This window comes from Equus quagga, chromosome 20 (assembly GCF_021613505.1).
Source record: "Equus quagga isolate Etosha38 chromosome 20, UCLA_HA_Equagga_1.0, whole genome shotgun sequence".
NCBI classification, from domain to species: Eukaryota; Metazoa; Chordata; class Mammalia; order Perissodactyla; family Equidae; genus Equus; species Equus quagga.
In genome coordinates, this window is record NC_060286.1 from 1048083 (window position 1) to 1120171 (window position 72089).

Sequence of the window (72089 nt, forward strand, 5' to 3'; positions counted from 1 at the left end):
ACCTGTTTTTATTTTTCTAGTCATTCATTCATCCCACACAGGTCCGTATTGAGCGCCTAATATGGACCAGTGCTGTGCCCGAGGCTGAGGATTTAGCTGTGAGCACGGCAGATGTGGTCTCTGACTTCGTGAAGTTTGTAATCAAGTGAATTTTTAGGCAGCCAATGTCAAAACTAGGGAACTACTTGTTAGCATCTCAGTTAGAAACTTACTCAGTAATAATGCTTCTTCGGGATAATGAACAGCACTCCCCAAACTTTAGTTCTGCGAGAAGCTTCAACCTCTGTGGCCCTTAATGTTACTAATATTACGTGTATGTGTGTTTGTGTGTGTGTATTTTGTTTCTTTAAGAAAGTCTTCAGGGGGCTGGGTCTATGACATAGTGATTAAGTTTGGTGCACTCTGCTTCAGCGGCCCGGGTTCGCAGGTTCTGATCTCGGGCTCAGACCTACACCACTCATTAGCCACGCTGTGGCAGCAACTCACATATAAAGCGGAGGAAGATTGGCACAGATGTTAGCTCAGGGCTAACCTTCCTCAGCAGAAAAAAGAAAATCTTCAACAATGAGACTGAAACAGCAGAAGTCAAGCCTGACTCCCCAATCTCTCTATGACCACCTATCTCTCTGGTTATCATCACAGTTGTTGTTGTCGTCGTCGTTGTTATTTTGCTCTGGTTATTATTGTTGTTTCTCCTTCTGATTTTACTGGTAGGTGAAAATTGGCTGGGAAAGTGGGAACTGGGCAGATTGAGTTTTGTAACTTTCTCCTTGTTGATGAAGCTCTACCAGTGGATACTGCCAATTAGAAACAATCCAGTGAACTGCTGTGAGCTATCGACGCTGAGAGATATGTGAATAATCACGAGAACACTGGGGTTTATAGCTTCTTGGTTAACCAAAGTCTTTAGCGAGCTCTCCCAGGGCAATCTTTCTGGTAGAGCCTGAATCCTTTCCCAGACTTTAAACACTGTGGAGTCTTTAAACTGTTATTGGCAAGTTAAGAGGTTTTGAGGTCTTCTCAAAAAATGTTACATGCTGTTAATTGAACTGTCCTCTGTTAACACTTTAAGTAGAATAAATAGACTCAGGTTCCTGGGATCTGAGCTTGGAATTTCTTGGACTTGGGTAAACGTTAAAGCAGCTACTCAGATCTGAGAGCCATTTCCTTTGTAATCCTAGTTGAAATCAGAAGCTGAGTTTCTAACTTGCCTTGGCAAGTCTTTCTTCTCCGCAATTAACATACGCAGGTTAACACCTGTTAATCAAATGTCATATTACTTTTTATGCTATTAACTTCATTTTGCTACACACCGTGAACATGTGTGCTTGATATTAAATTTGAATTAAAGTGTTATTTCTGAAAGAGATTTTTCCTCTTCTTTCCCCATTTCTTGAGTGAAACCATGATTTTGTGGCAAAACTTCTATGACAAACCTGTGATTTTCATTAAAAATTTTAGTGAGAAACATTCTTTCTTAATTATCAGTATAGAATGAGTGGGTCCAAGAATTTGTGTGCCAGTTTCAAAATGTCAGCTACACCCTTGTTTTCATCTGTTTGCTCAGGCCAGTTGGGCTCTTTAAGGTCTTGGAAGAAAGACATTTTCCTTTGATTAGTAACAGTGCATCGCTCTTCTTACGTGCAGTCCATCAAGCAAGAGCACCCAATCCAGACCCCAATTCCAGAGGGACTTAATTTTAATTTTAATTAGAATTTTTTTAATTAAAAAATTTTATTGTGGTAAAATATATATAACATAAATTGTACCATTTTAACCACTTTGAGTATGCAGTTCGGGGGCATTAAGTACTTTCACATTATTGTGCAACCATCACCACTATCCATCTCCAGAATGTTTTCATCTTCCCAAACTGTACCCATTAAACAGTAACTTCCCATTTCCCCTCCCCCTGTCCCCTGGCAGCCACCATTCTACTTTCTGTCTGTGAATTTGATTCCTCTGGGGACCTCTCAAAGTGGAATCATACCGTATTTATCCTTTTGTCTCTGGCTTATTTCACTTAGCATAATGTCTTCAAAGTTCTTCTATGTTGTGACGTGTCAGAATTTCCTTCATTTTAATAGATGAATAATATTCCGTTGTGTATATATACGCCACATTTTGTTTGTTCATTCATCCACTGATGGACTGTTGGCTGTTTAGAACAGTGCTGCTCTGAACATGGACGTACAAATACCTACTTGGGTCCCTGCTTTCGATTCTTTTGGATGTATACCCAGAAGTGAAATTGTTGGGTTATATGGTAATCTTACTTTTAATTTTTTGAGGATCCATAGCAGCTGCACCATTTTTTACATTCCAACCAACAGTGCACAGGGTTCCAATTTCTCCTCATCCTCCCCAACACTGTATTTTTTTAAACAGCCATTCTAATGGGTATATACAAAGGTTTTTGTTTTTTAAAAAAAAATTATTGGTATGCTATTGTAGCTTTTTATATGCAGACACAAAGATATAAAATTAAGTATCTTTCCTGGATATATGCAAAAGCATCAAATTTCCTCATTATGTGTCCCTATTTTAAAGTTCACTTCAAACATGGTATTTTAATAAATAACACAATCTTAAGTGTAATAGAATAGTAGACACATTGAATAAAAATGTCTAAGAAGTGGAGGAAAGAAAAAATAAAAAGGGACAGTGGAAGATCTCCAGAATGAACCAGAAAACTCTTCCCAACTAGGATTTGAAATATACCAATTAATGGTTGGGGTGTTTGGGTGCTTTGCAAAACAGGGAACATATGATAATGAAACTTTGTAACTTATACTAAATAAAAAGAGAAAAAATACTTACACTCTTTTTTGAAGCCAGACTACATACAGTAATGTTTGTTTTTTATGAGCTGTAGTTAAAACTCCGTAGCTTTGGTTTTACAAACACGTTCAGTATATGGCAACATATTCCTAGGTTTATACTATTTTTCCCTCAGGCTTTTCACTGTTTTCAAGGTGCATGACCCTGACCTGAACTCCCAGGTTTGCACTGGTAGAAAGTGGATTACTTCATCAGCAATCCAGAAGTGCCAGGTGAAAATCTATCTAGCATCTACCTCTCTGGAATAAATATGCCCAGGTTACTGGTAATACACACATGTGGTATCGTTTTTCCATTATTTGGAACATACAGAACTAAATTAATAACAGTTCTTACAAGACCCTAGGGGTTTGTGTAAAGGAATTTTGATCTCCATGGGAAGGGCTCCCCAGTGCTCTCAGGAGAGATGCACTTGACTTTTGACCTCTTTTCAAAGGCACCTGTGTGAGCTTTTAAAATCCACTACCACCAATTATCCACTTTCAACCTGAAGTGTTTAAACCTAGGGCCACATTAACTGAGCTTAGCACATAGCCCTGTCATTGTAGACTTCCTGACGGGAGGCGATGTCTTGACATAGTTAAAAGGGAGTGTAGGGATGGGGCATGAGATTAATCAGGTCCTCCTACTGACAGCTTCAAACAAAGAAGCCTTTTAGCCACCTGGTTTGTGTCTCTGACACTTGCATTCAGATTGCTGGGACAAAGCTTTGTGCCATCGCCTTGATCCCATTCTTTTCAGGTGCTTGTTTGTAGCTATGCTACTTCTAAGGCTTAATGGCTCTTTCGAAAGGACGGCATAGGAGATGCAAGTAAACAGCTGCTTCTTTCAGGAAAAGTAGTGCTGGTAGAATTTTAGCCATTTAGAAACTCAGTTCATAACGGACGTATGAAATTCTGTGTGTACTTCTTGAAGACTTTTGGAAAAGAAGCCACAGCTCATGGTGTATTGGAGTTACAAACATAATTCTTTCTTCTGCTATCATTTTCTTGGAAATTTAACCCAGGGCGAATATAGATTTCTCTCTCCTTGTTTCTCATCATTGTTAGTTGGCTTCTTTGACAGTAAATGTGGCTTTGATTTTAGTCTCTGAGCTTATTAAATTTAGCGTTTTTATTTTTTACTTGTAGCGCAGAAGACTTAAGCATTGTAGTACTAATTTATTCCAGCATGCCAGGAGAGTGACTCTGGGAAAGGGAGAGCCCCATCGTCCTGCACAGCCCTTCAGTCTTCCCATGCCGCAGACTTTCATCAGCAGCCAGTGCCTGCGTTGTTCACTGTAACGGAGTAAGGCAGAGATGTTAGAGGCCTAGCTGAGTTCATATTCTATGCCTGGTTTAAATCACTGATGTTGTAAGATCTGGCCATGGACTGAAAAAAAAAATCCAAATGTTTTCTGGTTCTAGTTTTTGATAATGTTTTTTGTTTGAAAAGTAAAACCATACAGAATCTCTTGATTGCACAATGAAGGACAGTTCCAGGGCCTTGCTAACAATTTATCCCAGTTTAGCCTTAACAAAATTATGCAATGGCTATTTCAAATACACTCATCCAAGCCATTCGATCTTAAAGTTCAAGAGTCATTTTGCTAAATAAAGAGTGAAGTCTACTCTCCAGCCTGTGTTTGGCTGATAAGGCAACCTGTTGCTCTCCCACGGAGAGCAGGATTTCTTTAAATTTCTGCTTTCAATTGTTTTAACTGCTTATATGTCTCTAATAGCATTCTCGTACCATACCAATGGCTATTGGTAGTATTAATAATAATAATGACAACGGCAACAGAAACAGTAACAACAAAGAATATGTATCGACGTGTACTATGTGCCAGGTGCTACGTTGTGTATTTTAACTCTTGTACTTCTTTAAGTAACCCTATGAAAGAGATACAATGCCAGTTGAATGATGAGGAAACAGCTCATAGAAGAGGATGTGTTGCCTTCTCTTAAGTGAGAGAGCCAGAATTTGAACCCTGGCGCTCTGATTCTAGAATCCATGTTCCTAATTAGAGTACTATAAAAAAAACCCGGAATCTGTGTTAATTTTTGAAAATGAAAACTAGCCTATCTACATTTTACACTTAAGAAATTAGAAGAACAAAGGGAAACTGCTAGAGGTGTTTGGGCAGGAGTTTAGACCATCATTACTTTCTATTCTTGAGTATTCTTGAGTGTTTTTCTTTGATAATTAGCAAGGACATTTTATGAATTCAGGAAGAAAAAGGATGCAATATCCCCTCCTACCCCACATATACCCTTGATGGTAGTGAAAATTTCCTTCCTAACACAGCATACTTGAATTAATACAGGTGAAATGTTCAGTTCTTTTCCATTGACTTTGGAAACACATTTTTGGGGGTAATCTTTTATTGATGCATCTATGTCGTTATCAAAAAGTTGCCAGGGTGATGTTAGATTTATAACATACTTCAGGGTGGTGATCTATCTTTCGTCCTGTAGATAATGTCTCCCATCGCGGTAGCTGTAAGGAGTCTCAGCTCTGTCTGTGGAAGGCTGCTGAGAAAGAAATAATTTTGGTGCATGTGTGTGAACGTCAATCTGTTTTCAATCTTCAGCCGTGGGCTTGGCTCTTTCTACTACTGTTTCACAAAGGAGGCAGAGCAGGTGCACTCTGTCTGCAGACCCCCAACCCTCCGAGGCATTTAGCAGATTTGCCTTGTGACACACTTTTCGTGGTGGAGTTTTTATGCAGACACATATCGGTATCAGATGAACACTATAGGGGTTCCCAAGAGGGGACACACACCAAAGGGAGCAAAATGATGCTTCAGGAAGCCAGAGGAGCAGGGAGACAATCATCGTTTCAGTATTGCTGCAGAGCGATCCCATTTGTTCTCCCAACTCCACCTTTGCCTGCCACACCCACTCCATCAGCAGATGGTACAACACCAAGACAGGAATTTAGAAACCACAGCTGGAAAGACCTCTAGGTCAAGTCCTCCATTCCTTTGTCAAGCCTGGATCAGCCTTCCTACCCCCTTAGCCCTTTCTAGTTTTTCCTCAACTTGAAGTGCCTCAAGCCTAAATTTTCCTTTCTTTCCTTTATCCCATTACTTCTAGCTCAACTTCTTTTGCCAAGCCAGCTAATTCTCCTCTGTCTTTGCAGACAATTAGATCATCTTCAGTCTTTCCTTGGGTTTCAGTCTTTCATCCCACCCCCCCCCCCAATGCCCACCCCCCTCACATAAGTCAACCTGTCTTGTCATTCAGTAATTCCTCTTGACTTGCTCTGAGCTCCACACACAGTGCATCTTTATTAATGTGAGGTCCCTAAAGCTTGAATGGGCCCTCATGAGTGTGGCCTCACCCTGAACTGGGTAGGGAAGCCTGTATTACCTTTCTTTCTTAATATAGGCTACTTTTGCCTGAACCTTCAAAGAGTGCCTTGAGTTTCCTTTGGCTATGAGATTGTCCTTATGAAGAGAATTCTTATTTAATTATCTGTAAACTTTCGCCTGTGCCTAGGAGCATACTGCCCTCAGTCAGCACTGTCCATTAGAAATGCAGTGTGAGCCCCACAGGGGGTCTTAATTTTCTAGCAGTCACACTTTAAAAGTAAAAATACATGCGTGAAATTAACTTTAATAATATTTAACTTAATATATCAAAAATTATCATTTCAGTATGTAATCAATATTAAAAATTGTTAATGGGATATTTAAATTCTTTTTGCCTACTAAATTTTGGAAATCCTGTGTGCGTTTTACAGCACATCTCAATTCAGACACTATATATTCATCAGAAATACAAGACTTGATGTGTATTTAGATTTCATAAAATTTACTGGTGAAGTAGATTTACATACCAAGTTGTGTTCAACATACTTGAAAGTTCGCCAATAACTAAATTCTCAATTTTTAGATTTAAGCTAATTAAAATGAAACGAAGTTCCAATTCAGTACCTCAGTTGCACTAGCCACAGGTCAGATGCTCAGATGTGTCTGGTGACTACCATTTTGGGCAGTGCAGCTCTAAATCTGTAATAATTCTAAGTGCTTCCATCTCACCTATAGTTCCGCTTTCACCCCAAGGTAGAGCTTACCCTTTGGATTCTTGATCACAGGAACCTTTTTGGGGGGAGATGGTATTAGCTTTGTTTCCTCTTTTGAATTTGGATGGGGCATCCACTTTGAGGAAGGTGTTTGTAACATAAATTCTTATATGTTAAGACGCAGTGCTAGAGTTTTTAAAAGCTTTTACATTAAGTACTACAAAATTGAATACACCATCATGAAAAGATCTTAGAAATCAGAAATGAGAAGAACTATGAGACATGTAGGCTTGAAAATAGGTCATGGCTTTATATTGACATACAGCTGTTCTTTCTTTATTTTGTCATAGAAATGCCAATGAAGCTTATGCAATAAATTAGTTCACCTCACAGGTTTTATCAGTATCTGCGTAGCTTGGGCAAAGGACGCCAAATCTCCTTGTTCTGCTAATCTTTGCATTGCACACTTAGTAACCTAAGAATTCAGATTATGTTGTAGGACTTCTCATCGTGACGGGTAAGCCTCAAGCATTCCAAGCAATATTATTTCAAACAAATGTTTTAGAAGAGAAATAATTTAAACTGGGAGGGATTCCTAGTGACCCCAAAGTTGCACCCTGAAACTTGTATTATAAAGAGAGGAGTGTGTCTCAAAAAGCGGGGCTTGGCACACACTCTGGAGGGGCTTAATAAATTTGGGTTGATGAATGCTATCAATACAATAGCTGATTAATGCTGTTATTTACAAGGGTTCTGTGCCCCACTCCGTCCCTTGAACCTGGGTCCAGCTTTTTCAGAGGACATTTACTTGATTCAAAGTGAGAGGCATTTTTAGCTTATCTATTTTCTGAAGTCCTATTTCCCATCCTCCTTGATTCTTTTTCTCTCTGCCCTTGCAAGCAAACCTCCTTCCTTCCCATTACATAAGTGCACACATTGCAAACACTTTTCCTGAACTGATATTTTACTTGTTTTCTTTGCAGTTCTGTGGTTCCCATGGTCTCTATTTTATCTACCTGCTTCATGTTTTAGGTTTTAAATTTGCTTTCAAAATATTTCACAACGTTGTTTTGATTAAAACTCAGCATACTAAAATAAGAGGAAAATAAGGAGAGAAGGTGGCCAAAGGTTACATAGATTAATTTTGTCTGTAAGTCTATATGCATGCATTTTGGAGTGGTTCGCACTATCATAAAGTGCTTTGTAACATTCAAAGTGGCGGTTGAAAAGGAGGCATTTATTTTACATGGACACCTCTATATTTTTATGAGTCCTTCAGTTTAGAGACTTTGGATTTCTTCAACAAGAACCAGTTTTACTACGCACTTCTCTCCTCCCTCCCAACTCCTCCAACTCAGTTTCTCCCCTTTCGCTTCCTGCTGTGGTCTTGAAATTATCAGTGTCTCAGCTAATAACAATACCACTTTGTATCTATTTGCCATTTTACAGTATGAAATTACCTTAAAGACATTATCTCATTTCAAATTCACAGCAACCTGTGCGGAAGGACGGATGTGGTTATTTCCATTTGTTAGGTAAGAAATGGAAGCCTAGCAGTTATTTTATGTGCCTAGACACCCAGTTTAGCCAAATTCCCAAGTCCTTTGATAACAAGCCCATTCACTTTTTTATCCATCCGTTTACCCATAATCTTCCTCCAAAGGATCTGAGATGACTGCTTCCCAACCTCACACTCTTTATTCTACACCGTATTGCTAGTAAAAAGACCTCATTCCCGTCATATATGGTATCCTCGTAGGCATAACCCCCACAATCCAGCCTAAGGGATGAATCCAGAAAAATCTCCATTTCAGTAGACTATCAGTTGCAGCGACCTACTACAAGTTCACTTTCTGGTAGAAACGGGTGAATTTCATTCGATTTTGAATTAGTTTATCCAAACCTTTTTCAAGATGTCAAAAAACATGGCTTGGGGCCCGCCCGGTGGCGCGGCGGTTAAGTGCGCACGTTTGGCTTCTCGGCAGCCCAGGGTTCGCTGGTTCAGATCCCGGGTGTGGACATGGCGCCGCTTGGCACGCCATGCTGTGGCAGGCATCCCACATATAAAGTAGAGGAAGATGGGCACGCATGTTAGCTCAGGGCCAGTCTTCCTCAGTAAAAAGAGGAGGATTGGCAGCAGTTAGCTCAGGGCTAATCTTCCTTAAAAAAAAAAAAAATGTGGCTTGCTCTAGTTGCTGCCAGGAATTGGTAAATTTTCTCTCTGTGTTTTAGTTCAATATGAATGTCTGGGTACATTTGCGTCATACTTAGCGGCAGACTGAAAGCCCTGACTTCTCTTCAGTTTACTGTTCTACCCACAAACAACTCAGATTTATGTAGATCATTGCTCAATAGGTCATCCCTCTGTATTGATTTCCATTTTAGTGCAGCAAATCACGTATTTTGAATGAAATTTGTTACCCTAACTTATATGTAAAGTATGGAACAAAATTCCTATTACTTTTGAGATTAAGTCCTGCCACTGTCATCGCTGAAGAGAAAAGAGCTCACTTAGCATCCATCCTTAACAGACATGTGAGGCAGGTGGCCGTATGTAAAGGCCACTGGATGAAGTGGGATCAAGTATGTGATAGTGATTTGAAAACCACATTGTGCAATGTAGGTAAGGGGAAGTGGCCTGTATGAGGGAAGGTGGACTGGGAGTCAGATGATCTGAACTTGGTAGATTGATCCAACTTCTTTGAGCCTCTGTTTCCACTTCTTCTACCTTTATTTGTTTCACAATAAAGTATGATAGAAATAATTTTAAGGCTCCATGGTCCTACGTGTCATTTGGAAGCTGCAGTTTTTATTGTTTTTATTAATGGCTTTATTCTTTTGGTATTTATATTTTTTGATTCTGTTAGGTGATTTCTTCTCCTCACCTACCACTCTCCCATCTTAATTCTTCTTATTTGAAATGTATCTTTAATCTATATTTATAGCTTGAAATTAGACCAACATTCAGTTATTTCTTACCCATCACTCAAAGTCTTGGCAATGATTCAGGTACAACAGACCTGTGGGGATGACCTATTTGTTCTTATGAGGCTGCTTTGCTTCCTGAGTCCACTGCTCAGAGCTCAGGTCGCATTAAGAAAGGCATTCCTCTAGCCTGTATTACACACAAACGATGAATTCCAGGGGTGGCAAATTCAATATCTCCTCCCTTTTTTAACTTAAAAAGAAAATATTTTGAAAAGCTTTTGTAAAAGTATTACATACGATGACCAAATGGGATTTATCTCAGAAATGCAAGGCTGGTTTAACCTTCAAAAAAATCTATCAATATAATTTATCAATAGAATAAAAGGCAAAATACACATGATTATATTAATAGATGCAGGAAATCATTTGAGAAAATTCCTACACATTCATGATAATCACACAGAACAAACTAGAAGGGCACCTCCTTAAAGTGATAAAGAGCTATAAAGAGCACACAGTTCACATCATACTTAACAGTGAAAGATGCTGTTTTTGCTACTTCTATTCATAATTGGACTGGAGGATCTAGCAAAGGCAATGTGAAAAGGAAAGAAATGAAAGGCATCCAGATCAAAAAGGAAGAAGCACAACTCTATTTGCAGATGACATGACCTTGTATATAGAAAATCCTAAGGAATCAAAAAGAGAAAACAAGAAACTAATATAATGCTATATGCTAATTATACCTCAAAAAAAGAAAAACCAAACAGAACTAATAAATAAGCTCAACAAGGTTTCAAGTTACAAGATTAGTATTCAAAAAGCAATTGAATTTCAATACATTAGCTATGAACTTTCTGAAAATAATATTAGGGAAAAAATCCCATTTACAATAGCATCCAAAAGAATAGAATACTTATGTAGAAATTTAACAGAAGTGCAAAATTTGTATTCTAAGGAATACAAAATATTGTTGAGAGAAATTGAAGAGGACCTACAAAAATGGATCCAAATATCCATCAGCTGATGAATAGGTAAGTAAAATGATATATCCATACAATGAAATATTTTTGGCAATAAAAGGGAAGAAAATTCTGACACATGCTGTAACATGGATGAAGCTTGAAAACGTTATGCTAAATGAAAGAAGTGAGTCACAAAAAACCACATATTGTATAATCCCACTTATATGAATGTCCAGGATAGAGAATCTGCAGAGACTGAAAGCAGATTAACGGCTGCCAAGGGCTGGGGCAGGTGTGGTGGGGAATGGGGAGCGACTATTAATGGATACAAGGTCTTATTGGGGGATAATGAAAATGTTCTAAAATAGATCATGGCGATGGTTACACGACTCTGTGACTATACTAAAGATCATTGAATTGTACACTTTAAAGGAATGAATTATGTTGCATGTAAATTATATCTCAATAGAGCTGTAAAAACCAACTTTTGTACATAAGGTAGATAGATCAGGGTAGACTGTCTCAATTCTACAGATTTGGAGAGCATTAGGCATGGTTTATGAAACCTAACATTTCCTCAGAAAAGCTGGACTCTGGGGTAGTAGGGAACATGAAAAAAAAAAAAATGAAAAGGAGATTCCAAATAGCTTAAATAGCCAGGAAAGAGGATTGCCTCAGAGGAAGTACGTGAATTAAGGATTAAGATGCTTAAATGACCGAAGTGGATGAGGAGAGAAATCTAAAATGGATGTGGATGTTTGCAAAATAAGCTCCCAAAGACTTAACCCTGGGTTGTAGGAAGAAAGAGAAATCATCCTTTGCCTTGGAGAAAGTGTGCTAAGCCTGAGAGAAGCGACGCGCGCAGAGAGGAGGACGGCATCTTCTGCTTGTAGCTGCTGCGTTTCTTCTAGGGTCACTCTGTCCCCCAACTCGCCTCTCGATTGGTGTTGCCATCTCTGTGGCTTCTTCACAAAAACGGGGCCACTTTGGAAGGGGGTGCTCTGAGAAAATGCCTGGGGAGTCCTGTTGACACAATGCTCATAAATACACTTGAGGAACTGTGTTTCATCAGCAACACATTGAGCAGCCGGGTACAAACTATGGATGGATGTTGTGCAAATGTTTGGCAGAAATGTGGATTTTTCTTACTTTTAGGCATATCTGTGGCTTTTTGATACTGTAAACAACTGACATAGCCATGGAGGAGGAGTGTATCTGAAATTGTTTATACAAAAGAATTCCATCTGTCAGTCTGTTTACAGTTCACACGTGAATGGGCGAAACTTTCATAATGAGACCCGGAAAAAAAATCTGGGATATACTGCAAATAATTGTTTCAGCAGGGTGTACTGAGAGTTTTCCTCCTCCACCAAGAGCTGTTTGCTTAGGAATTATGTTCCTTGATGACTCTGGGGTAACTCAGGCTCTTTTACGCATTTGGTGTCTTTCTATGTCAGATTGTGCAGAGCTCTCCTAAGCTGGGCAAAAGAACTGGACCAGAGAAGAGTTTTGCCTGAGGCAAGGTCAGAGGCTGACCCTGGCACCAGAAAGGATGTCCTTTTCAAGAACATCGAAAAATCTTCACCATAAAAGATGTTATGAGTTGCTGGCATAAGGGAGTCCTGCTTAGTTTGTCCTTATGCCATTTTTATTGTTCTTGAGTAACGTTTTATTAAACCTTTGCAGCCCTGACTCTTGCAGCCTGAGCACTTTATTTGGTTCATCGAGGAAACGTGGCTGGAGATGTAGGCAGAGAGAAAATACTCAAATAGCAACAGGAGTGTTTGTGTCGTGATTTGCTAATAGCACCCAAGTATTTATTTTGAAGAACATGTTCTTTTCAACTGCTCTATAGTTGCTAAATGTGGAATAGCATGATTTAAAACTTCATTTGGTACTGACTTTAAAAAATTAGGGCATTTAGTGAATGAGATATAAAGGTTTTCAATTTTAAATTTGAAAGGATGAATTCGTTATCATAGTCATAGTTCATGATCCTAATCATCTGGCCACATGAACAAAAGATCATCAAAGAAATAATCTTGCCTGAAAAATGACTCCCAGGGGCATGCCTGCCGTCAAATCACCTTCAGAATTGCTTACCTCCACTGTCATACCATGTGCATCTGTGTATCTCTTTCTTTTTTTTCTTTTAGCTTTTCTGTAAATTCTCGACATAAAAAGACTTGAAAACCTCCCTTAGTGATGTCTTCAAGCGTATTCGTATCTCCACCATCAGGGCGTTTTTCCTGATATCTAATCTAATTCCCATGTGCTGCAGATTTGGCCTGTATACTCGTACTTCTTTTGGTCAATATAAAATTATTTTTTAAAGTAATCTGTTTCCTTTCTTCCCACCTCTTCTTCCCATTCTTCTCACGTTTCTTCCCATTTTAACTTTATATTGAGTCCCTACCATGTGCTGGGCACTCAGAATTCAGAGACAAATTCAACCAAAGCTACAGTCGAGAGATGCCCAGTCGGACGGGTTAGACCCTCATTCTTCATCAGTGATTAGAACTGCAGGAGCGGAGGGCCAGCCCGGTGGCATAGCGGTTCAGTTTGTGTGCTCTGCTTGGGGAGCCCAGGGTCTGTGGGTTCGGATCCCAGGCACGGACCTATGCACTGCTTATCAAGACATGCTGTGGAGGCATCCCACATACAAAATAGAGGAAGATTGGCACAGATGTTAACCCAGGGCCAATCTTCCTCATACACAAAAAAAACAAAAACAAACAAAGATAAAAACCAAAAAACCTGCATGAGTGCATCCACAAGACAGATTGGAGGGGTACCTAGTTTAACCAGGAGGGTCAGAGGAGGCTTCTAGGAGGTGGTGACATTTGAAGTGAGACTCGTAGGAAGAATAGGAATTGGCCAGGCAGATGAGGTTGGGAAGGGAGTTCCTTGCAAAAAGTACAGCACCTTCCAAAGTCCTGAAGCCAGAAATGTGGTCCCCTCAGGAAACCACCGGTAGTTGAATAAGCTGGAGAACAGCCTGCAGTGTCTGGTGTGGCAGGGTGGGCAGAGGACTCGAGCACCATTCTAGAGAATTCAAACTTTACCTCTAAGGTGACGCAGAAGCACTGATAAATTTGAAGTTGGAAGTAAACTCGGAAGTGATATAATCAAGCTGAGTGATGGATGAATGGAGAGGAGAACGGGCAGGAGAACAAACATTTGTTGAATACATATTTTGTGTCAGGTCCACTGCTAAGGCCTTTGAGTATAGATTGCATTTAATCATCTCAACAATTCTGCAATTGGATATCATGATCTCTGTATTAACAGATAAGGGAACTGAGGTTCAGAGGTTCTGTTACATGTTTTCATCTCTTATCTACTAAAAGTGTCAGATTAGAAATGAGAACCTTGATCTAGTGGATTTTGAATTCATTTTAATACTCTTCTCCAAGCTTGAGAGAAGAATGTAAATATTTTTTAAATATCATTTTCACTAGGAAATTCTTTAAGTTTTTCAAAGCACTTTCATACTATTCTGTCACTTGGAAGGAGCAAGATGAATCAAAGATTGGCATAGAATTAACTATGAGATCCTAGCATATTCAATAGAAAGTAAGATAATTAAGTCTTAATTGTGGAGTGTTTTTCTTCAAGAACAAATTCCACCTCGTGTACAATGCTTTTTTCTTTATTCTCTCAACTTTTAACTTTATCAATCATCTTTTCCTTGTACTCTTGGGGTATAGATGGAGAATTATTTTTCCTACTTTAAAACTGGGACATTGAAGCAGAGAAGAAAGTGACTTGTCCGTATGCAACGGAGCAAAGAATGTGAAGAGCCTGAATTGAGTCATTGTTTTCCTTATGAAATAACGTTTTCTTTCTTTCTTTCCCTCTTTCTGTCTCTTTCTTTCTCTCCTTCCTTCCTTCCTTCCTTCTTTCTTTCCTTCTCTCCATTCTTCCTTCCTTCCTTCTTTTCACCTATGAATCTATGGAAAGAAGATACATGTATGTATGCATGTATGTATGTATGTATGTATGTATGTATGTTGGTTTGCTAGGGCCGCCATAACAAAATGCCATAACAACCACAGACTGGGGAGCATAAACAACAGAATTCCTTATAGTTCTGGAGGCTGGAAGTCCAAGATCAAGACGCCAGCAAGTTTGCTTTCTCCTGAGTCCTCCTCTTTCCTTGGACTTCTTTCTGTGTCTTCATATAGTCTTTTCTCTATTTGCACGCACTCCTGGTGTCCCTTCCTCTTCTTAGAAGGACACTAGTCCTATTCAATCAGGGGCCCACTCTTATGACCTTGCTGAACCTTAATTATCTCTTTAAAGGTCATATTTCCAGATACAGTCACCTTGGGGGTTAGGGATTCAACATATGAATTTTGGGGAACACAATTCAGTCCACAACAACACTCTTTCTATATCTATCTGTCTATCTATTTATCTATCTATCTATCTATCTATCTATCTATCTATCTACCTATCAGTCTTGAACCCCAAAGCATTGTGATGCAGCCTGCTAGTTGGCAGTAAATGAGAGATGATTGTAGTCAATGTAAAATTGAGCATGACAATACTGCATGCATTATTCAAAGCCTGCTAAGCTCTAGTTTTAGCAAAAAGCACTGATTCTATGGAATCAAAATCTCCTTATTGGAAGAAGCCTTAAAGACATTTAATTTATCCCTCTCATTTTGCAGAGGAAAAAATTGAGACCCAGAGGGTTGAAGTGACTTGCCCAAGATCATACAGTGGGTTTGCGGAAGAACTACAACCAGAGCTTGGGTCTACTGATTACAGCTAAGGCCAGGTTTACAGGTTGAGAACAGCCTTTGGTTTTGCAGAATATGCCTTCCCTCTACCCATAATTCCGAGCCCTTCAAGGTGTATTCTGAATTTCTGTAAGTCGCTACCGTCAGAAAAAAGGAAAAGAGGTTAGTGGAGTAGAAGAAAGGAAAAGAGAGAGAAGAAAAGGGAAGACATGCTCAACTAGGAAGAGAAAAACCTCTTCCCCTTGATTGGCTAGAACTGAGCTATTTATCTTCTCTCCTAGCGGCTCCTCTCCTGCACTTCTTACCTGACTGGGGGCACCATCACCCCTGTTGGCCAAGTGGTAACTGGGAGCCATCCACGACTTTCTCTCTCTTTCTCTCTCACCAAGAAACTCTACTCCATGTCTCCATCACAAATCCTGCCAATCTTACCTCCTAAAATTATTCCAAATCTCTCCTCCCTGGGCAAATCCTATTAACTTCTAAATCCAGGCCTTCACCCTGTTTCACAGGGGTTCTTCTAACAGCCCCCAACTGTTCTCTTTGTCTTCATCTTGTTCTTCTTAAGTCCATCTTTCACTCCTTTGCATTAAACCTCTCATCACCTATAGCAGGGTTTCCCTATCTTTTCTGACTTGTTTGCTCTTTTAAGATTATATAATCTCTTGATCCTCCTTTGAGTTTTATTTTTTGTTTTATTATGTGTGTGGTGTATAGTAAAAAAAAGCTATTTTAGGTAAATCAAATATTATTGTAAATTATTCTACTATTAATTTTATTTTGAATCTAGTCTCAATATCATTCATAATACAGAGAGCCATTTTGCCTGTTCCCCATTTCATAAGTAATACATATGATTTAATTTTCTGTCAGTAAATTATGTAGTAAAAAGCATGATAAATACATTGACATTATCATCGTACTTAGGTATGAGGACAAATACATAGGAAAATGTAAGTTGAAATTTAATTGTTTAATGGCATAAAAAATGGACAAAAATGCTATTACTATCCAACGTTTGTAATTCTTGCATTTGGTAATTTAAAGGCTTAACCAGTTTTGGTTTTCTGATTTTCCTGTTTTCTTTCTAAATCTAACATTTGGGAGAAGTTTTGAGGTTGCTGTTCGCAAGTGCTTCTGCATAAACAATACATTTCCAGGGCCGGCCCTGTGGCCGAGGGGTTAAGTGCGTGTGCTCTGCTTTCTTGGCCTGGGCTTTGCTGCTTTGGATCCTGTGTCCACCCAGCGCTGCTCATCAAGCCACGCTGAGGTGGCGCCTCACGTAGAGGAGCTAGAAGGACCTATGACTAGAATATACAGCTATGCACTGGGGGCTTTGGGAAGAAGAAGAAGAAAAAAAGAAGATTGGCAACAGATGTTGGCTCAGGGCCAATCTTTAACAAAAAAACAAAATCCAATGCATTTCAAATATGGCTGATCTTTATTGCCAGTAAATGAGAGCTCACTCAGGTCAAACTGTCACTAACATTTTTTGCAACTTTAGTTTTGGAATTATGAGAGATTTCTTCACATATATAAAAATTATGATGAAATGAATGCCTTTTATGAATCTGATGAAGATAATATTGAGGTGAATTTGTAGAATTATTATTTTTATGCTCCTCATTATTGTTATAATTTTAACATCAGTGTTCCTTATGCTTTTGAACTTTAATTGAGGGTCAACTATGAGTATGTGAATTATTCATTATGTATTCATATTAATATATTCATGACTTATGAATATGTGATTAAAACAAATGAGAAACTGTAAGAAGTTGAGCTCCTCCCATAGTGTCAGAAATATACAAATAATAATAGCTAAGTTTTTTAGTGCTTTCATGGAATAGCTCAATTATTGCTCACTAACCTCAAAAGGAGGTACTATGATTATCAGCATTTTGCAAACAGGAAAACAGAGGTTCAGAGAAGATAAATAACTTGTCTGAAATCACACAGCTAATAAGTGCTGTAACTGCGGTCCCAGTTTGATTCTAGAGCCCACACTATTTTGCTTTATTGACACCTGCTGAGTAAGTCCTAAGGAGGCTCACTTGAGAGATACTTGGAGGCTCTTAACGGGCTCTGTTTAAAAGAAAAAAAAAAGGAATCATTTTATTTTTTGATTAAAAACAAAAGCAAAATTGGAGGAGAAAATTGTTACCATTAACATCAATTCCTTCCTGTATCTCCCTCCTGTCGCTCTCCATGGCTTTGCTCACGCTGTGCCCTCCGCCTGGTCTGCCCTCCTTTCCTCTCTTGACTTGGCTGACTCATTTTTAGGCCCGTTTAAGGCGACGTCCTCCAGGAAGGCTTTCAGACTCCTTCCTCCTCCGCGCTCAGCTGGGGGACGTGGCCTTTCTCCGCGCTCGACGGCACCCTGTCCCTGCCTATAGTAAATTTTCTGTAGTCAACTGGGCTCCCCTCCTCCCCACTGCTGTCTACGGCTGGGAACTATATTTCCTGGAATCACTTCCCCTGTCTAGCTCCCCATTTAATTTTGCCAATGAAAGGAACTGCGGTGAGATTGGGGCGTGAGAGTGAAGCGGCATCGCAGTTCTCGGCGGGGTGCGGAGGAAGACAAGGCAGGTGCCCAGGCCTCTCCGGTTCCTTCCGCCACTCCTGGTGGTCAGCCTGCCATTTCCCTGTCCATCTCTAGACTTTCAGGAGCAGCTTTCCCGGTGTCTGCTTGCCCAGCTCTTCCAACAGGCTTGTGGTCCCCTAATTTTATATTAAATCTTTTATAGAGAGAGAGTGGCTTCTGTTTCTTGAGCAAACCTTGACTAATATGCCATCTTTGTCCTTCTTCCTATCCCATTGAGTTGTAATAATCTATAATTATGCGTGACTATCTCCCCAACCAGACATAGGTGCTTTAAAGGCTGGGTCATCTTTCAACGCCAAATACCTGGCACAGTGTATAGTAGACCCGCAGCGAATATTTGATGGATGAAGCTACTCAGCTTGAGGAAACCTCCATCACTTTAGGGAGCAGAAGGTCCATACGTGGGCATCACCAGCAGAGTAAGTCCTGCCAATGGCTGCCACCTGCAGGCATAAGGGACAAAAGGAGGGAGAGAAAATCAGAGAGAGAAAACAAAGGGCACAGGAGAGTAAAGTCAGAGGAAGGCAATGAGGGAGATGAAGAGAGGGCAACAAAATAAGAAGCAGAAGCACTTGGGTGGCTGAGTGTCCCGTGCTCTTGGCTCTGGGCAGCGCCGTTGCTCACCCTAGAGCTGGACTATCCCACCTGCAGTGGCTCCGCTGTCTTTTTCACAATCCTCTTCCAGAAGAAGAGCTTGGCTTCCCACTACCTGGGTTTCTGCCAATGCCATTAGCCAAGTCACACGGAACCATCCCAATATCAAGGCTAGCCAAAGCCTGGGGTTCCACAGTGCCCCTTGTACTCCCGGGAGCACCAGAGGCAAGCCGGGCAGGGAAGCCCATCAGGTGGAAAGATGCCCATTCAGGCGTCCCGGAGTGCGTAGGAGGCAGCAGAGTCCTGAGGCAAAGTTTTGCAAAGGAGAGAGTCCATTTCTGAATTTTCTTTAGTCTCAGGCTGGTAAATTCAAATAGGTTTTTTTCCCTCCACTTCTTTAGTAATAAGAAACATTGTGTGTGTTGGGGTGGGGGAGGGCACAAGAGGGGTTAGAAAATTTTCAATCCAAAATATTAGAGGACTTTTCAGGATGTATTTTGTTAAGCTCTTATGTATTATCAGATTTCAATTTTCATGACCAAATTCTCACTACTGAAAAAGATGGTTTTAGATGAACTGTATTCTTTTATAATTTTAGTCATCTGCACACGAATTTTTGATGACCAGCTAATATGCTGTCCACTGATGCTGAAAGAGAAGCAGAAAATGGTTTTTTGTTTTGGACAATATACATATCTTCTATTCTCTCTCAAAGAAAGAAGCTGCTTTCTCTCATTTTTGCTCCCCAAAAAGTATGCCACTTCCACCAATCCATTAGGAATATGTCATCTTTAGTAAGGTTTTTCACTAAAGTTGCTTTCATATGAAAGACAATAAAACTACTTCAAAGTACTAAATTTGTTTACAGTTTTTATGAAGTACCCTGGAAAGTTTAAGAAATTGCATGCAAAAAGTTTAGATATCACTCTCATATTTTTTAAGAAACTGTATATTTAATTCTTTAAATTAAAATAATTCTCAAATAGCAGGAAACAGTGAAAACCAATAGGAAAAGTAAAGGCACTAAAGAGGTGAATTAGGAGCGAGGAGAATTGTGTGTGTCCACATGTGTGTGGGTCGTGTGTTTGTGTGTGTGTGTGCTCATGCATGTGTGGGGGTGGGTAGGGATATTAATATTAATGGGATATTAATGGAATGCTTACATACATATACATACATATATATATATATATATATATATATACTTTTTTTTGGTGAGGAAATTGGCCCTGAGCTAACATCTGTGCCAGTCTTCCTCGATCTTTTTCTTTCTTTTCTTTTTTTTTTGAGGAAGATTAGCTCTGAGCTAACTGCTGCCAATCCTCCTTTTTTGCTGAGGAAGACTGGCCCTGAGCTAACATGTGTGCCCATCTTCCTCTACTCTATATGTGGGACGCCTACCACAGCATAGCTTGCCACGCAGTGCCATGTTCACACCCAGGATCCAAACCAGTGAACCCTGGCCACCAAAGCGGAATGTGCGCACTTAACCACTGCTCCACTGGCTGGCCCCTTCCTCTATCTTTTGTGGGATGCTGCCACAGCATGGCTTGGTGAGTGGTGTGTAGGTCAGTGCCTGGGATCCAAACCTGCCAACCATGGGCCCCTTTGGCTCGCCAATGCAACCACTATGCCACCTGTCCGGCCCCTCGTATTTCTTATTTCATTTAAAACTTGCACTCTGCCCTGGTGTCCCTGACATGTTCACAAATACAAATGCAGCATTAAAAGTAAATCAAGCAGTTAAAGAAAGCTGTCTCTCTTGAGGGCGACAGGAATGCCCATAGGGAAGGCCTGAAGAAGATCCTGGTTTGCCTGTTTGAGGCCCTGGAACTGCTTCCTCTTCCTTCAGAGGGGAGCCTGGGCGCCGGAAGCCTACAGGCACACCCCGGGTGCGACGTCACCAACTAATGCTGCTCAGGAGGAGAGGTGTGGCTGGAAAACCAGTTTCAGGAAACCAGCGCTTTGTGGCCATGAGCGATGAGCTCTCGGGGATGCACAGTCTTGGAGGGGATGGGCCGGAGCAGGAGCAGTTGTAGTGGGGTGGGAGAAGGAGGGACGAGGTGAGCTCGCCAGTGCTCAGCGTGAGCTGCCGGTCCCTTCCACTGCCAGCATCTGTGTTCTTAGGCTTCCTCTCTCCCTGTATCCCAGGATCGCTGGGCAACAGCTTCCCTCCTCCTGGGGAGGACCCTCCCTAGCACACTCATCAGGAAAACACAGCCTGGGTGCATTACATCAGCACAGGGTGGGTCCTGGAGAACAAAACAGCCCGTGACTGCTTTAAGTGGGAATGATTCAACTCCATTCAGGAATAGGTCAAGGGGGAAAACCCACAGTTCAAACCTAATAATTTCTGCCTCTTATTTACGAAGAGTTTGAAGTGTGGTGGGATAGAGAGCCAGAGCTGGTACAATCTTTTGCTTGAAAGGCGCCCCTTGTGAGGATAACTTTGATATTCCTTTGGATTGCTTTTTGCTTTTTTATATTCATCTCAAAAAAAAAACTGCTTTAGTTTTTAATAGTCCTTGTCATGATGCAAAGGGCCAGACTCCAGCTGTTCTTCCCAAACCTCTGGGAGAGGCCTGGTTACATCTCGTTCTCGTAAATCTTGAATCCAGTTCTAGCAAGTCTTTAAGCCTGACCCCGACATGCATAGGCAATGCATGATTAGAAACAGGAGAGGTGGAAATGTCCAGTGCCAAGTTGTGTCCACCTAAAAAATACATCATCTGGCAACAGCCATTTCAGCACGTGGAGCGAAGTGGCACGAGTCTGACTGTAGGAAGCAATGCAGGGTTACAGACTCACAACTTAACTTTTATATTTTTATATGACTTTACCGAAGTCAGGGCAAGGTTGTCGATTTGCTGACAATATCCAGGCCCATTGAGAGAGGCCTCTGTTATCCATAAAAGTATATTTATCTGTGTTTTGTGACAGGGATATAATTTAACAGATATTAAATATTTATCATTATTATATATTTACCAAAATATATGTCTACTAGTATCAATTATTACAATTTATTAATATTAAATGTTTATTGGTATTATTTATTTAATATTTAGTAAAGTTAAAAATTTAATTAATAATTGAATGTTCACCAAACTCTTTGTAGGGGGGCGGCTGGGTGACTGGTTCTGGTCACTGCACTTTGAGTAAAATGATATACGTCACTTTCTGGCTGAGTTAGTTAAAAGCTCTTCCTTACCCCTTCAGCTTTCTCGTCTTCCCCTACTTCAGCCAAGGAGACCACATGTTGAGGTGGTAGAACCACCTGATAGAAGCAGGCGGCCCTGAATCACCATAGAGAGAAAAGCTGCTGTGAGTGTTCAAAACTTAAAGTGGGCTTTGTGTGAGCACGAAACAAATCTTCATGAGTAAGCCATTGAGATTTCTAGTTTTGTTTGTTACTGCAGCATAACCTAGTCTACCCTAGCTAATACGTCCTTCAGCAACATCTCTCTGATGAAGAAGAAAAGCTGCACGGAGTGGAGGAATTAAGTAAAATATGCAGTAACAGAGGTCACATCTTCTGATCAGCAAACACCTGTGGGGGAGTTAGTGAAGGAACACTGGGGAAGAGGACATGAGAAGAAGAGGGCATCATCCCGAAATTTCTTATGTAGTGGAAAAGTAGAATATTAAAACATTTTAATATTTAGCATTTAAACTATTAGTGAGAAATTACTGACAGGTAAACTGGTACAACGTTTTTGGAAGGCAATTTGGCAATATATATGAATAATTAAATTGTGCAGATTCTTTGGCCAAGAAATTCCACTTGTAGACAGTGATCATTCAGAAATGATAAGTGTGAAAATGTATGTGTTCAGGAATGTTTATTGCAAAATTAGAGGGAAAATATTACTATCCTATAGCCAACAATAGAGAATTGTTCAAATAGCCAGTTATTTCATTTCTACCTTAGAATACCATACAGTTTTAACAACAAAGAGAGAGATTTATACATATTGACGTGGAGTGATAGGCACTCTGGCAGGCAGCCTCTGAGATGTCCCCCAGCGACCCCTGCCTCCTGGTATTCATGCCCTGGTGTAATCCCCTCCTCTTGGACCTAGAGACTTCCTTCTAATAAATAGATATGGCAGAAATAATGGGACTACACTGTTGAAATTAGATCTTGCTCTCTTGCTCTCTTACTTGCGTGCTCTTAGGGAAGTCAGCTGCCATATTGCATGCTGAACTATTGTAATATTGTGATTTATAATAATAAGAAGAAATATTTATTTGGTACAGAGTTCCTAAAACCCTTGGAATTTCCTAAGTGATGGGAAAGATGAAGGTGTCTTTTGTTATATTAATGAGGTGACTTTTGGAAAGCCCTAGTAACTTAAGGATGGGGGCTGGTTGTGGGGGGGGGCGGGGGGGGACACGACACCCAACCATGTGATTATTAGGTTGGGACTTCAGTCCTGCCCCTTAACCTCTGGGGAGGGGAGTGGGGCTGGAGGTTGAATTGATTGCCAATGGCTAATGATTTAATTAAATCATGACTATATAGTGGAGCCTCCATAAAAACCCAAAAGGACAGGGTTCATAGAGCTTTCAGGTTGGTGAATACGTGGAAATTTGGGGAGAATGGTGTGCCCACAGGGGGCGTAGAAGCTCCTCTCCTCTTCCCACAGACCTTGCCCTATGCCTCTCTTCCATTTGGCTATTCCTGAGTTATTTCTTTTATAATACACTGGTAATCTAGTAAGTAAAATGCTTCCATGAGTTCTGTGAGCTGCTCTAGGAAATGAATCAAACCCAAGGAGGGGATTGTTGGAACCCATGATCTATAGCTGGTGGGTCAGAAGCACAGGTGACGATCTGGACTGGTGATCGGCATCTGAAGTGGGGGCAGTCCTGTGGGATTGAGTCCTTAACCTGTGGAATCTGATACTGTCTCTGGGTAGATAGTGTCAGGATTGAGTTGAATAGCAGGACACCCAGCTGGTGTCAGAGAATTGCTTGGTGTGGGGAAAAACCCCACATACTGGAATTGTTATTGAATTAAAGTGGGTTTACTTCCAGGGCAGTTAAATCAGACTCTCCACCAGAAGTAGTTGTCTCACAAAGTATATTTGCAGCAAATAGGAGACCATGAGGACTCATTTCCAGAGTCATGACGTCCCTGAACAAAGGGAAGCAGGGACCTTTTATTTCAGATGGGGAATGAATATTCAAAAGGGAGAGGTGAGTATCCTCTTGCGCAGGCTCAGTTGGAAAACATGCTTCCACATACGCTGCAGGTTACGGTAATAAGGCCTCAGCTCCTCCTGGAGAGACCTTAGCACTAAAAATAAGGTACAGGTCACAGGTGTGGCTCTCCAGTGAGGCTGGGTCTGGTTCAGGGTGGTTGGTGATGGCTTCTTCTTAATGTAACAAAAGAAAAAAAACAATTTGGAAAAACGGTTAAACGCTTCCAAACCCACCCCTGAGATCCAGAGGGCAAATAGTTGGTGACAGAATTGGGTGCAGAATCTTCCCGATGGAGAGTTCCACATATCTATCACCATCTTGGCACATGATAGACCTTCGAAAGATATGTGCTGAATATTCGTATTCATGTATTCAGCAAATGTTTACCCAATACCTATATGCCAGGCATTGTGCTAGTGCTGTGGATATGGGATTGAGCTAGTGGACATTCATCATGGGGTTAGACTAGGAGGGAGGCCAACATCAAGAGAGCAAAGAGAGCAACCTGTGGGAGAGTTCTGAGGTAGGGATGGTCTTGGGGTGTTAGGGGAAATGACTAACGCTGGCTGAAGCAGAGTGAGGGAGAGTGAGCCGGTAAGAGGTGGGTTTGTAGAGGTGGGCAGAGGCCACGTGATTTTCAACTTTTATCCTGAGTGCCATGTGAAGCCACAGGAAGGGTTTGAGTAGGCAAGAACCATTTGGTTTTGAAAAGATTATGCTGACTGCTTTGTGGAGGATGGCTTGGCATTGGGCAAGAATGAAAGCTGGAAGGATGGTTATGAGGCAATGGCGTTGATCTGTGTGGGAGAGGTGCCCATGGAGAGGGGGGGAGGTGGCAGGTTTGGCTCCATTGTGGAGGCAGTATTGACAAGGTTGGGGATGGACTGAGTATAACAGTTGAGGGGTGGAGGTGTCAGAATGACCCCTATATTCTGGTCCTTACGGTGCCATTTACTGAGCTGGGGGCATCGGAGGAGTGGCTGCTGTATGAGGAAAAATTAAAAGTTCGCTTTGAGACGCCTAAGAAATATTTGAGAAGAGGCCCACCAGGCATTTAGATTGTGGGTCTGGAATACAAACAAGAGGTCTATGCTGGCAATAGCAGTTTGGGAATGATTAGCTCCTAGAAGGTTTCTGAATCCACGGGGAAATAAGGAGGGAGAGTAAAGGGGGAAGTCAGGACTCAGGGCTTGAGACAATGCACTTGTGGAAACATGCTTAGCAGCACTATGTCTGTACAGAGAAAACACTCGATACATGGAAGTTATCATTCTAACTTACAACAACTATTTTTGTTGCTGCTGCTGCTGTTAGTAGAGACAGATAAAAACCGGGAGACCGTGGTATCACAGAAGCCAAGAGAAGAAGGCATGTGGAGGAGGAGGTGACCCTAATGACACAGAATCGAGAGGCAGACATGTTACCTTAGGAACATTTAACTGTTCGTAGAGCGATGAACCTATGGGGCTCTAACTTTCCCTGGGTTCTGAGAACAGCTTATTCCTGATTCACTTACTGCCATTAAACCACCAACAGTCCTTTGCTAAACCAGGGCCAGGCGACCTCCAGGGTCCTTTCAGCCATCGGCACTTTTTCATCTTTATGAACTGAACCAACAGAGTGCAGAGTCTCTACAGCTGTGCTGAGATGGGTTTGTTCTCATTTTGTTCAAGATAGGGTAGAATCTAGGCATAGATGGATTCAGGCTGCTTACATGGTGTTATTTGAGGGGTCAGAGAGCCCTCCCATCTTGCCTCTGATTCTCCTCTGGGTAGGAGGAAGGATAAAGTCCATGAGCACCTGGACATCGGGCTGCTGACACTGAGCTCATTCCAATGAGGCCTCACTGTGGAAGTCCTGAGATAACTGAGAAGTGTACCCCAAGACATGGGAAACTGTGTGAGATATGTGTGTCCAGAGGTTTGTGTACATATGATGAGTGAAGAAAGGACAGTTATGTCATGAGAAGACAATGGAAGAAGAAGAAGGAACGGCTTCTGGACTTTCCTTAGCGGCTGCTCAATCCTAGGCAGATCACCTTTGCAAGTTGGATGACCCAAGATGTCTAAAGCTCAGGACCGTCCAAGCTCTAAGGAGCAATACCTCACTGCAGGGCGTTACTGCAGTCTGCTGCACTGGCACAAGGTGAGACTGAGACATCTCGATGCTATATATTGTACAGGTGGTCTCGCTTTAAGAAAATTCAATAAATGAAAATCTAAATTCTTGAAACAATTCTCTGAATTGGAATCTGATTGAGGGCAAAGATCGTGTCATATATCTCTTTCATATCCTTCACCATTAGGCCTCCCCGTAAATGCACATTGTTTCTTTAAATAATTCATCTCCGCACTCTTGGAAATAATGAGCTCCCCCAGCACTCTAAAGATACATTTCTGTTTTCAAAGATTTCCTGGCAACTCTTTAGGGGTGTATCTACTCTATAATCAGAAATACATCTGTAGACAATTTTAGTTCAAGCACACTTATAACGGAATCAAATTCATGCATTCATAATGACTTGTCATAACATTGCTCAGTTTAGCAGCCTTGTTTTAATAGGCAAATGTGTATTTTATAATCAATAATAATTCTTTTCCTAGGTACATAGGAGGAAAAAGGAGCATAAGACATACTGCTTATAGGAAACTGGATGCTTCCAATTTGAGTTAAATTTTCCAGGAGAATAGTTATAGCCTTTTAAGGGTTCTTTTGGCTTTTAGAAGAACAAGTTTCCGGGGCCCCAGGAATCACTCAGAAGAGAAAATGGATCTCCTGAATCTGAAGAACTTGCATTAGTTCCAGAGGGCCACATTCCTTTCTGCTTTCTTCCTCTGTTCCAGTGGAGCAGAGGTGACCCCTTGGTGGTCCTCAGTCTCTGGGCAAGGCCTGGGCCCTGCTGCGGGGCTATGCTGACTCGCTCTCCTCCGGGATCAGATCCTCATGCACACATACCACTCCAGCACCCCTGCATGGCCAACGGGAGCCTCCCTTCGCCAAGTCTGAAAAGGTTGAAAACTTTCGCCTCTAGAGGAGTCTTTATTTTGTGCAATTAATCAAAAGTTGAGGCTCTTTTTCAAAAAATCTTTATTCATTTTTTACTCTCTTTGAAAGTGTAGATTTTAACTTCTGATACTATTGGGCTTATGGTTGAATTCACAGACACAACCTCCCCTTTGGCATTTCTTTTGAATTCCGAGGAGCTAAGATGTTTTCCAGAGGAGGGTGGGGTGGGGAGGGGAGCTAAAGGATCCTATCGTATAAAGAGCGGGATTTATTTTGCTCTTTGATTTTCTAACTTCTCTTGGTGTGTGTCTCCTTGTACCATTACTGTAGTACATGATGACCACAAATATGCCTCTCCCTGACGGAGTGCTGCGTAGCATGTTCCCAGAGAGATGAGTTGTTTGGAGTGAAAACGTTCACTCCTTCAGCCATGCTAAGAACAGACTTTTATGCGCTTATACCTGTGTGGCCACCCAGACTGTAAGTGTCTTGGAACTTTGGGACTCATAATTCAAGGAAACCACTTTTATGCACAAATGAGAAATACATCTCTGGTTCGTGCATCACTGAGGGCTGGGCCATGAGGAAATGACAGCCACAGCTCACAGAAGGAACGAGAAAACCAGAGCTTTGCCTGCAAAATTGGCTGCTTGAAGCAAAGTGTGTTAGCACTTTGGACAGGTTATATGCACAGATTTGCTAAATCATTTATAGAAATCTCTTTTAAAAACAGAAATCTTTCCTTAAGCGTCTGTGTTCTGAATTAGGCACATCTCTCCTTAAACTTCTTTAGGCTTTATTATCGTGGTGAAGTGCAGGTGCAAGTGTGGAAAAGCAAACATTTGAGAAAAGCTCTGGTCTTTATAGAGCAACAGGGCTCAGTTTTCAATCATCCGAGGCTTTCCATTGGGTGAACGAAGAGCTTAAAGAATTGCATTCTTGTTAGGACAATGAGATTGTGAAATAGTCCATTATTTTGACTTGTTAAAAGAAGTAATCAAAAACTATTTCACCAATTCTTTTTAGGCACAAGGGTGTCATAGAAGTCATTTCTAACGGACTATTACTCTGGGGTTTGAGTGGGAGCTGGCTGCAGCTGGCCAGGAAGGAGGTCTTAAAATCCAGCTAAAAATGAAGAACTGATCGATTCCCCAGGTCTGGGCAGGTGAGGAGTCAAACCCAGAGAAGGCTGCCAAGGCAAAAGGAGCAGGTAGATTATAATAAGTAGGAATACAGGTGTTAGCGAGTTGAATGCTAGTCCTTGGGTGGAGGTCAAGTTTGCTTTGCTTGCTTTTATGCTTCATGTTGGGTGTGGAGAGACCCAAGTTTATAGGTTCCGGTTTCCTCGCTGAAAGAAAATGAGAGATCTGTGGGTGATGACAACGATGATGACGACAACAATGATGATGATGATGATTATAGCAAGCACTTACCTGATGATTACTATGCTTACTATTCTAAACATTTTATATATTTTAACTCAGTTTTCACAGTGACTCTATAACACAGATGCTAGTGTTACTTCCATCTTACAGATGTACAGCGTGAAATAGAGTTTATATAGCTTGCTTAAGCACAATAAATGATGGAGCCAGGATTTGAACCCAGGCAGTCTGTCCCCAGAGTATGAGTCCCTACTCATAGCTCTATTTCTTGGCATATATCGTCCAGCATAATTTGCCTTGCCTATTAAATGCTTTTTCTGATGAACCCACTGTGCAAGTCAACTTGGAAGCATAATCCTTGAAAATACCAATGTTCTTTCAGTAAATATCTCCAACAGCTAGGAAAATATGGAAATAGCCAGCCTCTATGATTTGATGTATAAATTGATTCCATTCTGGTTTGCCTCAAGAATGTCCTTAACACTTCTTTTGCACTCCCCTTAAGCATGCACTGTGGCTGAGCAGAGGAAAGAGATCTCCAGGAATCTTTTCACGTTTGATTCTAATGTAGTTAGGCCTTAAGAGATGATGGTGAGTGGTCATTAGAATAATAGTCATCACTTACTGAGCACTGACTATGTAATAAGCACTATTCTAGCATTTTACTTGTATCATCTCCCTAATCTTTGATCTGAAGGATGAGGCATGTATTATAATCCCAATTTTATAGATGAGGAAACTGAGGCTTGGAGAGTTAAATAATTTGCTTGCTTAACGTCCCCAAACAAGAAAGTGGTAAACATTGGATTTGAACTTGGCTGAGGGAGATTCTAAAGTTCTTGCTCTTAACCACTGCGGTGCTAGTGCTTTAGAACCTAGTGACATTCGTGCAGATAAGAATGTGAAAATTGCTATGTCAATTTCCCAATTGTAATCCGGGGATTTGTGATGGTTTCTTAGTGTGTCTCTTTGGCGAGGGTGAACTATATTTCCCAGAATTCACTTTCTCATATGTTTCTGGTGACGGAGAAACCACTAGGAATATTCTTGGGAGATTTGGAGGACTGAAGGGAAGCAGCAGCCATCTTATAGCTCACACATGTTGCTGATCTGCTGCGTCATTTCATGATTGGTGTGAAACAGCAGCTGGGCCTGCAACTGCTCTGCTTCCCCTGGACGCTGCTTCAGTTTCTCTGACCCGTGGGCCAGGTGTATGTGTGTTTAGCTCTGTGATGAAGGGTCCAGCTTCTGTCCATCGCCAAGTCAGACACAGGTTTTATCTACCCTTGAGGGATTTCAGCTTGTGCCTATGGGCTTCCAGCCTGCCCTTGATATCCTTTACTTTATAGCCATCTTTTCCTGACTGCCTGCCCTGTGGACATCAAGCTCTAGCATCAGATGTGGAGACAACAGCTTTACAGAAACCATTTATCCAGCTCCCACAATTGCACAAGGCCAATTCCCTGGAACAAATTGCTAATGGTTTTGCTTCTCCGGGTGAACCCTGATTAATATGGTCTTCTGCAGGTCATCCCTCCTACATGGGCCATGCCCCAGGATCAAGACCATTATTTAGACTTTATATTCTATAATGCTGTTTTATTTGGGTCTTACCTACGAGATAAACAAGGTAGGAATTCTTGTCCCATTTTACAGAAGAGGAAGCTAGGTCCTGTGAGGTTTGATGACTTTCCCACAGATTGCGCAAGATTAGAACCCAGACCATTGGACTTCAGTTAAGTGTCATAGACTGATTCTAAGTTTCAATATCTTGATTTATCACACCCATGCACATGCACTTGGTGTTAGATCTTTTTGCCAGGGTCAGCCTTCTTTGTGTATAGTTTGTGCTGAGATTTCTCAGTGAACGTCAAATTAAAATGGAGATTGATTTGACATTCCCTTCTCTTTGTGTTTGAAAACAATCTGCTATTACCGATTGAATGTTTGTGTCCCCCTAAAATACATATTTTGAAATCTTAACCCTCAATGTGATGGTATTAGGAAGTGGGGCCTTTGGGAGGTGATTAGATCAAGAGGGAGGAGCCCTCATGATTGGGATTAGGGCCTTTATAAAAGATGCCACAGAGTGCTCCCTTGCCCCTTCTGCCATGTGAGAACACAAAAAGAAGACGACTGTCTATTAACAGGGAGTCAGGTCCTCACTAGACACCGGATCGACTGGTGTCTCGATGTTGGCTCTCCCAGCTTCCAAAACAATGAGAAATAAATTTATGTTGTTTATGAGTCACCCAATCTATGGTATTCACTTCTAGCAGCCCAAAATGACTGAGACAGCTGCTAAGGAATTTTTCAAAGCTCAAGCATACTGTTCACATTCTCTTGTCTTCGAGGGTCAAAGGAGTTACCGTGTACAGTGAGGGAGCCTAATAGTGCCCTCTCCTTCTGATCAGGCATCTTGTAAAAGAAACTGACCAATTTGAGGAAAATCAATAATATAAAGAATATAAAGTCTTCTAGTGGCTTATAAAACAGAAGTGATATATTTGCAAAGGAATGATGCGATCAGGACAAAGCTCTAAAGGACATTGGCACATTAATCTCTTGCCTATAAACAGAGAAAACTGTTTTCTTTGTTCCTTAACACTGAATCTTATTTAAACGGTTCTTGGCACATGAACCACACCTAGTGCCCAGTCCTCTAGGATGTAAGCTACAAAGGACCAGAGATCTTGTCTGTCTTGCTTATTACAGTCTGTAGTACCGGGTACATAAACAGTGCTTAGCACATAGTAAGCACTTAAAAACATTGAAAGAATAAATGGTTTGTAATTGAATTGAATGACAAGAAATCTTTGAAGACAAGTATTTCTCTTTTATAATAATAGCTGATATTGGCATAATATTTTATAGCTTGTTTCTTGATTTTGGAAGGTCATAATGATGGTGACAACTATGATGATGATGGTGATGATGATGATAGCAAACACCTCCATAGCGATTACTGCGTACCGTGAAATGTTTTAAGCATTTTTTTCAGGTATTAACTCATTTCATCTTCACAAAAAAACTATAAGTAAGTAATACTGTCACACCAAATGGGAAACCTGAGGCACAGAGATTTTAACTAGCTTACTTAAGGTCACACGACAAATTAAAAGTGAAGCGAGGTGCAAATCCAGGCAGTCTGGGTCCTAAGATTGTGCTCTTCATCAGTATACTATATTGCTATCCTGTGATTATGGTTTACAGTTGAATTGGATTATAAACCCAGTTTAAACAACGAGTATGTTGATAGCCATTGACAGTTTACCAATGGCTATATTATTCCAACTCTTTTTTTTAGAACATGTGTGTGTTAGAAGTGTCTACACATGCATACACACAGGCATGTGTATATGCACACAGATGTTTACTTCTATGACAAATTTCTTTCCCAAACACTACATAATAATCACGTAGGAATTAGCCATAAAAAGGGTGACTATCTCTGGGTGCAGGAGCTTCTCTCTCACGTGGCTGCACTACCATCCTCACTGTTGACTAGAATTCCCAACGGTTTTTTGGAAAAATGTCAGAAATGTGAACAAGAAAAGAGTGGGTGGGGCCATATTGAAGCTTTGGTGCCACAAGGGTTGCAAGACAGAGAAGGAAGGGAGAGGTGTTTTGAACAGCTCCCAAGCTGAAACCACTCAACAGACATGAAAAGATAACAGTTCTTCGTAAAGTTTTAACAGTGGAATGGGAGGGAAGGAGCTTTCAAGACAAGGGTCAAGACCACATTGAGGATGATCTGTGTGAGCACAGAGCCTTTAGGAAAGGCACCTCTCCTGAGTTAATGTCATATTGAAATGCATTGAAAAATACAGTAAAGGAATAATTTTGAAAATTTGGGTGCTGGCTAGTTTCTTTATCTCATTGGTTTCATTCCCTACCCACCCCTTTCCCTGTTGTTTGTGTCAACTGCTCTGCTTTCTTGCTCAGCTCTTTCTGAATGATCCAGGTTCTGCCACATTACCTTGGTCATCACACACACTGACCATGAGCTAGAGTCCAGCTCATTGAGTCCAGCAGTTCTCATTTGTTAGAAATAACAGGGATTTCCAGTGCTGTTATAAAGCTTATCTGCTCATGTTATTTCTCAATATCAAATAGCAGTAGAAAAACAGAATTCCCCCTGCTTAACACAGGTAGGATTACACTTGGGAGTGTTGATGAGTTAAGCAAAGATTTTCCACCTCCAGCCAAGTGTTTGATGGCTTATCCATCTGCGTATAAAACTAAGGTTTAAATCTTGGTTTGAGTGGGTCATATCACCTGCAGTTTCCAAACAACATATTTTCCCCTCAAGTAAAATACAAAACAATGAGAATGCACACTTCCAAGTTAGCTTTCTATTTCTCCCTGTTCAACTGACCTGGAGGTGCCCATTGCTTGTTATGTTAATTGCTCTGTGCGGCTCTATGGGGCCATGAGGAGGTGGCCAGATTCAGTCTGTAGTTTGTTCCCACGTTGTCTTCTCACAGCTGGAGAAGAAAGTTCGTCCCTGCAGGTGTCATAAACACCAATTTCATTGTCATTTAGATCTAATTATGTGACTAGACACAATGGATTTTTCACTTTCCTTGGAAAACTGGGAAAGTGTTTTTGAAGCAAATACAATGAAAACTGATGTGTTTTTCTGTTTTTTGTTAAATTCTTCATCAGTTTGATCCATACTTGGGTATCAAAGATTGCTTTCTATTCAATGTCTGTTCTCAGTTTTAAAAATAATACGTGTATACTCCTCAAGGTGTAATGTACATATATATATCTACACACACACACTGTTCAATTTCCATTTTGAACACCGTTGAGATGGATGGTATGTCCAAATGCCTGAAGAATAGCCAACAGGCTACTTGAATGATGCTACTTCCTGAGCCCTCATTAGTTCTCACCTAGACTACGGTGATAGACTCTAACTAGACCTCCTGCTTACACCCTTGACTCCTGACACCCATTTTCTACACAACAGCCAGAGTAATTTTAAAAAGCAAATTAGACCATATCACTCTCCCACTTATCACTTTCTGGTAGCTTTCCACTGAAATAAGAGTAGAATCTAAATGCCTCACCATGGGCTACACGGTCCTGTATGACACGGACCCCGCCTTTCTCTCTGACCCTACATCACAAGGACACTTGGCCCTCATTCTATTTCCGGATCAAGATCCTTTCTGCCCCCGGAGCCCTTCCACTTGCTCTTTCCTCTGCCTGAACTAGGCGTGGCTGGGGTTTCCTATTCATTCTGGTCTTAAGCCCAAATGACATTTTCAGAGGGCGGCCCTCTCTGCTCACTTTGGCTAACGTAGCTGCCTGCTCGACTCTCTATCCTGTTACTGCATTTTTATATTCTTTATCGAATTTATCACAGTCTAAAATTAGCTTCTGTATTATTGGTAAAAATGTGTAATGTGTGGTACCTCCCAAAGAACTCAAGTGCCATAAAGGCAGGGCCTGTATCCACTTTCCTGTCACTGTTGTGCAGTGCCTAAAATCATACAGGCGTAGGGGCTCAAAGAACTATATGATTAACTGATGAATAAATGAATAATTCTACTTTAAAGGTGATTTTGTGTAAATTTGTTGATTTGGGGTCAGCTTGTTTATTTTGAAGAACTTTAATCAGAATTGCCCGTGCTGAGTAGTACTTAGGGAATCATAGACCCTTTGTGTTGGAAATATTGTTCAATTATCTCAAGCAGACATTCCCTTAGCAGCACCCCTGACAAGGAGTCATCTAGCTTTTATTAAAATATTTCCAGCACTGAAAAGCTTACTCTTTATTTATACAGCATGTTCAAATGTTACACAACTCTAATTTTTTCCCCTTAAAGTAAACAGAAATTTTCTTCCTATTATGCTGAATCTTAGTCCTAGTTCTGTCTTGAGAGGTTACACAAGATGTCTTTTTTCTCTTCCACACAGAAGTACTATCCCATATAGTCTTCTCTCGGCTAAATATCTTCTATAATCTCAATGATTCTTCACATGAAACTCTCACCAGACACTTCACAGTTGTAATATTTTTCAAAAAATGTTTGCTTCCTTCTCCTTTCCCCTGAATGCATTCTTCGTTGCCAACATTCCTATTAAATTCTGCCACCCAACGTAGAGCACAATACAAAGCTATCTGAGTATGGGGAAAAAATCAGACAGCAGAAAACTCATGAAGAGGTTGAGCGCATTGTGAGAGTCCCCTAGGAAAGAATGGTCATTTTTACCAATAAGACTTCGTTTTTTCACATTGTCCTTTCTTTTAACCATGTTAGTGTTTCCCTAATTATAAACTTGAGGGAAAGGAATCATGAAAGGTCACTGGATTTCTCCCTTTATATCACCATTGAGATGGGCTTTGCAAGTGTGACTCTTTCCCCTTGGATCCTCAGTAGGGTAGCATTCTCTCTGGGAGAAAGGGCATCCTTGACTCCCTAACTGTATGGTTCTGCTACATCTTCTGTCTAAAATCTCAACAAATATAGATTATTTTTCCAACACTTACCATTGCCTCAAAGGCCATGGTTCATTCCTTCCTGGTCCTCTCTCAGCTTCAATAACGACAACAGCACAAAAGCTGGATTCATAGTAGGAACAAAGTGGTGACTCTCCCTTAAACAGAAAGTGATCAAATGGATAATCCTGCTCCTTGGGTTTCTTTGAAAGTACTTTGATCTGTACACTTTGGATGGCACGTGAATCACATGGTTGTGTTGAAATGGCTTGAATGGATGCCAATAAACCACTGAAGTCAAAGTAAAAACAAACAAACAAACAAAACACACAAAAATTTCTTTTTAAAGTAGGCCAAGAAATGTTTTTTTCCTTCTGTTCCAAATGACTAGATTTCTTAAAATCTATTTCTGTATAGTCAAGTTTTTTTTTTTGAAAAGTAGAATCAATTTGATTCTATTATCTTGAGTGGTAGTCATTATTTCAGGGGAAAATAGAGTTCAATGGACAAGCAGTCCTCCATAAGCAATGTTGTCCCAATGATGGGGTAATTGGTCTTATGAAGTGGGGACCCCTCTGCTGTTGGCATATGAACAGGAAGAGAGAAAGTAGCTTCACAAGGCTAAAAGGGACATGATGCCCTCAGATATATTGTCAGTCATTGAAGTACTCATTGCCAGCATCTTACTCTAGGCATAGAGTTGGACAACACTTTCTACTTCCATACACACCTCTTGGCTGGCCTCTTGGACTTGGACAAGTGACTTCTTTTCCCATCCAAAGCTGCCTTTAATCTCTATTTAAACGATATAAAATTTTACAGCAATAGTGATGGCAGACGGAAGTTCTGAAGTTTACCTGAGTGATGTTTCTGAGCACCTCATTTAACTAGTTTTACTAATAGACTCCAGCTCTCCTCATACTTCCTTGAAGGGCTGATGGTCAACTGATGTGGAACTCAAACTTCACTAAGCTGGAAGTTCCAAATGGATTCAGTTCAAGATGTTTTACCTTCAAGGTTATTCATTTGGGCATATTTGCAGGAAAAGAAAGATTTTAATACCAGACATATCATTAATGCTAGACATTTGTGGTTAAGGGTTTCAGAAGGGAGAGCTTAAATACTTTAGTTTTCTGATGGTCATGGTGTTTTCATGTGCACAGAGATTCCTCTGTAATGAATTGTCATTTATGGAATGAAGGAAATGAGGGAGAGGTATATGCAAGAGGATGAATGAGACAACGATGGTGCAGCCTGAACTCAGACATGCTGTAGAGAGTGGAATGAGAATTCAAGGAGATGAGCTAGGAGGGTTGGTAGAGTCCAAGGAAATTATTGTTTCATCTGTTTAATAGTAATCCAGGGAGAAGATGCACAGTTTGCTACAAGGGAAGCTGGAACAGATTTATTTGGTAATGTGTGGCCCATCTTCCACTATTGGAGAAAATTAGATCTATACCCATGAGGCAGAGCTGGCCAATGTATGTTGGAGATCTTTTCTTCATTATGGAATGTCAATGCTCAATGTAAACATCTAAAGCCCCTAACGACAGTACAAGAAATCAAAGATAGGCACATCTGAAAAATTGCGTCTCTTTGCTAAAGATGATGGACTTTCCAGGAGACTGTTCTGTTGTTATTGCTCATGTGGAGACTTTTTACTTAAATTTTTTTGAAGAATCCCTATCGAGTGAGAAGATAATAAGGGTAATAAAAGATGCAACAATCGTGGTAATTGGTGTTTTGTGGTCAAGAGCCTTAAATTGAAGTCTTTATCTTAAAAACCAAAGAGCTAGTGTAAACAATCTCTTGAGAAGTAGCCAATAATGTTTTGTACCCATTTTAGAGGTAGTGCACTAGAAGGAACCTAGAACAGAGTGAAAATTACACACAGAAACACACTCTATCTTCATTTCTTCAATTTCTTCTCCTAGGATAAATCAAGGCCACCAATTATTGTGAGACAGTTTGTTCTGATGGAAAGAAGGGAGGCAGAAGACCCAGTAGCTTTAACTTCCTCTGGATGAAGACAGCCAAAATTACAGAACGTGGCACTTGTTCTCCTGGCTTTGCTCCACTCATTTCTTGTTTAGGAATTCAGACAGGCCTATCATTGTTTTTTCATTAGAATCTGACTCTTTCTTTTGTCTATATGGCTACTTGTGGTCTCCATGCATCTGTGTATCATAGTTGAAGTTGGCTTGGGTTCAAATCACAGCTCTGTCACCTACAAATCGTGCATCATTAGGGATGCCACTTGTCTTAGCCCACTGTTTGCCTGGAAAACAAAGTCTGAGGCAACATTGTATGTGTGATCACTTTAACGGGGATTGTCATCCTAGGGAAATACTAGTGAAGGAAAAAGAGAGTGAGGCAGCATAGGAGAAAGAGCAAATACAAAGGGGTAGCTTCCCAAGCTGGTCCCAGCTTTGTGGCCAGTCCTGTTGATTGCTCAGTTCTTCAGGACATCTTCAGAGAGGCTGCAGGAATTATCATGTTCTCAGAGCAGTCCACCTGCGGGAAGGAAGGGTTTATCCATTAGCTCCCATCATCCGTTGGTCAAAGTTTGCCCCTTGACTCCTCTGTACTTCTGGGTTATACCAGCTGGACCTTCTACAGTCACTGTGGAAACTTGAACGCAAAACAGCATCTGCCGGGTCAGTGTGAGCCACAGCATACAGGGTGCACTGCCAGTAGCAGCAAGCCAGGGCCCTTTGGCCAGCCTTCCTGCACACTGTAGAACCCGGTGAACCAGTCCATGGACGTGCACACCAAGAGGGTCTCATGGCACCTAACATCACACTGACTAAAACAAAGCCTCTGGCGAGAGGAAGGAGGCTCTGGGTATGAGGTGGGAGGAAAGACGCTTTCAGTCATGTCCATAATGACATCAGATTCCAAGAGAAGCTGCTGCAGCAGGTCCAGCTGGCCCAGCACATAAACCGACACCATGAATGAAGAGATGAGCCTTCCTCCAACATAGATCAAAACCTTTCTTTGTGGCCTACGAGACTGTGCTTTGTGCTGGGCAAGTTTCTTGAAGGGTCATGAGCAATAGGAAACTGTTTCTGAATGAATCTAGGGCAGAGAGGTAGCATAATATGGGTCCAGCACATTACCATCCTTTCTAAACCTTGGTTTCTTTATGGGTAATGAGCAGTAGCTGCTATTATTTCCTCTACTTCCCCATTATATGTTCCCCTCCACAACATGCTTTCTCCCCAGCCATGTCCCTACTCAGCTCTGGGTCTCAGTGCTTTGGGGTCTCTTACCCTTGGAATCTCCTCCTTTGTCAGCCTTTCTAAATTGCTTCACTACTGGTTTTCAAGGATCCTAACAACCCTTCCTCTTGTATGATGCTTTCTCTGACTGAAAGGGAGTGACTCTTGCATATTCCTCACCTTCCAAGCAAAATATATGAACATGTTATTTATGTTCTCCTCAAGCTTTATTTGTTTGTGGCTTTGGCAGTGACTGTATTTGGAATACCCTTCTGAAATATTGTGGGTATTGATATTGCCAGTATTATCTCTTGGAAGGGAGTATTTCTTATGAGTAGCAGCAGAGGTCTCTCCACAGGAGCAAACTTATCATAGCCTTTGCCTGTTGACAATGAGGAGGTAGGAATACTCCTTATTGCTAGTTTTCTTATTTTGTTTTATTAATATTCATTTATGTCCCTTTACTTCCTCTGACCCTCTTACCTAAGGAAGGTACTCTTTCTACTTAATCCCATGGCAGGAGCCTCCTTAAGAAGGGAATAAGCTGCCCTGCAATAAAGTAATGGATCATGTGCACTACCTCCCCTTCCCCAGTTCCACGGGGACTCGGCTCAACAGGTTGTGTGGCAGTTTGGGTCCCAGGGACCAGAGCTGGGTCGGGGGAAGAAGAAGTTATCATCTGGGTGCCCAAGAGCAAAACAAGTCAATGGATGATTCTGATCCACTGTCCGAGGGAGCGTGGAGGTTTAATGCCAGCACACACAAGAGCTGCCATTAAATACAAGGAGCTGCCTTCAGGTTGGCCAGTGAGAGACAAAGGCAAGAGTCAGCAGCCGGGTGGGGCCAGAATGATGCAAGATCAGGCCAGTAAAGGAAAGGTTTGGACAATTGCAAGAATGAAGCTAGAGCATGGCAACCTGACTTTAATGGCCATTGGCTGGACAAAAGTCAGCATGTGAGAGTGGTGGCATGGATTATAGCATCTGATTGGGGTAGATAGATATATGACAGGGACTGCCCATACATAAGGGACTTTTTAACAAGAGACACACCTGCCCTCATATCTTAGCTGCATGCAAGCACTGAGCTATGCATTGATGGGACTAAATATATACGTAAATAATTCCAGTTTGGTCAAGGAAATGATACAGCAGCAGGTGGAATTTGCCTTCTCCCCTTGGCTTGCTCCCTGCTGGGTCATGCGTGTATTTCATAATTGGTAAATGCAAAGTGGCATTTATCACCCCTCCCATGAGTACACTTTGGCCTGTTCTTGCCATAGGCGAAAAGCCAACAGCCTTTGTTTCACGTCGTTTTGGGGCATTTCATGTTCCCTTGGGTAGGGAACCTCCTTTTCTTGTTGTTTCGTTTAGTGAGTTTTCAGCTCACAGTCTGAGTAGGGAAGCGATATTTGGTTAACGTCAAATTTACTCCGAACTGTGCTGGCCTCAAAGTTCGTTTCATGGAAACTGTAGCTCTCCCCCTGGCTTGGCTGTTTCACATCTACACATTACAGTCAGAAAGTCAGAGTTTAGACTCATGGAAAAAAAGAGCTAAATTGATGACTAATTTGACATCAAAAGTTTTCAACCAGAGAAATAGTGTGCTACAGAGTAAGCAGAATCACTCCACCCTTGGCCCCCAGCCCGTTGCTTGGATCAAGGAGATTTTCAAATGTCTCTTTGAGAGAGGGTGGAGGAATGACAGAGCAGAGGCCCAGCTGCATGGACCCACACAGCAGATGGTCCAGTCGAAACACAGGCGGCCTGAAGTTATTTTCCACTGGGCACTACAGACTTGAGGCTATTGAGTCATACAGCCACTTGTTGTGCTGAAGAGGACTGTTTAGGGGGAAACGGGGTGGTTTTTCTTGCATAATACATCTGTGCTAGGAGGCCATGACCCCTCTTTCTTATTGCCCACACTTTTACTTACATACCATAAGGAATAATTTCCAACTCACTCTCCTCACTCCACTCCTTTGCCAGAACATATAGAAATGTCCATGTTCAAAATGAAAGGCTCTTGCTTTCTTGGCCGAATATCAGGATTTTTCTAAATTGTCAACTCTTTCATAGGGGAGAAACATAAAATCCAGCTGTAAAAACCCAGAAGTGACCTAACATGATCCAAGTGTTTTAGTTTTCTTAGCAAAGAAGGCAAACGTCTATGCAATGCCTGATCAACCGTATCCAGAAGATTCTGCTCTGTAACACTAGGTTGCTGATCACAGTTTTGATAGGGGGTTGTGAGCGGGTCCACAGTGTGTAACCACTACATCCGAGTTATCAAGATTGGTTTTGTAGTGATATTCTGAAAGCTCGTGACCTTGTATTTATCCTCTTCCCATCTTATTCAATGCTCATAAAAATGGGTTTGAAAGCAACAAAGTTGTAAAGATAGTGAGGTGCTTTGGAAAATGCAGGGAGTGGGGAGAAGTGGATTTTAGCTTCAATTCTGCCACTTGTCATCCATGCGTCTATGGACAAGTCTTCAATCTCTCTGATCATCATTTTTTTAGATCCATAAAGCAAATAAAATAACATTTTCCCTCAATGCCCTACTATAAAATGAAAGCATTGTGTTGGGGACAGATTTGCTTATATGAATAACTTGCCACTTAGTGGTTTTCAGGCTAATCTCTTCAGTCTGAAGTAACATTCTGACCCACCATTCATTGACCAGACATAGTCTACTATATTTTTAGATTATGTATACATATGTATATGTGTGTGTGTGTGTGTGTGTGTGTGTGAGGAAGATTAGCCCAGAGCTAACATCTGTGCCCATCTTCATCTTCATCTATTTTGTATGTGGGATGCCACCACAGCATGGCCTGGTGAGTGGTATGCAGATCTGTGCCTGGGATCTGAACCTGCAAAACCCCAGCCACTGAAGCGGAGTGTATGAACTTAATCACTATGCCACTGGGCTGGCCCCTAGATTATATTTTCTACTAGTTAAAATTGAATGGTCAGCAGAATAAACTAATTCTCCAGAATGAATCCCAAGCCACCTGCACAAATCTTCCTCATCTCCCTCAAATGCCACCCGCTTCTCAAAGCACTAAAAACACACTTTTAACCTGGCATGACTCTGTCTTAGCTCTTGTGCCATGCCAGCACTGGCCATTTTCCTGGCAGTTCTTCTGTTAGGTTACTGACCATGGCTAATGGTCATCTGGGAACATGTCCTCTTCCCAAGGATTGGGACCTAGCCTTAGTCAGCTTTTACTTGTCGACTTTACCTTCTAGAGTGCCATGCATGGAGGTGCACTATGAATGCTTTCTAAATTGTATTAGTACATTTCTTCGATAGAAATTGCTTGGGAGGGAAAAATGGTGGTGGCTGCTGAGGAGTGTCTGGTATTGGTGGCGGACAGCATAGGGAAAGAAAATCAGAGTGAGAGTCAGGGAGCTGCACTGTAGTCCATGCTTTGTCACTGCTTTGTTGTACCTTGAATGAGTCACTGAACTCTCTGAATTTCTGTTTCCTCCTCTTTATAATGAACGAATAGGATGAGCTGGCCTTTAAGCCACCTTACAACTTTGAGATTCTAACATTTCCTGTATTATGCTACATTTATCTAAGGTAAGGTGCTGAGAAGAACGTCAAGTGAATCAAGAGATGTTTTAAAATGGAAATCACCAGATAGGATGATTCCAAGGCAAAAGAAATCTATTCTACTTTCAGTGATAAGGATTATTTTACACACATATGAGATTTAGGATAAGGAATTTATCAAGTGTATCTGTGAATGATTTCAAAGGAAAAACCTAGCATTGGGGAATAAGCCAAGATTATCTCCACTTGGACTATTGTACAGATTGCAAAATACATTATATTAAAAGTAAACATGGATGAGAATTTTAATAAAGTCTTTGAACTTTCGTGGTTATTATTATTTTTTAAGTCTTACCACACTTTTTTCCTTCATTTTTTTGCATTAGAACAATTTGGAGTTATCTCTGAAACTTGAAGTATCCTTTAAAATAGCATTGTATGAAATGCATCTTTATTAGTAGAAAAGGATAGAAGCCCTTCGCATGTGACTGGTTAGTTTCAGTTCCAAACTGCGGAAGCTCCTCCTGTGGCGTCAAAGCAAAGTTGGTAGGGACTTGCTTGTAGTCTTTGGGTGGTACTCACTGCACCAGATTATTTTATTTCTGGGTCTTGGTAATTTATTGAGACCACTGTAATATGATCTTGTTGGATCCTACATATATACACATTTCATTTCTCTCTGTATCAATTGTACTGAATCTGCAATATAAATTGGACAATCCAGTCAATTTTACAATCCTTTTATCAAGATTGACTTTCCATCTATCTTCTTGAGGACCAAGAAAGAGACAATAAATTTTAAGGCTCTTTTTTTTCTTCGTCTTCTTTTAAATGCAGTGGAATCTTTACCACATGAAGTCAACCCTTAAATCAGTGAACTATTTCATTGTCCCATTGTCCAGGTAAATTTAAAGCAGAGGGTGTTTTTTGACAGCTTTGTTAATGTAGTTTTTTTCCTTGCTGGTAATTCAAACATAATTAAGATTGGTGTTGAGCTTTAAATATGTTCTTGAGACTTGAAAAGGAAGCTTGATGAGGCGTGTACTGCAGCGTAACCTTTCAATTATTCACACATTTATATGGGTGTAATCACCAGGGCCTCTCCTTGTAAACGTTATGAACACTTTTATAAAAAGACATTGATATGAGCTAATAGACAGTGAATTATAACTCAAATAATGAAACTACAAATGATAATCAGAATACGGTCAGGGGCGTCAATCATAGTTAATGTCATCATTGTTCATCTCTAAAGTCTCTAGCGCTGTAGCAAGTCGCATCTGAATACTAACCGAGCAATTTCCAAAACCTCAACTCAAAAAGTCAGATGTGTTTGACAGTGACTCTAGAGCCCCCAAACTACTCACTGGCTTAGTTGAGGACAAGAGGACTGGCATTTTTGTGTCTTGCTCTTCTAAATTCAAGTAACTTAGAAGGTCTCTATCATTCAGCTTGATCTAACAGCTGTATTTAGTAAAGTGCCCAAATTTGGATTCTGCTAGTATAATAATATCTAACAAGATAGGAAGAAAATCCTGTAAAAATGTTATTAGTGACCTTTACTCCCCTTTGTCCTATCCTGCTTACTATCAATTACTTAATTGAATAATTGAAGAAATACTAATTGAGCCATTATCTTGGGGCAAATACTATACTAGGCACTGGGGGGCAATCCAGGCATGCTCTCTCACTGCCTTTATAGAGCTTAGGTTCCAGCACCATAAAGGAAGATTTTGAGTATTCTTGCGTTAGTTTATCCTGGACACCACCTCTAAGTCATTAAACAAAATGACCAATGGATTGAAATGTATTCTGTTAGAATAAGTCTGGCTAATCCACTTCCTTCTCCTGGTGGATTGAGAATAGAGTTGTAAACTAGAAGATTGCTGGTCTTTTCCTTTCTTTCCTTGAAGCAGCTGGGGAGATGGCTGAGAAGATAATAAGACTCTAAGTGATTGCGTAAAAACAACATATTGAAAGAAAGAGCTCTAGACTGCTTTGGTGTGCAGTTTTCCTATTTCTTAATTGCTCTTGGGATGAACAGCAACAGAAGTATCTGCTACCAGGTTAAATGAACAAGAGAGATAAGGGTTTAAGTTGGACCACAGATTAAAATCATATACAGTTCAGCTGACGTAAATGTGATTATGGGTAACAAATGATCAACAAAAACACAACAGGATTTGGATATTTTTTTCTAAGTCCCTCCCCACTAAGGACTGTTGAAAACTCAGACCAAGGATAGCTAATAAAAGAAATTAATACAGATACTGAAAATAATGACTGATGCTAATAGCAGCAGCATCTTCTTGACACTGTGTTTCCCCTTCAGGGTCCCCTAAGGGGTGTTGCTTCTCTTCTCAGTGTCACCTTTACTCTTCTGCAGACTGTTCTGGCAAGGCCATTTCCATGTATCAGGGCCAAAAGAGCATTTTATCCAAGATTATTTGAAGTATAATTTTGTTGTTGTTATTCTTGTTTAGTTTTACCAATTTTATTTCCAAGGATACCTATCTCCACCCACTGTAGTATGAAAAAAATGCCTTCCTCTGATTACTTATTAGCAGAGAATGCCTTGTTTTTTTTTCTGTGCACTCGTATAGGCTGAGATTTTTTTCTCTTTTAGTAAAAAAACACAGTGGAGAAGACTTACCTTCAAGTTGTTCTGGATTGAAGTAAAAACAGGATCCCCCATTTGTTGGAGATACAGCTGCCATCACAGGTCCTGTGTCTTCTCTTGAGCATCCTCCCTGACAGCAACAGCTCACTGGTGTAGTGTTTGCCATTTTCTTGTCCACGGTGTTATGAGCTGGGCTAGGATGCCTCCCCTCACAGCCTCTGCCCTGCTGAGTCAGTGATGGTATGACAAGACCAGATTGGACTGATGGAGCATATTTGATCCAAGGATGGTCTGTCCATAGGCTTGTTCATGAACTCCAGTAGGGGTGTCTGGGAGGAAAAGAGGAGGCATCTTCTCTTTGCTCTCTTGTTGGAATTTAGAATTGAGGACATTCAGAGCCTGAGCCGGTTGGCTTTAGAATCTGAATTGAAGGGCCATGAGATAGACTGGGAGCCAGAACAGCAATTACAGGCTGTAATTATGAGGAGGAGGACCAAGAGAATGAGGGAGAACAAAGCAGAGATACACTGAGAAGGCGTGAGCGGGGGTCCATGCAGTCCCTGAGAGAAAGGGAGAAAAACAGACACACAGCAGAAGCCATTTCAATTCCTAACTGCTTTCTGCTTCCGATTTCAGTTCACCCATGCTTCTTACTTTGGGGCACCTTGAACAAGGCATCTTTGCTCCTTCTGACCTGGTGAGTCTTGAAAACATCAGTGAAGTCTGATAACTTTTTGTTGACTATTGTAGCACTATAATTAACAGTATCACAGCAACCTAGGTAAGTTAACTACATGATTTCCAACGTAATTGTTGCCCTCCTGCTACCAGTTGCCAATTGTGAAAATTTCCTCTAAATATTTGGACATTAGACTGTAGTTGGAAAACCACTGGAAATTGTTTTCTCCCTTTTTATTGATGTTCATTAAAAAATCAAATCTATCAATATCAGAGCTCAGAGGTCCACATTATGCAGTCCTTATAATTTCATTTTAATGAATGCTTTATGAAATTAGTAAGTTGTTATATAGGACATAAAAATAGGCTATCATGAAGTTTTGTGCTGAGCATATGATCTGGAAACCATAAGACATTTGTGTTTCATTCTCATGGTGTGATAGTGGCCATTGAATTAGTGTTAGTGGGGAACGCCATGTTCTGAGAGCAGCTGAATGTAGCACTCTATATTCTTTGGGGTAAAGTGAAAGAAATGTATTTGGGAGTATTTACATATATAAATATCTTACTCTTCATCTGTGTGGTTGCTTCTCTCTGTGGCAGTGGAGTATAACAAAGCTTTGTGGCAAGTGTAGGCCATCACTTGTGAGAAGGTAGGTCTTTCCAAACAACCTGCTTTATAGAATTTACAACATCTGTGCTCACGCACATAGTTCTCTTATGCTGTGTGTTTATCTTCTTTTATTAGCTTTCCCTGCTTTTGTCATTGTTGTTTTTTCCTTCTGTCATCCTTTCAGTTGCCATGGAAAGAGTGGATGACTCAGTCTGGAGTGGAACATAATGCCATCTGTAAACACAAGACGGTAAATAACTTCTAGGGACGTAACTCATGTGGTTCGGTGGATAACAGGCATCCATGTGTGTTCTTCGTATCCATGTATTTGATCATCTTTGGTCTGTATTCCCTACTCAGCCACTCCAACTATAAACACACACACACCCATGCGCATACACGTGAATAAAAACCAACTTAACACTGATTGACTTAGAAACTGTGTTTTTGTTCACACAATGAAAAGGAAAACGTTTCTGGGGTAGGATAATTCTAATGGTAATTTTTTTTTCCTTTAGAGTTTTTAACTATAGCAGACACACTGAATTCAGTGCTGGAGGCAGCCATCGTCCTGTGAAGAGATCTTATTTGTCTTATTAGCACTGTGGGAGTGCCGTGAAAGGGTCCATGACCTAGAACCCACCTTGCTTTAATAATGGCTTGACACTCATAAAAGATTTTAAATGGCTACATGAGACATACTTAACTATTAAACGCCACTCCTCTTTGTTGATTCACAAACCCTTAAGAATAGGACTCCGTTGCTTCAGAGCTTGAAAAAATATGCCTGGCTTCTCATGCCAGTGAGTGAACAGACGAACCCATGAATGGAGACACCTCAACTCTGCCCTGCTAACCCATTTGCAAACCTGTGAACTAAGCGTCTCCAGTGCTCACTGGCTGCCTTGAGTTCTCTGACTCAGAAACAAAATTAGATACCCATTTCTAATCCTGATCTAGAGAATTAGGAAGATGGTGACATATACGTAATGAGACTTTTTCCCAAACACAACTTCTTGGCTTTCATCATAATGTGGCTCACTTGCTTTGATTCCCCAAGCACAGTGTTGCACCTGACCACATGGATCACACCCCGACTCAGAAGAGCACTCTTTGCTTATATCCAAATTTGAACAGACCGACTTGACTCATTGGTTCATCTGTGTATTTAGATTTTAGATTGCAGTAAGGATTCATGAGCCAGGTGATGATGTGGCTATTTTCCCAAGGCCTCGTGATACAGTGTAACATTACAGGAGAATTGCTGCTGTTTGTTCAAACAGAATGAGTCCTCCAAGATCAGCACCTGACATCCCATTCTTAATTGTGTGATGATCCTGTGTAGGTGACAAGACTTGAAAGAATTGTATTTGTCTGTCTTTCTCGCCTTCTGCTGTGGATGTGAGGTCTACACTTCTGGAGATGCTTTCATTTACATAAGAGAAGATTGACTTATAGACTTCCTATTGTGAGGAGAGCTGCTGGGAAAATGATGGTGGCAAATGATGGTCTCAAGGAGAGAGCTAAGCTATGTGAGCCCGGAAGCACTTGAGGTTTGGTAAACTTTGTAATATTTTTTATATATTTGGGGTATGGCATAGCCCAAAAAGTATTTTCCTCAAAGCAATATTTCCCTTTCATTTTCCAAAACTGTGTATATTCTAGGGAAATTTAATCTGTGTATTTGGAATCACTTAACTCTCATTAATCAAAATATTGCAAAGTTAATACTAGATCTGGGTTCAAGAAATCTCTTGAGCCCTTTGATAAGAGGTTCTTTCCTTTTAACTTGAAAGTACAATTTTGCCAGCTGTGAGTGAACCCTGAACCCAGAACTCTTTGGAGCTGACTTCTCAGAGTATCTCCCAGCCAGTGTGTGGAGCTTTATATGTGTCTGAGGTAAAGCAAGAATGAGGACAAGGCCATCAGAAACACATCTTAGACATTCACGGGCTGTCCCACTGGGGCCTTCTGGTGCCCATTTGGCTCTATAAGCATTTGATCTCTCCTGGTGCCGCCACAGCCCCAAGATAGGCCCAGTGCTGCCTGCCCATGCCTGGTGCTTCTGAGCCTCGCAATCCTTTATTTAAAATTATATTTTGTTTACATGGGGTTTACGCACTAATTTTTATTTTGAAGACATTGCATTGAAATACTATTTCTCTTGACGACTGAGTGTTTCTGTGTCCTGTGGCACGGGCCTCCCCTCGTCTCAGCCTTGCCTTGCACCTGGGGCTTCCCTGTCTTCTTTACTCTGTGGTCACATCAAACATGTGTCTGGCCTCTGGACAAACATGCGGACAAACAGCTCCTACCTGGAGAGCTTGGGGTGGTGGGGAGGGCTCAGCTAATCGTCAAGCAGGCCTCTGGGGCTCTAGTCCATTTAAGTGCCCCAGTGTGCACTGTGGGTGGGGCATGGTGGTTGAGAAATTCTGCTGTAGCCCACCCTTGACTTTTGGTCCAGCTGGGCTTTTTCTTCCTGGGACCAGATGGCCTATATCCAGTGTGTCCAGTCACGTGGCCTTTCTCCCATCTGTCTGAGTCGGTGCGGAGACCATGCGGTTTGTAATTTCTCTCTTGTCAGGAAGTTATCTGTAGAGTGCAGACCAAGAATGGAATAAAGACGCTTGCGTCTAGGACATAGTCTTTTTCCCTCAAAATGATTATTTCATTTTAACCTCATACAGATTGGAAACAAGAAACATTTCATCCACTCTATTATCATCCCAGTGATACCTAAGGGTAGATCCTGGGCCCAAGGAAAGGGAAGAAATTTGTTTGCGTTCCCACAGAATATTGTTGTCAATGTTAACTTTCAGTTCAAGGTCCTTCTGTTCACAGTTGATGTTTAATTATAATAGTTATTTCCAGCAATGTGTGAGTGGTGCCAGATCCTGTGTCAAGTATCTTCCTAGGAGCATTGTGTCATTTACACGTTATGACAGTCCGAGGTTGGAGCTATTATTGTCTCTATTTTACAGATTAGAAAAATGGGGTTTAGAGAAGTTAAATAATCCCCTAAGATTACCTAGATAGGTAATAGTGGGATCTAGAACTTTCTACTCAAAGCTCTGGTTCTTACCCATCATTCCACACACCTCCTCTCCTGTAGTCCACACATTGGTAAAAGTTAGTTTCCCCTCTTTTACGCGACATGCTTAAGACACTGAATGGATAAAATGCTATAATTATTTCACTGAAGTTTCTATTTCAATGTTTTTTCAGATTATGATGAAAAATCCTCTGTCTAAATTGCTGCAAAGCCGCATCTTTTTCTTTTGTCGTGTTGCAGGCTTCAAAATGCTTTTCCTCTGGAGTTCGGAAGCCGAGGTTCATTCAAGCAGCTGCCTCTGATCTGGTCTCTGCAAGTCTAGGTAGACTCAGGCAGATAGCAATTCATTGTCAGTGTGGAGGGGTAGGAAGCTCTAAAGAATTCACATTCATTTGGCAGCAAGAATGCCTGTCTACTATGCTCACAACCCTGGTCCAGAGCTACTGGCCTCCAAAGCTCCATTGAGAGCTTCCCCCTAGGTTATTTCCCCAACCAACACCCCAATCTATAGACTTGACCTATTTCTTGAACATCTGATTTAGAGAACATGGTGCCTTGGAAACTGCCAGGTCCCATCCTCATGTGAGACATCACCCTCCCGCCCCCATGGACCTTGTGAAGTTTAAATGAGGAGGCTTTTAAGGGGGAGCTCTTTAGCCAACAAGGCAGCTTCATGGGTCTCAGATTGAGAGCATAGCAGCCTGTGTCCAGGACTAGTTATATAAGAGAGGCTCCAAGAGAGCATAGAACATGGCTTTCTACAAATAAAAAAGGCAAAAAGGCTACACTCACTAGTGCCACAGCTGGGAAGCAACTACGAGCAATGAATTTCTCATGCTAACAAATCCACGCTCCTCGGAAAACAGATGCTGAGCCCTGGGACTGGCACTGGATCTCCGCTGGCAGGACCTGCAAGGTTCAGAGATGGAAGGGTATCTAGAGACCATTTGTTCATAAACACAGCTGAGGGCCAGAAACCTGAGGTTATGCCCTGCCTGGGCTGCACCGATACACCCCTTCCACGCAGCGTTTCCACAATGAAGAAACAAGACATGCAAGGCTTCTGCAGCCCACGCTCTACAGAAATAATTAAACAGTTTTTTTTAACCTCCTGAACTTTTCATTTATTATTGCCATCCATCACGTCTACCTTCTCAAATCGCAGAATCCCGAAACTGAGCTCTGGGGTCAAGGGTTTATTGTTTAATGGAGATAGAACATTTTGTAAATTGCACGAAGTCACAATGTTTATAATAGAAGCTTCTGGTGTACTGAATCTTTTCCATTTAACAAACAGTGAGCTCTGACATGTGTTCTTCCTGCAGAGCACGAAATGTGGGGTAAGTGCAGTCCTGGCATGGACACGCTACCAAATCTTTCCTGTAAACCAAGCGATGTCCGCAGTCAGATGAAAACATTCCTTCCACCAAATACCAGGAAACGCTAAAAGTATCACCATTCTTCTAAGGTCATGCTAAAATGAAGTTTTGGCTTTTAGAACACAGAGCAGGGCTGAAGGAGGCCAACAGCTTTGTCCAATACACATTTGTTGCTACAAGTCACCAGGGACAATGTCCTGGTTCGAATATGAACACGCGTACGGAGAATTTTCCCAGGACTGAACCTTCCAGTGAAAAGTGTAAGTACTTTAGGAAAATGCATGCATGTTAAAATATATTCCTATTGTCTTTGTTTTTACTAGAACTTGTACTTTCAAGTCAGAAACGGATTTGCTTAAAACAAAGCAAACATCCTCAAAAATGTACCCAGCCAAAATAACCAAAGTATAAATATCTAGGATTAACAAAATGTGAATATTCTTCAGTAAAGAAACTTACACAAGAATTGGAAGTTCTTGGGAATTCCAAGGAATTGGAAAGAATGTGTTAAACCTAAATTTTTAACCCTTTGTGTTGGAGATCTAATCAATATTTGTAAAGGAAACAAATGTGTGTGCAACACATTCCCATGTGTCTCCTTGGGGACTTTATTGAGTTATTATTGCATAAAATCTTTCGGACTGTAAGCGTAGACAAGCAAAACCAATGTAAAAAGTGACTTTCCATGAGTAATTAGCATAGCAATTTTCTTAAGGCCTAATAATTGGTTTGTAGTGCAGGATGCATTTTTGGTTCATTTTTATGAGTTCAAAACACATAAAATCCTTAAATTTTATATTTGCAATAGTTTAGGCAGATTTCCCTGCAAAGTTCTCCCCTCCAAAGCTGCCCTTAGAGGCAGTGCTCACTCCGTTTTTTTCTTACCAAGTTTCTAAAGTAATTTTATAGTGTTTAGTGTTTGCTTCAATAGACTCATTTGCTCACCACAGGCCAGGCAAGGCCTTTGTGGGGACTCAGTCCTGCCATTTCTAATTGGCCAGCAGGTGTCACTGTGGGTTTGGGTGGTAACCCAATTGACCACAGAAAAGAATGAGTGATGGAGTGGAATAATAAGAGAAGGGAAGAAAGGGAAATATAAAAGCGGGTTCTTAGAGCAAGAAAAAGTTAACAAAAATCCCTTATGTTTACATAGACCTTTTCTTTAGGAGCTCAGGGTTCTTTGTACGACTTTGCCGCCACCTGTAGACCCAGAGACTTGATGACGTTGACTTAGTCACTGAAAATAACTTCACTGGGCAAAATAGTCATAACAATGATCAAAGTTGAGAAGTGGATTCTTGTAGTCCTTTCCTGATCTCTCAGGCCTTACCTTTGTGCTCTGGGGCTATAGATCTTTCTGAACCGTAGGTACCTTTACTTAGTCTCGGAAATGTCCACAGTCTTCCAACTCTTTTCTGGATCATAGTCTCATGGCCTGAATAAAGTTTTGGCCATCACCAACCTCATTGGTAAAATAAATTCGGCTGTTTCATTAGTCGAAGGGGCATCTTGGTCCAGAAAGTTGGTTTTTATGTCTCCCAAAAATCTGGATTGCTCATTTTCAACAGATCTAGCCTATTCAAGTCATATATCTTTCTGAGTACGTGGAATTTCTTAATAAATAAAATTTCAATTGGTAAAATTAACATATATATCTTTAACTGTCAACTTTAAGAATGGATGGCCATGAAATCTTCCTGCACAGAGAGGAATTCACAGCCGGCCTAATTTGAATAACAGGCTGTAAATTGATTTCTCTTTCGGCTTGATATGTGAAAATGCCATCCATGTTGCTGGTGCAGAGAGCAGGCAATTTGTTGACAAAAGATATGCGCTTGACTTCTCCAAATAAAGCTTAACACGTGTGAAACGTCCTAATTTTAGTTGAGTTGGGAAGAAAAAGCAGAAAAGGACTTTGAAGGAAAAAAGAAATCTCTCTACATTCTGGAGAGCTTCTGTGCCACCGTAACTCTCTAGCGTGTACCCTGTGCCACCCAACTCAGAGCATGAACCATCGTCTCCTGAAGAAGTTGCAGTGCCTCATTCCTGGAGGTCCAACAACCAAGGAGGGTTGAAAGCAAGAATACCTTCAGCTCTGTTATGAGCCTCCTGCCGTTTCTATCTGGTTTTAATTTCCTCACCTTTTTGTATATATAAGGTTCTTAATGATATAATACATTCTTCTAGTGCTGGTTCTAATTAATGATTAAAATAATAAAGCTCAGAAAAAAGTGGATTAAATGTGCAAGTTCAGAAATATTTAGGAAACTTAACTGCAAAGTCTGCTTAGTCATCCATTCACGAGGGTAAATCGTTCTGAGGTAAGCTGATTGGTTCCATGGAAGGTAATTCAAAGGGTAGCTTATAACTCTTGGTAAAAGTTCTTCAGGAAACCCATGCTTTTATATAGATGCCCCTTTCCCAAATCTGAGAAGGCCATTTCATTTGTGCAGAAGAATGTATCATTAATGTAACATCATTTTCTCCGGTGCTCTGTGATTAAGACACTCTTGCCTGGGATTTCTGGCAGAATGTGTAGGAATCATAGCAACAGGCCTGGTAAGCACAAGCAGCTGATGGGTGTGGGGTGGGGAGAAGAGAAAGAAGGAAGAGGGATGTTAAGGTATAAAAATATTTATCCAGGGTAACGGAGCATCAACAGAACTTTCTTTTCAATTAGATGTATACATCTGTGGAAGAACAGAATCCTTGGCCATTGGTTTATCCTTTGGAAAAATGCCCACCATTTCCATGACAACCTCTTAGACTGTTAAAAATAATAGTGATCACTATTTCCTCTGAGCCACTATGCCCTTTGTGTATTGTGACTGCTGCTGAACCCTTAATGACATATGACTGTGTATTTTGTGTACGTGTAAGCATGTATGCACACATACTTGTGTGTTTTCCCAACTGGAGTCTAGTTTCTCTAGGACAGGTAGCATGTCATATATCTCATGGCCCTGAAAGCTTTTGCCTTCATTTGAAGCATTTGGTGGGACTTCAATGACTCTTTGTCGAATGAATGAAAATTATAAAGGATACTTTTGTTTGGCAAGCATTGGTATTGCTAGATTACTTTTATGTAGTCTATATAAATAATTCACTTCTTGTGGTTTCATATCCTGATGTGAAAATTATGCATTTACTGTGTTTTCATAGATATTAATGGGAACTGTTAAAAACTAGAAATTATTTCCAGGTTGGTGGTCTTAGGCCTGGTATTGAATAAAAAATACTTGAGGTAAATTTTAATTGTGAAAAGAATAAAACTCTATGCATTGCTTTGTTAAAGTTTTGCAATTTGCACGATTTTTCTATTAAAAGACATCAATTTTCTTTAATTTCAGCATTTAACATAAAAGAGAAAATGCAGTGTTAACCAAAGGGGTAGAAGCACCCCATCTGACGTTGTGATGGTCCCTTCCTTCACATCAAATGTTTTGTTTAAAAAGTGTAGCTTAAAAAATGAAACTATAAAGATAATGACCTAATTAAAAATTTTAAGGAAAAAGTTTTATATTTGTGTTTTGATACATCAGGTTTAGTTATTGTGAACCAGGTGGTATTATGTTTCTGTTGGGAAAATATTTTTAGAAGTTATTTAAAGAATTATAGGATGAAGCAAATCAAATCATTACTTATACTTTTTTGGGGGGCAGTACAAAGAAAATGTGGACAAAAGACTAATGTTTATGTATAATCATTTCATTATCACAGTTCTACTTTCTTTGTCATCCAGGGTAAACTCTAAGGCTGTGTCATGAATTCCTGAGCCACAATAAATCTGTGACTGTCGGACTCTGTGTGTGGGTAAAATGGATAATTTTCTGACCTTTGGTAAGCTTTCACTGGAGCAAAGGAAGTCCCTCCACATAATGTTTCCCCGCTACAAAATACTGGCAGGAAGCCAAAGTATGCCCTTTGGCAAATCTCCAGTCTGGATGGCTTTCCCGGAGCTACAGGACATTCATGAATCTGCCCAGCCCTGCCTTTTTTTTTTTTTTTTTCAGAAAGCCTCTGGAAAGACCTTTCCAATGTGCAACCTGCTGAGGGAGATGTGAGAACGCATTAATCATGGATTTCTTCAAAAGAAACCTGGGGTTGTCCTGCTCTAATTCAATAGGTCTGTCTTCCTGCTCAGTGTGAGTCACAAGACTGTCACAAAAATGCTGGCAGATAATTTAGACATAGATTTAAGGAAAACTAAGATTATGATACAAATAAATTAGGATTTTGTAACCCTAGGAGACGAGGTTCAGTTATGGTTGGCTTTACTTCTGAAGGACAAAACTGATAGCAATTAAAGTATGTTAGTAAATACATTCTTGTTTTCCTAAGCTTTATCCAAAATCTCAAATTATTCTCATCAGTGTTTATAATTAAACTCATTTTCATTTTAAAGCATCACAAGACAGAACTATCTTAGAGAAGTAAGATATGGTTAATCTAGCACTTATTAACCTTAGAAGTGAAATACATTTATCTTTTGCTTTATTTGACCACTTCTCATACCGTGGGTTTGACATGGCTTGAGAGGGGTCTGCTTAGTTATAAGCTGCCCAACAAACCTTTCCCAAAGTTTTCCCCTTCTCAGATGGGTATTCAGAGCATGACTTCTCCCCTCCTAACACCGAAAACAAAACTAAACTAAACAAACCAGGTAAGGACCTCTCAGAAGTTCTTGGGTACTCTTTAAGCCTATTGGTGGGTTTAGAACATTTCAGAATCACCTTAGTGTTATAAACCAATACAATTGCTGAGATGATTTTTATACATACTAATGAGCAATTCCCTATCTTTTGCAAATGAAAGAACCAAATAAAAAACAGCCAGGTCCACAAGTGAATTATTGGCCCAGAATAGATCCACTTCCAGAGAGAATAAAATAAAATGAAGAATCACACTAAAGAATGCTAGAGTGTTCTTCTCTCAAGACCCAAGTGTCTGGGTAGTTGAGACTTGCTTGGACATTTCCAGAAGCTGATTATAAACCTATATTCTGGTGTCACCCCTCACCATTCCACAAATTTACTCCATTGTCCAGCTAATTCATGTGACCTTCTCTTCCTCTCTCCAGGACTTTCCCTCAGCTTCAAACATCTCACTAACTCTATCCAAGCCGAAGTCGTCCTTCAGAGCCCAGATAAAGCACACCGCCTCCCCAAGCCTTCTAGCCCTTTCCTGAGCTGATAGAAGCTTCAGCCTCCCAACACTCAGGGCACTAGAGTGACTCCATTGGCGGTGATGTGTCCTGTCCTGCGTCAGGATTATTTGGGTGACTTACAACCATGAGGCAAGTTTCTTGACACTAAGGATCATTTCTCATTTGTGTTTGTATCCCTACGATATTTAGTACAAATTGCTTAGCCAACATTTGTTGAGAGATTAAAATGTGAAGTCATCTTCATTGTTGGCAAAGAAATGATCAGATTCCTTCTATAGACATAAACATAGAAGTCCTGTAGGGAATACAAATGGTAGTCTTGTTTCACTTCCCTTAATTACTAACTATTCATTTCTTTGTTCATGCTTTCAATAAGCATTTGACTGACTTTTAAGGACAGCGGTTACTTAGGCATCAAAGAGGCTTGACAATAAGTGGGAAAAGACTGAAATTAAAATTAAGATGGTAAACTTTAAACAATATGAACATTGCTGATTACATATTAGAAAAGAGGTGAAGCAGATGTTCTGGGTACCATGCTCTGGATAGAAGGCCTCACTCTCTCATCTCAATTCAGACCAAGTCTTAACGGTCATCGTATCTTCAGAGCTCCCTGCAGATTTCTAAGTCTTCCATTGGGATTGTTTTGTAGCTCAACTTCTCCCTCTACCCAATCCTACACCCTTCCATTCTTACAGGTGTTGCCCTTAATGGCACTTCCTAATAACCTCCTGTATGCCTGTTTCCATCTCAGAGTCCACATCCTCAGGCCACTCACCTCGCCTCCCTGCGCCACTCCATGTCTAGCCCTTTGATTTTACTGTCACTCCCAATATAAATAGACCTTCCATCAGATTCAGCTCTACTATCCAGACAAGATGTAATTTCCTCCAAACTACAGAGGATGGGGGCCAGCCAAATGTTCTAAGTTAGGAAGGCAAGGAATGAGCAACTGGCAGGAACCAGGAATTCAGCCCAGGAGTAGGCAGAGAAAGTACCAAGTGATACCAATTACAAAGGGGCCGCGTTGGGATTGAGTGTGTAAATGTGTTAGAAGTAGGCTGTTATTGACAACCTGTGAAGGAAAATATGGCCCCAGAATTGGCAAGCAATGTGGTTTTATAGGTGTGAGGGACCTAAATGATAGGAAAATGATTTCGAAGGAGGTTGTATCTCTTTGTCATGCTGGAACACAGTTTTTGATGTTACTGGAGTTAATTCCTGATAGAAGGATTGATGGGCAGGAGGAGTGGGGATCTGTGGGATGAAGACGTAAAACTAGAAGCCTGTTGTGGTTGTTTGCTTAAACACCAGCAACATGGTAACATATTACCTCTTCAGGACATATAACCTCTTAAGGTAAACAGTACCTGTAATATGACCTTTAGGTATTAAGGTGAATCATGTAAAATTGGCAATATTTGACTGTATTTGACAAAAATGTCAATTTCATGTGGCTCAGTCAAATTATTAATTTATCGTCTTCTCCCACTAGAACGTAAATATTATTTTGTTTAATACTGTATCACAGTACCCAGTACATTGTCTAGCACAGAGCAGGTACTCAATACAAGTTTTAGATGAATTAATCAAGAAATGAATTCCTTAGCTGCAAATATTTTGGGGCTATAATTTACTATATTACTTAGGACTCCTTCTAGTATAAATAACAGAATCCCAATTTATATTAGGTTAGTAAAGAAGATAATTTATTGGCTCACACAATTGGAAATTCCAAGGGCACCAGGTACTGGTTTCAGGCATAGCTAGATCCAGAGGCTTGAATAATGTCATAAAGATTCAGTATCTTGCCCTTGTTCAGCTCTGATTTTTTTCTCTGTGTTAGCCTTATCCTCAGGCAGGATCTCTCAATTTGATGATTCCTAAGGGCTCCAGGCTTACAGTCATTAGCTTAGCAAGTCCCAGTGAAAACAAAAGTGCCTCTTTCCTAGTAGTTCAAGTCAGAGCTCCTGACCTTGACTCTCACGGCATCTACTTTGACAATATCCGAGGAGCTAAGGCAGGGGGTCGGCTCCACCTCGGTCAGCTGGACTGAGAATGACAATGCTCGCTGGTCCCTGAAGGAGGATCATGGTGCTGTTACCAAAATAATAATTATCATAATAGCTGACACTTATTGAGCACTTGTCTCCTACGCAATATTCTGAAGGCAATCCCCTCAGTAGCCCTATAAGGGAAGTACTATTATTATCTATACTTTACACGTGAGTAAATTGAAGTATAGAGGTTAAGTAACTTGCCGAAAATCACATAACTGGGAAAATAGAGTTAGGATGGAAACATAAACAGTCCAGTTTAGAGCCCATTTCCTTAACCACTATATTCTGCTACCTGAAAAAGAGTTTAAGGATAAAGGAAAAACGGACGTCTACTCTACTTTGCTAATTAATTTAGAAAGCCAATGGTTTGGTAGCATCTAATTTACAACGGCAAATGGACAGTTCCTGGTTCACTTGTCAGCATGTTGCCGGGGAGACAGTTTTCCCTAACGCGGTGCCAGACATTTTCTCTGGCTGCTGTGAAAGTAATTCCTGACGCCCACAGGTCTCTCTTTTTGATTTCCTCCCACATCCTTCTCCCCAGCTTGATGACTTCCACCGAGTCAAGTTGATCTCATTCAAAAATGATACATCTTCAATGTAGTCAAACAATAACTCTCTCTGGGTGTTTAAAAAATAGTATTAAACTAAATGTCTGAGTTACATTATGTTCAGGGCCCTTCTAGCTTTGACCTCCCAGCAGGCTCAGGATATACCTGAGTCATCGACATTCTAGTTGACCTTTCCGGTGCTGGAGTGGACTCCCTGGTGAAGGCCGGAGCTTTCTTTTGTCCCTCCATTCCCTATCCATGTCCTTGAGACTAACTTATCAAAGCTTACTTCTAACAGGTAAAGAGTAGTGGGGGTTCAAATGTTTCATTTTCCCTTAAAAATGGTGGATGGTGCTTGGTCGAAGGGAGCTCTGGAGGACTGGAGAAAAGAAAGGCCTAGAAGTCAGTTCCCTTGCGTGGGGCTGATGAAGCTTCTCTTTGAAGCAGAATGTCTGATTAGTCTTCTTTTTGTACAATAGGAGTGGAGTTAGGTAAAGAATTTAGGTCAAGATTCTTTCCAGTGAGGCTCCTGCTTGGCCCGGTCCAGGCATTCACAGCTGTTGGACTGGTGGTTGTAATCTCTACTCCTCTCTGCACATCGAGATTCTCTGTCACTTCTTAATTTCCGCCTTCTCATGATGTTAACTGCCCTGGTGCTGTCTCTGGCACTCACCATTTTTAAGTGACTCTATCTCATTTCAAAGTCACAAGACTCTTACTGGTTCATCCCAAGTTATAGATGAGTTTAATGTTAGATCAATGAATTTCCCTCATCCTACAAACTGTGGCCAGAGGGCAGGATCCTGTGTACGAACATGGACTATTCCTTCAGTAGGGTCCATGGGTGGAGAGCAATTTCAGGGAGGAGGGTACGTGTGCAGGAGTGGGGGTGGGATAGAGGAGCATGGAAATCATCAGTATGGTCTGCTACATTATCCAAAATTGCTCCTTGTTATAAAACAGAGTAATATCTTAACTGATATATCCACAGGGAAATTGCAATGAGAGTTGGTTTTCATGATAAAGAGCTATGGGTCACACTTAGTCCCCAAGTGACTTCTGAATTCTTATAGACTAGCTATGGTCATGGAGGGGTTTTACAGTTACAAGTGGTTCAGTTTTGGCTTCTTTGAAAATGGTAACCTGGGTATGCCAAACAGGTAACTCTCCACTAATCGGGACTTTGGGTTATTCCCAATACCCATTCAAGTTGCAAAAGAGATTTTCCTGCGTTTGGTCTTTAAATATAATTTCACAAAATAGAAAAATATAACATAAAAATAATGATTTAAATTTACAAACCAAAAGTCCTGTAATTAATAGGAGGAAACCCTGATTGGCAGCAATTAAAAAGTCACATAATACCAAGTGCTAATGAGGATGTGAGAATTCTCCTGTATTGCGGGTGAGCGTATCGGCTAGTGTGGACATTCTAGAGAGTAATATGTGAATATGCGATAAAGATAAGTAAGCATCTGCCCCATGACTCAGTAGCTGAACTCAGATAAATTCCCCAAAAGAAATTCTTCCATTGTCTAAAGAGGGTACACATGAGCGTGTTCAGTGCAACTTACTCCCGGGAGCTGAGACTGGTGGCGACCTGACCTGGATGTCCACCACTGGGAGCAATGGATGAGCAAAGTGTTCTGATGCATTCTACATAATAATATGCAGCAGTTTGAAGTAATAAACTAGATTTACACGCAGAAGCATTGATAGATCCTAATAAAAGAATATCAAGTGAAAAAGTAAGAAACAGAAGGAGAGCTTAGTGCAATATCACCTATGTAAATTAAAAACAGGTAGTGGGGCCGGCCTGGTGGTGTAGCAGTTAAGTTCGTGTACTCTGCTTCGGTGGCCCTGGGGTTCACTGGTTCAGATCCCGGGTATGGACCAAGGTACCACTTATCAAGCCATGCTGTGGCAGGCATTCCACATATAAAGTAGAGGAAGATGGGCACAAATGTTAGCTCAGGGCCAATCTTCCTCAGCAAAAAAGAGGAGGATTGGTGACAGACGTTAGCTCAGGGCTAATCTTCCTCAATAAAAAAAAAAAAAGTACAGCATGGAGCAACACTAAGTCCTTCAAGGACACAAGGATATCCAAGGATAGACAGTAAACACATTAGAGGGGCTGCATATGGGAGGAAGGGTAATGAGAGGTGGGATGAAAATGAAGGGGGAAAATAATCAAATGAAAAAAAAGAGAAGGCTTTGCATGGCCTCATTAAGATAGTGGGCCACAAACTGAGGAATACGACAATTCTCAATATTCTATACTTGAGGTCCAAAGAAGAAAATAACAAAAGTAGAAAGGGGAAACACTTAGCTAGGTTAGTAAGGAAACCCACTTATAAATTGGAGGAAAGCTAGAAGCCAACGCTCTCCGGCTCCAGGTTCCCCCTTCTGCAGCCCCAGCACTGACTCTAGGGCTGGGGTAATCTGGTCCTTGTTACCCCACCTTCTAGCCACCAGACAGAGGGGGAAGAGAAGTGGAGGCCATTGATGACTTGGAGCTTCCACTGGAATAGTGATTACGAGATATGGGAGAAATGCAGGTAAGCCCTGAGCTGCAGCCAAGGCTCGAGATGAAAACCAGAAGCAAGTGGGTCTACTTCTGCCACCTGCGACTCTTTCAGACCTGGGTCTCCTCATTGGGAAAGTGAAATGGCCTAATTTCAGCTCTCCATTCGGGTCCCAATAGTTGCCCGTTCTCCCTCTCACAAGCTTATTGCTGGTGACGACATGTGGAGAGACGGTGCTCAGAAAGTGCAAGCCCTCTCTCCACTCGTGGCCTGACTAAGGAAACAGTCTGCTGCCCTCCATGACCCAGTGGCCAAACGCGCACGGGCTCTCCTCCCAGGAGCCTTCCTGTTAGATAGTGGAGTCGGGCAAACACGTTTGCTCTGAGCCTTTAAAAAATTCTTCCTTGGAATTCTTCTAAGGAAACGTGATAGGCAGAGATAACAGATAAAGTTGGCACGTTTAAAGGTGCCACTTTGGGGGCTGTTTTGTCATTCCTTTGGGTGATTAATTGTCCAGGATCATCTGAAGAATAGGAAATAAGATAGAAGAAAACCACGTGAAAGTCAGCTCCTCTTTTAAAAGGCTCGGACTGCAAAAAGCAAGAACATTCTAAAATAAAGTGCTCTTTTTATCAGACTTTTTTGTTAGGAAAATATTGGAACTTTCCTCTTTTCTTCTGAATACTTCCATTTTCTCCCCAGGACTCTAACATCTCTTGCCTAAACAGACGAGCATTTATATATAAACCAAAGCTGTAAGGCTAATTAAAATCAATGTTAACATGCATCACCTCCTTTTTTGGTGGCCTCAGCTTCAAGCTGCTCCCCAAAGAGGTCAGTGTCCACCTCCCCCACTCACGGTGATGAGTTTCAGTAGAGGAAGGCCATCAAGGGGTGGTACTCACATGGAGCATGATTATGTTGCCCTAACAGGGAAAAAAAAGTCTTCCGAACCACAATGCTGAATTGCACATTTGCATTCTGCCTGATGAAGGAAGATCCCCATGAATTTTTCTGAAAGTTTGAGAGCATTTCCTGTAGAATGACAGAGGTGTCCTCTGTCATGGAATCAGCACTCTGTGGCACGTCGTAGGGTCGGTGGTCAGAGGGGCTGCTCTTCCCCGGAGGAAGATCCTCTTCTCTATTGGTGATTACTGCAAAGGACCAGATGTTTTCCTTTAACCTCCTATTGGTTCTAATCTCCCTCAATCTTTGATCTCGGCCCCACTTGAAAGTAACCCCTCATTTAGCTCCTCTTGGGTGGTCCGCAGCGGAGATTTAGTTAATTCTAACTTCTCGTACAGTCTTCCCCCATGTGCTTCCATGGTAAAATTCTACCTTCCTAATTGCTAAGAAGAAAATTGCTAATCCTTTTGAATCAGGGCGCAGTGTAATAGCCTTAAAATTGGCAACTTAATTGAAAAACTCAGAAATTGCTGATTCTTTTCTGTAGTTCTTTAATAGCATTTCCTTCCCCATTCTTTTCTTCATTTTTTTTTCAAATAAAATTTGTTATTTAAAGTGTGCTTACAAAAGACTGTCTTCTTGTTATCTCTCTATTCCAAGATTCTGCTTGGATTTCAGGAATAGTCTCAGGTATTTTATTGGTTGTTACAGATCAGCTTAATGGGTAATTATAGAAAATACTCACCAGAACACAGAAGGGGCACGTGACACTGACTGATGGGAAATAGAAAGGCTCTCCCCCGCTCCCCATTATGTAAGAATAAACAACTTAAATTGCTACTCAGTTTCCAAGGGTTGTGCAGGCTTCATATGCCAAATACCACTGCGAGTTTGGAGATTAGGTTATTGGGCATTGCGACCGGCATATATCAGTATTCTCTTGATTTCATTATCAAAGCTAACCAAGCAAGCTGGTTTTTTTAAGGAGATTTCCAATTTCACTTTGGGTACATAAAAGCAAACTCCTTTAAAATTCTGGGAATAGAAAGTTTTCTGGGTTCTTGGCATATTCCATTGATCTTACTTATGAATAGAGAAAAGGTCAAGGATTTTGCTTATTTGTTTTCCATAGGCACTCTAAATTTTAAAAGATTTGGAGACTTTTAAGGGACTTTTAAGAGACACTTAATTTGTTACAGATGCATTAACATATTGAATTTACGTGAAAGAGTGAAGGCCAGGCAAAGGATATTGGGTTCATTATTTATTAGTGGAGCTAGTCAAAATTTCCCTGTTTTAACCAAGTGGTGGTTTGGCCCCTATTCAAAAAGCTGTTGCTTAATATTGCTGTCCCCAGCGATTAATGTACACAGAGAGGGTGAGTGTGCCTTTACTGTCTTGGATTCTAGACTATGTGGGTCTATCTTGCCTCTGTCCAGGCTGGACACGATGCTTCTGGGTAATGACCTCAAAGTACGTGCTACTCTTGCTTTCTACTGAAAATAAAACTTATCAATGAGGTCTACAAATAGTGCAGAGTTTGAGCCCCTCTCCCCATCATGTCTAATTTCTTATCACTCCTGGCACACTGGCCTTTCTTGGTGCTTTTTTCTTTCTTTCTTTCTTTTTTATTTTGCTGAGGAAGATTCATGCTGAGCTAACATCTGTGCCAGTCTTCCTCTATTTTTTAGTATGTGGGTCACCAGCACAGCATGGCTGCCTACAGAGCAGTGTATGTCTGCACCTGGGAACTGAACCCAGGCTTCCAAAGTGGAGCATGAAGAACTTAACCACTACGCCACTGGGGCTGGCTGTGCTCCTCAGTGCCTCTTACCATGCTCCTTCCTCCCTCAGGGTCATATGCTTACTCCTGCTCCATCTGCGTCTCTCTATGAAAGTCTTCCCTTCCTGACTGTGTCACCTCGGTTATGATAAGCTCTCATCTTACTATGTTCTTCACATCACAGTTTCAACGTTAGATTCAAGTTTTATGTGACTGTATTTCTGCTCCATTTTGAGAGCTCCATCAGGGCAGAGATTGGGTTGAGTGTTCCTCACTCATACGTCTCCAGTGCTTAGAAACTTATCTGGCACTAAGTATTCAATAAATATCTGTAGAATGAATGAAAGCATGAGTGAATGAACAAATGAGTGAATGAATGAATGAATTACATTAAAGTTCACTTAACCTGCACCTGACAATTTCATGCACAAGGTCAGTGCTTTTATTCTGAAGCCCATACTTTTGGGTGTATCTGCATCTCTTCTCTTATATTGTTAAATTTCTAGAAGGTGAAGACTGGTTCTCAGTCTTCTGAAACAAGTTTCTCAGTGCAGCCTCAGACAGTGGTGGGGCCAGGACCCCCCCCCCCCCATGGGGTTGTAGAACAGAGAACATAATAACACGTGCCCCTCGTCTTCCTATACAGAGAAACGTATTTAAATTTAAAAAGTAGAGAAGAAGCAGAGACAGCATGTAAAGGCAAAGGCTGTCTGAGAGGATGTGGGGAGGTAAATGGGCATGTGGACCTTGGTTAATGATGCATCGGAATCTCAAGACTGAGTTAGTGCATAGGAAGTCTTGGGTTTCTCTGAGCACCAGCCTGCAGTGGCCACCTTCCTGCCTTAACCCCTAGGGGAGAACATATGCCCTGCCTCCACTGGAGTCATAACATAACTGTCAAAGTAATATGGCCTTAGCTATGCAAATTGCTGACCAGAAACAGTTCTGTTCTGCAATGATATAACTCAAATAGAAAATTAAAGTTGACCTTGCCATGTTCCAGTTGCCTATCCTTCCTTCTCTCCTCAAATTTAGCCTTATGGAGCTTCTGCCCATTTATAACATTTTTTTTGTGAGGAAGATGGGCCTTGAGCTAACTTTGTGCCAATCTACTTCTATTTTGCGTGTGGGACACTGCCACAGCGTGGCTTGATGAGTAGTGTGTAGGTCTGCACTGGGGACTTGAACCCTGGGCTGCCAAAGCGGAGGGTTTGGCACTATGCCACCAGGCCAGCCTCCTTTATAACTTTTTTGAGTTACGCCACTGTTCCAAGGCCCTCAGAGTGGTCCTTGGGGGCCCTGACCACACAGGCTGGGCACAAAGGACAGCTGTTGATAAGCGACTTCCATTGAAATAAATGCCCATACCCCTGGAGTTTCTCATCTGATTGTCTCTAGCAGAATCCAAAGTTTCTCTCTCAAATTAGATTTTACTCTAGGAATAGAAGCTAGAATTCAGATTAAAACTAGTTTTATAAAATTTTCCTGCTTATTTTTACTGTTATTTCACATGTGTTAATTAATAATTTTCTTTAAAACTGTGTCCTTGAGTGATTTAAAACAAGGATCCAGCTTTACTATGTCTTATGTCTGTGTAGAGTTTATGCTGCTGCATTGAATGAGACGTGCTTCACCTTTTTCCAATAAGAAAAGCTCATCTTTATGCTGCTGACTACCAAGGGGAAAGCATATAATTTTATCAAGCTATTTATTCTCTACTCTTTCCATCGCTTGTCAAATTTAGAAACAAAAATTGGAAAATCTCACACTTTCCAAATGAGTTGCTGTGGTGAATAGAGCCGTAGCCCCTTTCCCCATCCCACATAGATAGTGCTTTCAGAAACCATTTGAACATAGTAATAATTCGTCTCAAAGGCTAGAACTATTGATTTATAAAGTTAGGTGTGAATAAAATCTAAGGATAAATAGTGTATCTTTAAAAAGTGAAATAATATTATTTTGATTCATACTTGACAATTTTTGAAAGAATGTTAAGCTCTTATATAAATATATGGCCTCCCCAGCTGTTCAAATAGTGTGATTAATTAAATGGACTCTGTCTGAAAACCAACACTGGCTCTTGTTCTCAAGTTGCAAATATGTCCCATGTAAAGGGAAGTGGAAAAGCATTTCTCTGGTATCTACCACATTTTAGGTAAAGAATTAATATTGTTGAAATTCCAAAGGATTCCTTAGCATGTATGTATGTGTGTGTGTCTCATAGGTTTTTTTAATGTCACTTATAGGGAACTCAGCTATTTGACAATCTCATCAATCCAGAATAAGCCAAGAATCTGTTAAAAGCCAACAAAAGAGACTTCTTAGAAGCCCAGACAGAGGTAATCAAAGTCCACTCTACATCTCACGCATTTAATACAGAAACGAAAAATATCATAGACCTTCAATTAGAAAATTACCATTTTTGGGGACAGCCCTGTGGCCAAGTGGTTAAGTTCGCGTGCTCCGCTTTGGAACCAGGGTCTTGCTGTTTCAGATCCTGGACGTGGACATGGCACCACTCATCAGGCCACGCTGAGACGGCATCCCACATAGCACAACCAGAGCCACTCACAACTAGAATATGCAACTATGTACTAGGGGGCTTTGGAAGGAAGAAGAAGAAGAAAAAAAATAAGATTGGCAACAGATGTTAGCTCAGGTGCTAATCTTTAAAAAAAAAAAAAGAAAATTATCATTTTTATTTTAGTATACATTAAATAACTTCCCTGGAGGGTACAAGCATGAAGGGGTTGCCATGGCAGACTGCAGGGGTGGATGGGGCCTGGAGAGTGGAGGGCCTGAACTCAGTGTACATCTGGGGGTCAATAAAACCTACTGGGTAAGAAAGAGACTTTATCAGATATGGTTTGTAGGAAAATTAATCTAAGTGTGTAGAATATATTACAGGGGCTGGAAATCAAAGGCAGTTATCACACGATTGCTTTAGTCTAGAGACTATGGCATTAGTCCAGATGAGCAGGAATTAGATTCTGAACAAGGGTATGGAGAGGAGAGCAAAGTCTTAAGAAATTTTGCAAAGCAGAATATAAAGGACTTGGAAATTGTTTGGGTTGGGAGACAAAGAAGAGAGAGAAATCAAAGATGTCTTAAAAAATTCAAGTCTGTGGTAGTAAAATCATTCTACTGGCAGAATTAAGAAGCATAAGAGGAAGATGTTTGGGTGAGGATGGAAGAAGCTGGGGAGTTCAGGTCTGCACTCTGAGGTACGAGGAGAGCCCCCAGGAGGTGTCTCACGGGAGCTGCAAGCGCAGAGGCAGATGGTCTCTGGGTCCAGGCGGAAAACAAAACCATACCAGCTCCTGCTCATGGGGCACTTACGAGGTGTGAGCCACTCTCCTACACATTTTTCATGTGTGTAATATTCACAACTCTCCTAAGAGGTAAGTACTATTTTCAATTCATTAAAAACATTTATTTTTAATCAATTAGTGTAAAGGTAATAATATGATCATTGTAAAAGTTTAAACCAGAGATAAGTGTGAAAAGTCAAAAGAAAGAATCAGAGGTGGTAAGTTAAGTGGAAAACAGGGTTTTTTCCCTCTAAATAATGTTTATAGCAAATTAGAAGCAATTTAAAAAAAGACACTTCAAGAGGAAATTAATAGTTGCACAGTAAAGGAAAAAACATCAAAACTACATTAAGTAGAAAAAAGAACTAAAACAAACAAACGAACACACCACCAACAACAAAAAAACAGAAAACCTACAGCAGTCTTGGCCTCTTTACGACAGAAATGGTCTTTCCCACTTTATTAAGACCTAGGGTCTTACTCTCTAATAGTCCAGTAGATAATTGATGTTAAAGGATATCAAGAAAAAAGTTCAATGACATTTCAGGGATCTTTTAGGAAGACAGAAGTATTTAGTTCCTATAATGTATAAAATCAAAGATCTTTTGCATAATAGATTAAACTGTAGTGAATCAATAAAGTCAGCAAGACCACATTAATTATCCCAAGATGGTTCCTTGCTATTGAGTTCCGTATTATGTTTGTAACAAGCGAGGTGCAGACCTTCCTTCCCAGGAAAACAGGGACTGGCCCAGGCTGAACTCCTCCCAGTGGGGACTGGCGCAGGCTGCACTTCTCACATCGGGGACTGGTGTTGGTGTGGGTGTGGCTTTGTGCACTTTGAGGGCTCTAATTAAAGAGGAATCAGGGCTGGCCTGGTGGTGCAGCGGCTAAGTGTGCACATTCTGCTTGGGCGCCCAGGGTTCGCCGGTTCTGCTCCTGGGAGCAGACATGGCACCACTTGGCATGCCATGCTGTGGTAGGCGTCCCACATATAAAGTAGAGGAAGATGGGCACGGATGTTAGCTCAGGGCCAGTCCTCCTCAGCAAAAAGAGGAGGATGGGTGGCAGATGTTAGCTCAGGGCGAATCTTCCTCAAAAAAAAAAGAGGAATCACAGTCAAAGTCTAAGAGGAGGGCTGGGGTGGGCCCAGGACGTAAGGGTTGGTCCAAAACATCTAGTCTAAGGGTAGTGAATGAAAAAACAAAAATCTGATTTAAAAGAATGGATCACATCAGAGAACTGCAGGCAAGTTGGAGTAACAGGATCTGAGAATGGGGACCAGAAAGATTCCCAGAAACAAGGGAAGGTAGAAGATACAAGACTTTTCTAGGATAACCAGGGACACGCATAGGGGTAAGGAAGGAACAATGAGGGGTTCAATTATTTAAGCAAAGAGATGAAAGTATCATGAATATAAAAAAGTGAAAGAATCTAAGGAGCTCATGAAGAATATAGAGAAACATCTGGGAGGCAAGAAGCAGGATGATAACTATATCAATATCTATATCTAATGCATATATATATATCATGTATAATATATCATAAATATGTACATATATTATAAATACATATATACATGTATATACATGTGTATGTATGTGTATATATACAAATAGCAGATGCAGACTGGTCAGTGTCTAGTGTTTACATCCACTAGTGATCAAACAGAAAGGAGAAAAAGGAGCCTAATTTTTAATGAGAGAGACTTTGTTAGCTCTTAAACTGCTTGACAATATCTATTCTGCCCTTTGTTTGTGAAGATACCCCTCTAGATTTGTAAGTTGTAGGTTTGTACATTCATTCACTTATTCTTTTTTTTATTCCTTCCTCTATTCATTCAGCTATGTGCCACATTCATATTATGTGCCAAGCACTGTGCTCAACACTTATGTCACATTGGCTAATAGTCCAAGGACACAAGCAAATAAAATAATTATAAATTGACAAAAATTTATAAAGAAAACCAAGTGGAATAATCAGAGTAATTCCAGAGTAATCAGGTGGGCTCTAGTTCCAATTCAATGATTAGAGAAAGCCTCTCTGAGGAACTGTCACATAAGCTTGTCTGCCTGTGTGCCCAGTTGTGTGAGCAGTGCAGGTTACGTTGCAGAGAGACTGAAGAAAAGATCTGGAGACAGCATGTTAGACATAAGGGTTTACTGGGATTTACTTACCAGGTGTGTCCAGTGGCAGCTGGCTAGACGGAGTTGTGCACTCACTACTGTGGGCAGAGTGGGGGTTGCTTAAGCAGGCAGGGGAATAAAGACTACATGTTTGCCAAGAGGGACTGTCCTTGGTGCAACCAGCATTCCCAGGGACAGTAGCTCACGTGGAAGGGCTCTGTGTCCCTTCAAGATGTGATGTTCTTTGAGTAAGATCAACTACGATCTGGGATGGCCAGGACCTGGATCATTACAAATCCCAGAGGGTTAACATCCTACTCATAAGGGGGTCAGGAGGACACGTGGTTATAAGGCACGAGGGCTAGTGCCCCTACAAAGCTGGAATCTAAAGAGTGAATAGGATCAAAATGAGTCAAGAATGAAAAGAATTGCTATTTGTTATCTATTGCTCCACAACAAACAACTCCTAAATTTAGTTCTTTCAAACAACAGCCAGGTCTCTGTTATGGTACTCCCAGTGTACAATGAAAACTCACAGATGAAATACGTACAACAATTATCAAGAGAACCTGAAAGGAGGATAGAAGCAAGCAGGATTCAAGAAACAACCCAGCAGTGAGTTTCCTGTTTCTGTTTTCATTTATCTTCCAATATACATAGGTTGAATATAGCCAGAGGAAAAATTAACTTTTGGAAAACAGAATAGGATGGGATCACTTCTCAACTTACTGTATGAGACCAGCATTACCTTGATGCCAAATCTTGATAAAATTAATACAAGAAAAGAAAAATACAGACCAATATCTTATACAAATGAAGATATAAAAGTTCTCAACAAAACATTAGCAAGTGAATCTAACAATATATAAGAATTACATACAGTCATGTACCATATAAGGATGTTTCAGTCAACAACAGACCTGCAATGATGGTGTTCCCATAAGATTAGTACCATATAGCGTAGATATGTAGTAGGCTATACTATCTAGATTGGTGTGAGTACACTCTGTGATATTCACAAAATGACAAAATTGCCTAACAATGCATTTTTCAGAATGTATTCTCATTGTTAAGTGACTCATGGCTGTACCATCACCAAGAGGGGTTTATCTCAGAAATACAAGACTGGGGGCTGGCCCCTTGGTTGAGTGGTTAAGTTCATGTGCTATGCTTTGGGGGCCCAGGGTTTCACCAGTTCGAATCCTGGGCACAGACATGGCACCACTCATTAAGCCATGCTGAGGCGGTGTCCCACATGCCACAACTGGAAGGGCCCACAACTAAAAATACACAAGTGTGTACCAGGGGGATTTGGGGAGAAAAAAGAAAAATAAAATCTTTAAAAAAAAAGAAAGAAATACAAGACTGGGTCAACAGTCAAAAGTCAATCAATGCAATTCACCAGATTAACAGAAAAACAAGAAAAACCACAAGGTTTTATCAATAGATGAAGAAAAAGCATTTGGAAAAATTCAACAACCATTTATAATTAAAAACCCTCAGCAAGCCAGAAATAGAAGAGCATCAACAAAGTCCTACAGCTAACATGATGCCTAATGGAAAGAGATTGAATGCTTTCTGCCTAAGACTAGGCAAGATGCCTATTGTCACCACTCCTATTCAATACTGTATTAGAAGTCCTAGCAAGTGCAATAAGGCAAGAAAAATAAATACAAGGCATTCAGATAAGAAAAGAAGAAAATTATACTTATTCATAAATGACATTTATTGTACAAAGAAAACCTTGAGGGAGATACAAAAAAGCTCCTAGAACTAACAAGTGAGTTGAGATCACAGGATACACGGTCAACATCCAAAAATGAAATGTCTTTCTATACTCTAACTAAGAACAACTGGAAACTGAAATTTTACAAAAAAGGTAACACTGAGAGTGATGTCAGCATCATGGTGGAGAGAGTTGTTCCCTTTGTCTCTCCCCTTTAAGAACATCCATTGACAAATGAGGATTCTGTACACACTACAACATGATGCCTAAGAGACCCATGCAGCTATGCAACTGAAGGTGGGTGGACTGGACTCCCAGGAAGCAGTGCAACTAGGGGAGCAGCCCTTTCTCTCTCCCCTGGTGGCAGTGATCAAGGGCTCAGATCCTCACACAGTGGCCAGCACAACTGTAAGTGCACGCAAGGGAAGCCCAGCCCATGTGTGAACGCTCATGGAACAGTGGTGGCCCACATGAATGTCCACTGAATGGTGGCAGCCCCACCCATATGACGGTCAGCAGAGTGGTAGCAGCTACAGTGGCTGGACCTGCACAACTAAGAGCAGGTGGAGGGGGCAGAAAAAACAGCCCCTGCCCCCCTCCAGTGGTGGCAAGTGGAATCTGCAATCAGAAGCATCAGGAACTAAAGCAGAACTGGTGACCCAGCTCCCAGTGGCAGCACCCCTGACATCAGCTCCACCAGCAGCAGGGGCTGCATACAAGTCCCTGGGTCCTTGGGCTGATGCCTGCAACCACAACACCCACGAAGCCAGTACCCCTGGCAGTGGTGCAATCAGCATCCCTGCCTGTTTGCTGTGCAAACAGCAGCACAGATGGTACATAAGACAGCAGCATCAAAGCCTGCAGAGAGCCAGCAGAGGAACATGAGACCCAGGTGGCCCTGGAAGCAGCAGAAGTGCTCACAACTTGGTGACCCTGGTGTTGTCACCAGAGACTGCAGCAACATCTAAATAACAGGTCATCAGCAACCTTAAAGGCATAAGTGACACAAGGAAGGCACTGAGGACACCTCCGGTAAAGGCACTGGAGGGTGGAAAGTGTAGGCTCTCAAATACAGTCAGAAGCAGCTTAGAACCAAAGTAACCAAAACCATACCCAAATAAGAAAGGGTGATTACCACCACGAATATGTCAGCAGAGGATCAACTCATCAAACACCATGAAGAACTACAGTAACATGGCAGAACAGAAGGAAAATGACAACTTTCCAGAAATCAAACCTGAAGTCACAGAGGATTACAATCTAACTGACAGAGAATTCAAAATAGCTGTCATAAAGGAACTCAAAGAGTTACAAGAAAACTCTGAGAGATAGTTCAATGAGCTCAGGAATAAAATTAATGACAGAATACTTTACCAAAGAGATTGAAGCTCTAAATAAAACCAAACAGAAATTCTGGATATGAAGAACACAATTAATGAGATAAAAAAAAAAATATTGTAGAAAGTGTTAAAAATAGAGCAGACCTTATGAAGGAGAGAATTAGTGTGCTCGAAGATAGAAACCTAGATATGATTCCAGTGAAGGATGAGAAAGAACTAGGATTTTAATAAAATGAAGAAAGTCTTAGAGAAATATCCAACTCAATCAGGAAAAGTAACATAAGGATTATAGGTATCCCAGAGGGAGAAGGGAGGGAGAAAGGAGCAGAGAGCTTGTTCAAATAAATAATAGCCAAGAACTTCCTAAACCTGGGTAAAGAACTGGACATGCAAGTAAATGAAGCTAATAGAACTTCTAATTGCATCAATGCAAAAAGACCTTCTCCAAGGCACATAATATTAAAACTAGCAAAAGCCAATGACAAAGCAAAAATATTAAAGGCAGCAAGAGAGAAGAAAATAACCTACAAAGGAAATCCTATCAAGCTTTCATTGGATTTCTCAGCAGAAACCGTACAGGCTAGAAGAGAGTGGAATGATACATTGAAAATACTTGAAGACAGAAACTATCATCCAAGAATACTCTATCCAGTAAAATTGTCCTTCAGATATGACAGAGAAATAAAAAGGTTTCCCAGAGAGACAAAAGCTGAGAGAGGTCATTG

At 40.9% G+C, this 72089-nt stretch overlaps 3 long non-coding RNA genes across 4 annotated transcripts; 1 reads left to right on the top strand and 2 right to left on the bottom strand.

Moving 5' to 3' along the window:
• Nucleotides 1-26401: 26401 nt before the first annotated feature.
• On the bottom strand, nt 26402-35113 carry LOC124230961 (uncharacterized). The gene is made up of 3 exons (XR_006886320.1): nt 34794-35113; nt 32667-32795; nt 26402-28251 (listed from the first exon to the last, which is right to left on the bottom strand). It is a non-coding gene; the product is annotated as an uncharacterized LOC124230961 (long non-coding RNA).
• Nucleotides 35114-36074: 961 nt separating this feature from the next.
• Nucleotides 36075-44552, bottom strand: LOC124230960 (uncharacterized). Its single transcript, XR_006886319.1, has 2 exons — nt 44181-44552; nt 36075-37256 (listed from the first exon to the last, which is right to left on the bottom strand). It is a non-coding gene; the product is annotated as an uncharacterized LOC124230960 (long non-coding RNA).
• Nucleotides 44553-44697: 145 nt separating this feature from the next.
• On the top strand, nt 44698-53785 carry LOC124230962 (uncharacterized). Of its 2 annotated transcripts, none has more exons than XR_006886322.1 (5): nt 44698-44844; nt 45623-45688; nt 46784-46991; nt 48664-50129; nt 53612-53785. It is a non-coding gene; the product is annotated as an uncharacterized LOC124230962 (long non-coding RNA). The 2 variants fall into 2 exon arrangements; XR_006886321.1 differs by having other exon boundaries at nt 48731-50129.
• The last annotated feature ends 18304 nt before the right edge of the window (nt 53786-72089 follow it).